General features: G+C 43.0%; 1 long non-coding RNA gene across 1 annotated transcript; it reads right to left on the bottom strand.

Annotated features, from left to right (window-relative positions):
• Window positions 1-19,936: 19,936 nt before the first annotated feature.
• Window positions 19,937-62,045, bottom strand: LOC310706124. The gene is made up of 3 exons (XR_014525703.1): window positions 62,014-62,045; window positions 21,439-21,551; window positions 19,937-20,888 (listed from the first exon to the last, which is right to left on the bottom strand). It is a non-coding gene; the product is annotated as an uncharacterized lncRNA (long non-coding RNA).
• Between the last annotated feature and the right edge of the window lie 10,044 nt (window positions 62,046-72,089).

Raw genomic sequence — 72,089 nt, 5'->3', positions numbered from 1 at the left:
GAATCTTGTGGTGAGACATCCTCTATCCGGCGGTATTCCACCTGCTCTTGCAAGTTTTGGCAAGTTGAAAGGGGATTAAGGGCCATGAGGAGATGTGATTTGGCAAAGCCAATAGAGGGAAAGCAGTAAATCTTTTGAAAAATGAAAGTAATTGTGATATATTCCTCATCATGATGCACAGTGGAGAGTTTTCATAATTACTAGTTCTCGTCTGGTGCTTCCCAGACAAAACAGGTTTGCTCATTAAAATAAATTAAGTTCATGAAATCAACTTCCCAGTGGATCATAACCACGACCCTGCCCAGAGATCTTTCCATTTGAGTTATAGCACTATATGTGCAAAACATATGTTTTAGAACATGTCGAGGCATTGGGGGCCTGTTCCGTTTTTGTTATGTTCTCGCAACAGCATTAATTAGTTCATTTTTAAAAAGAAAAAGAAGCCCCCCCCCAAATTACAGAAGTTTAAGTGGTGCTATAGTGAAATCTGGCATGAGACAATTGAGACTGTTGTATATGAACAAATGAAAGAGGACTCTGTTGTACAGTGGTACCTCTGGTTAAGAACTTAATTCGTTCCGGAGGTCCGTTCTTAACCTGAAACCGTTCTTAACCTGAGGTACAACTTTAGCTCATGGGGCCTCCTGTTGCCGCCACACAATTTCTGTTCTCATCGTGAGGTAAAGTTCTTAACCTGAGGTACTACTTCCAGGTTAGAGGAGTCTGTAACCTGAAGCGTTTGTAACCCGAGGTACCACTGTAATGGAGGGGTCAGAAGGTTCTTGGCATACAGTCTACTCCCCTCATCCTGCCTGGCAAAAAATCCTCCTCACAACAATATGCTAGAGCAGTGGCTCCCAAAATCCCCTATCCTCCGCCATGGACCACTTGAAAATTCCTGGGAGTCTTGGTGAACCACTTAATGGTTTTTATTCGTGTTGTAGCAACTGTAATGCACCGTGCTGGGTAATTTGTGCTTTCATTGCTTATTTCATTGATTTTTATTGATTTACCAGCTCTTGGGTTTTTTCTGTTCTTAATCCTTTCTACTCCTTTCAAGCCACTTTCTCCTGCTCTGTCTTTCATGCACCTAATCTTCTCCACTCCACTCAAGTGCTTCTCTCCCCCCCCCCTTCACTTCTGGTCCATCCTGTTTATCTTGTGGGTAGACCACTGCCTTCTGAGAGTGATGCAGCAGCTGCAGCTTCCACCATTCCCAGCCCCTATCTCTGCCATTCTTCACAGATATGCTGTGGACCACTTGGGTGAAGGAGTTCACAGGCCACAGTTTGGAAACCCCTGTGCTAGAGGAAAAGAACAGGACTTGGCTATCTCCCTGCTGTGAGCTTCCCATGGTATCCAGCTGGTTAGTGGTAGAAACTGAGGGGCTGAACCAGAAGCCAAAAAATACATTTCCATGGCCTGTAAGGTTAAGCTGAACTCTAGAACATGCATTTAAACAAGTTGTATGAGGCAGCCGAACAGTGCTTTGCTGTCTCCGTATGTTGAAAAATGAGAAATAATTGGCCCACAATGCAGCAGCAGACAAGGAAAACTGGCCAAGAAAGGATGTCAGTGGGGTTTTTTTGGTTTTGGGGTTTTTGTCTGGAGACAATCATAGAAGTGATTACAAATTGCAACAGGCAAGGTTTTGTAAGTACATTTCTGATAGGGTGGCTAATTAAATTGGCTCCCTCAGTCATCAGCATTAAACAGTTCATTAAGTGTGTTTCATCAAGGAAAAATGAAAAGCAAATAGATTAAAAAAATGTTCACGTGTCTTCTTCGCTTGATAGAGGGGTGTGTTTTCTTGACCCATATGGAGTGGCTTCTAGAAGTGTCTTCCTTTGTTAATTTTGGTGCCCTTTTTGTATGGCTATTTATTGTTAGGATATTTCCGTTCCACCTTAAAGGGAGCAGGCTTTGGGAGTCACAGAGTCTGCGCATGTCCTATTCACAGGATGTTTATGCTTGCTGTTTTTTCCTTTCGTTTTCTCAGTTGGCCAGAGATGCTGACACAGAACGGTCACGTTTTCTTTTGTTCTGTTAAACGCTAATAAAGTCTGTAAAATTATGCTCTTCTGCGGTGCGACTTTTGGCTGTGCTTTTATCTGCTGATAAACAGTGTACACAAGCCTGGAATGCAGCCAGGAATTTCCAAAGGCTTCGTGTCGCTAACTGTTGGATCTGCGTGAGTACGGGAGGCCGATGGACGTCCAGAACTCCAGCTTGGGGGCTCATGATGGACACTATCTCCCTGGCAGTTTCCCAACAACAAGGTTATGGGCCCAGATTCACGGCACCTACAGGAGAGTAAAGCTGCAACAGACTGCGTTAAAGAGGTATGGTGGGAAAAGCGAAAGAAAAAAAGGGAGGTTTTTGGCTTTTCTGTTTTACCTCGTCTTTGATCTACGGCAAGGCTTAATTGGCCTGGGAGCCGAGCCAAAGAGTTCGTGATTAATGGGCTGCCAAGATAAGGAGTCTTTGAAGGCATAGGGCTCACGGCTCATGTAAAAAGCTGGAATGGAATTTTTCCAAGCTGATGGAGATGCTCAGTGCCCTAAGTTGGATGGGCAGAATTATGAACCCTGGGCAAAATGGTGTGAGAGTTTACTGCGTCAGTTTGGGGTGTGGCATGTTGTTTCTGAAACCCCCCCAGTTCCTCTGACAGAGAAATGGAGATCAGCTGATTCGAGAGCGATTGACATAATAGTCCTATCCGTATCTCTTGAGGAAATTAAGACGCTGGCTGGCAACACCACTGCACGTGCAATGTGGACTGCTTTGAAAAAAGCTCACAAACCAATAATCCCAGCCCAGAGTTTGACTGCATCGGAGGTCCTAGCTGTTTCCCAGAATGCGAATGAATGTAGGGATGCTGAGGGCACCGGTTGCAAGCTGCAGGGGGAGCTGACCGTCACGTCATCCCAGACAGCATTCCAGCCTCCAGGGGGAGCCAAGGAGTCGGCAGCTGAGAGCTCTGTTTCTCGTGAGAACCAAGGCCATCGCCTTTGCAGAGGCCGGAAAGGCAAAGGTAAACAGATGCCTACAGATGGCCAGGAGCAGAGGGAGGGTGAAGAGCCCGCGGCGCCAGGGAAAAACAAAGCGTTGTTTACTGGCACAGCTTCACCAAAGGCTAAAGGCACGTCTGCTGACCAGAAGCAGGGGGGCAAGCTGCAAAAGCCCACGCCAGTGGAAAGCAAGGTTTTGCTTGCTGGCACAGCTTCACCAAAGGCTAAAGGCAAGTCTGCTGGCCAGGAGCAGCAGGGGGGCAAGCTGCAAAAGCCCACACCAGTGCAAAACAAGGGTTTGCTTGCTGTAAGGACTGCTCCAACAGCCAAAGGCAGGTTTATTGTGGATTCAGGTGCGTCCCGCCACGTTTCCAAGGACAGGCATCTCTTTATCTCCTTCAAGCCACAGGAAGGTGAGATCCACCTGGCTGATGGAAGGACGTTGCAAATTGCAGGAGAAGGGACTGTGAAACTTGCAAGTTTGCACACAACCATCAGCGGTGTACTGTATGTTCCAGGAGCTGCGAGCAACTTGTTGAGCGTCCCACAGCTTACTGGGCGTGGTTTTCAGATTTCCTTCAAGAGGAGCGTCTGTGTCATCAGTAAAGGCAAAGAGGACTATTTGCATGCAAAGTTTATGGATGGTTTGTTCCATATAACTTATGAGGACACTGCTGTTGTATCAAATGCTGATTCTTGTTGTGTTGCACAAACTAACAAATTTCTTCATGCAGGTTGCATTCATGATGCGCATCGAAGGTTTTGTCACCTCTCTTGGAAGGCACTGGCCAAGATGCCAGAGGTGGTTGAAGGTTTGAACATCAAACCTTGTAAATTTCACATGAAATGTGTATCTTGTGCAGAGAACAAGGTGAAGGTTGCTCCAAAAGGCAAGGAGTCTAGCAGGCAGGCTTCCAAACCCTACCAGCTAGTGCATGCGGACCTGGTTGGTCCACTTGCGCCCTCTATAGGAGGAGCAAGGTACTTCATGATTCTGATTGATTCTTTTTCCAGGTACATTCATGTGTATTTGCTCGAACAGAAATCGCAAGCGTTTCCAAAGTTTAAGGCATTCTGTGCTTGGTTGGAGAATGTGCACGGTAAACGTATTTCTTGTTTTTTTACTGATCGTGGCGGGGAGTTTACTTCTCAGCAGTTTGAAGCTTTCCTGACTGAGAAGGGAATCCAGCATGACATGTCAACGCCCAGATCGCCATGGATGAATGGTCTTGCGGAGAGAGCAAATCAAACATTGCTGCAAGGAATCAAAACCTTGTTGCATGATGCCAATCTCCCTGATAAGTTTTGGGGGGAGGCTCTGGGGAATTTGGTTTATACCGTTAATCGCAGATTGTCATCACCCATTGGTTGTACCCCCTATGAGAAGATGTTTGGCAAGAAACCCAACACCAAACACATGAGAATTTTTGGTTCGGACATGTGGGTACGCACACAACAAACCAACAAGCTTGGGAAGCGTGGGGCACATGGTTTGTTCATGGGGTACGAAAAAGGTGCATACAGGGTATGGATGACTGACTCTAAGTCCATTAAGTTCACAAGGAGTGTTGAGTACAATCCTAAGTGGGGGGAAAATGTGGGAATTTTCCAGAGTTACCCAGAGGAGGTTGAAGGTGATGTCAAGCAAGCAGCTAAAGCTGAGGAAGCTGCTGAGGATGATGATGAGGATGAGGATGATGATGATGATGATCAGAGTTCGGATTCCAGTTCAGTGGGCGGCGCTGCTGCTGATGTCAGTGAAAGTGATGACACAGCAGACTACCAGAGCGCAAAGGCCTCAGTCAGACCATCTGATGCGTCTGACAATGAACTGGAAGAACCACTGTTCACCATTGGTCATTTTTCTCCTAAGAAAGAGGAGATGAGTCCAGAAGACTTGCGTCTAGTACGCAGATCTGAAAGGGCGACCAAGGGCAGACCTCCAAAGAGGTATGCTGATGAGTTTGCTAAGACAGCAACTGCTGTTCTTAGTAGCTCAGAGAAGGTATGGGAACCTTCAAGCTTCAAAGAGGTTCAGGAGTTGACCTCTAAAGATGCTGAGCCTTGGCTTAATGCCATGAAGGCTGAAGTTGATTCCTTGAACAGGAACCAAACTTGGGAATTGGTACCGGTAGTCCCAGGAATGAGACTGGTTGGCAGCAAATGGGTCTTCAAGGCCAAGACAGACCAGAATGGCAAGGTAGTCAGACACAAAGCCAGATTGGTTGCCAGAGGTTTTTCACAGGTACCAGGACAGGATTACCACGAGACCTACTCTCCTACAGTCAAATATGAGAGCATTCGGCTGATGCTCAAGATCGCTGCGGAGGAGAAACTGCATGTCACCCATCATGACATTAATACAGCTTTTTTGTATGGGGTTTTGGGGGAGGAGCTGTTCATGCTTCCACCTGATGGGATGCAGATACAGAAGGGAATGGTCTGTAAACTGCGGAAATCCTTATATGGTCTCAAGCAGAGTGCCAGGTGTTGGAACACAAAACTCACTGAGACATTGCTTTCTCTAGGTTTTCACCAGGGCAAAGCTGATCCATGTGTGTTTGTCAAGGAGGAGGGGCAAAACAAACTGTATTGTTTATGTTTTGTTGATGATCTTCTGATGTTTTGGAAGAATCAGGCTTTCTACCAAAGCACCCTAGCTCAGCTGAAGGAGCACTTTGACATGAAGGATCTTGGTGAGGTATCCAACTATCTTTCTCTGCAGGTGGAGAAGGACCAAGCAGGTAATTTTCTGGTACACCAAACACAGAAAATTGCTGATGTATTAACCAGGTTGAATTTGGTTGATGCAAACCCAGCAGACACACCGATGGTGACAGGTTACCAGGTAGATAGTACTGCTGAAGCGTTTTCTGACACAACGCTGTACAGATGCATTCTAGGCAAGCTGAATTTCATTGCCAGATGTTCAAGACCTGACATAGCTGTAAGCTGTAATTTGCTTAGCAGACATGCCAACAATCCTACGGTTCAGGATTGGAAAGCTCTGAAGCGCATAGCCCGCTATTTGAAAGGGACTATGCACTACAGGCTGAGGTTCACCAGTCAGAAGACTGGAGGTCTTGAAATCTTCGCTGATGCAAGTTTTGGAAGTGACACCACGGATGGTACAAGCACTTCTGGAGTATGCTACATGTACAACCACTGCCTGTTTGACTGGTTGTGCAAAAAGCAAACAACAGTGAGCCTAAGTTCCTGTGAAGCAGAACTCAATGCTCTGTCATTTTCACTCATGGATTATGAATGGTTGATGCAACTGTTTAAGGACATCGGGGTTTCTGTGAAATGTCCTATACAAGTGTATCAAGACAATAGATCGTGTTTGGCTTTGCTGAACTCCGAGAGTTGCAAGCAGAGAACCAAGTACTTGCAGATTAAGCTACATCGTGCAAGAGAGTGTATTCAGAAAGGACTGATTCAGGTGTCCTACATGGCAGGAAATGAAATTCCTGCTGATCTGTTGTCTAAGGTTGTTAACAGAGAACAACTTAAGGTTTACACACAAAGGTTGCAATTGGGTGAACCACAGGTACAACAGGTTACACGGAAAGGGGGAGGATGTTAGGATATTTCCGTTCCACCTTAAAGGGAGCAGGCTTTGGGAGTCACAGAGTCTGCGCATGTCCTATTCACAGGATGTTTATGCTTGCTGTTTTTTCCTTTCGTTTTCTCAGTTGGCCAGAGATGCTGACACAGAACGGTCACGTTTTCTTTTGTTCTGTTAAACGCTAATAAAGTCTGTAAAATTATGCTCTTCTGCGGTGCGACTTTTGGCTGTGCTTTTATCTGCTGATAAACAGTGTACACAAGCCTGGAATGCAGCCAGGAATTTCCAAAGGCTTCGTGTCGCTAACTGTTGGATCTGCGTGAGTACGGGAGGCCGATGGACGTCCAGAACTCCAGCTTGGGGGCTCATGATGGACACTATCTCCCTGGCAGTTTCCCAACATTTATTAGATACCATTCAAAACCCACACAAACTGCTATGCAAAACAGAGGAAAGTGGGGCAGGGGAAATAAAGCAGGTGCAGATGGCTGATTTAACTCTCTAATGAACCAGTAAGCCCCATCGCGTTAGGCTGAGCTTTCTCCACAGGACTGGCAGAAGCCTCGCTCGTTTCAATGTTTTCTGTTTGGATTTTTTTATTTTTTATTTTTTTGCATCAGCAGAGTGCTTTGATTTTCTGGCAAATAAATAAATAAATAAGCAAACAAACAGGAATCTCAAAAGCTCCTGTTTATGAGGTGCCTGCCCTCACAAGCTTTCCTGCTTCACATAGAGCGTCCTCTCAGGCTTTTACTCTTCAGAGTTGAGTTTTCAAAGCGAAACTTCAGCTAAAATAATGAAAGAGAGACAGACAGAGAAAAGGGAAATTGAGCACACCCTGAGCTGCCTACCTCATCTCCTTCTGGAGTTTTCCTATCTAATGATCTCAGCCAACATTCAGGCTCAGCTGGTAAATTAGAGCCAGCTGTTCCCTGTAAGCCCTTTCACCAGCAGTGCTTTCCCGAAAGGCCCTTGAAACCATTGCAATATACTTTATCCTATCCAGAGACATTGACCAGACATTGTGGTACAGGAGGGAGAGTTGGGAGGTGGCAGGGAGGTGTGAATGCTCTGGTGAGAGCACTGGGTTGGCTCTGCTGGGATATCTGTGCCACAGCAGCCTTCTCATCACCTCATCCCACCTTGCCGGTAACTTGTAGTGATACCTGTGCTGGGAGGCCAGGTAAGCACCACCACCCTTCCCCGCCATTCACTCATCCACTCATTACACTAAACTCAGGTACAAGCTGTCTCAACACATGGACTAGGACTAGGGGGACCGGGGTTCAAATCCCCTCTCGGTTATGAAGCTCACTGGGTGACCTTGGGCCAGTCACCCTCCCGGTCCCCACTTGTGACTCTCCCCCTTAGCAAGTCCCATGGAACTCAATGGGAATTCATCTGAGTAGAAATGTGCTTGTGCAGGATATGTGGACAGCACCAATTCTCATTAACAAAGTCCCCTTACAAAGCTGGCAGGGTGAAAAACAGCCAAACTGCTTTTAGTAGTGCAGCAGAGGGAATTGTGGCAGGAGTCGTTTGTCCTCTTCCTCCCCCTGCCCTTGAATAATCCCGAAGGCTCTTTTCTTTCATTGGGGTGCTGTATCCATTGCTTGTCAATAACCTGTTCTGCACCAGGTTTCTGAAGGTGACTATGTTAGTAAGCTGCCCCTATCAGTTTTCTTTATATATAAAAAAGTAGGAATATTTCATCTCACAATACATTTGGCTTGACTTACTATAGAGCAGGTGCAACTCAAACTCAACTATTTGTTATAGCAAGTTATGAGGGAAATAGTTAAAGCCATGGTTTTCCCAGTAGTGATGTATGGAAGTGAGAGCTGGACCATAAAGAAGGCTGATCGCCGAAGAATTGATGGTTTTGAATTATGGTGCTGGAGGAGACTCTTGAGAGTCCCATGGACTGCAAGAAGACCAAACCTATCCATTCTTAAGGAAATCAGCCCTGAGTGTTCACTGGAAGGACAGATCCTGAAGCTGAGGCTCCATTACTTTGGCCACCTCGTGAGAAGAGAAGACTCCCTGGAAAAGACCCTGATGTTGGGAAAGATGGAGGGCACAAGGAGAAGGGGACGACAGAGGACGAGATGGTTGGACAGTGTTGTCGAAGCTACCAGCATGAGTCTGACCAAACTGCGGGAAGCAGTGGAAGACAGGAGTGCCTGGCGTGCTCTGGTCCAGGGGGTCAGGAAGAGTCGGACATGACTAAACGACTAAACAACAACGAGGGAAATGGATTGGAAGCAGTTCCATGGGGTTTTGTATCTACCTACCTACCTACCTATGCATATGCACTGAAGAGAAGATTATTTTGCCCTTGTCAGACTCTACTATTTAAGCTCTAGAGATGCAAGTAAGGTGGAAGAAACCTGAAGAAATCCACTGTGTGCATGCTAACCAGTTTTCTTATATGCCCTCCCCTACCAAAAGGCAAAACAGATATAATGTTCCTTTATTTTTCCAGGTCGGGAAAGGGGACCAGCAAATTGGACTTGCATCAAAGCATACAAACACACACCTCGGGTGGAGAGAAGTGTTATGTGTGGCATTGGGGATCAACCTCAAATGGCTTTCTTCTCCCTTGTAAGACTGACATTATGACTTTGTGATTTCATGTTCCATGTGATTTTGCTGTTGGAGATGATGGGAATACACACAACGCGATGACATTGCAAAATGGGGCAGCTGCACATTACAGTGAAGAGAACTCGAAATAAAATTTTAAAAATGGTTAATTGCTATGTAGTGCATAATCTGTAGTAGATGTTAAAAGCCCCATTGAGAGGATAAATCATGTTGCCCAAACAGGCAAAGCCATGTAACTTAAATCTTTCACAAGGATGCAGTCTGGGTCGCAGAGTGGAAGATTTTCTAATTGTGTTGTTTTTGAAGACAGACCTGCATTTTAAGTGTTTGAACCTAGTGCTATAAGACAGATAACACTGAATTGTTAATGCTAAAGATGTGAATCCAAATTAGGAAGAGGGTTTAAGAGGAGCCTGTTCCTCTGTGCAATCCATAGGCTTTTAAAAATACATCAGTTACCAAATAAAAAATGTTCATTCATGTTGTAAACTAGAGGGAATCAATGTTGGCTCATCAGCTATGTGTGACTCAAATCCAGACATTTTAATGAGGCATCGGGGTAAAGGCAATAATCTGGTCACTGAAGCAAATAAATTCCCCCCCATGAGTTCAAATCAGTAGAAAGGTCTGGACACTTTTTTTAATGCAGCAAAGATTAACCAAAGGGGATTTTCGCATTGTCTTTTAAGTGATAAAATCTTTATAAGTTGTGTGTGAGTGTGACCATCATCCATGGGCAAGCATGCATAAAGAGGTTAATTACTATTATCTCCCCATACCTGTCTACATATAGCATGCAATAAATAGCCATGGCAGACACAGGTATTTCAGAAGTGGCTGCTATTCATTCCATTGCTAGAGCAACTGGTGGGGAACAGTATTCTTCCCTGTGGCATTGGGAGGGGCACTGCTCGAAACAAAAGACTGAATGGGATGGATCTTAAAAAGGTAAAGGGACCCCTGACCATTAGGTCCAGTCGTAACCGACTCTGGGGTTGCAGTGCTCATCTCGCTTTACTGGCCGAGGAGCCGGCGTACAGCTTCTGGGTCATGTGGCCAGCATGACTAAGCCGCTTCTGGCAAACCAGAGCAGTGCACGGAAACGCCGTTTACCTTCCCGCCAGAGTGGTACCTATTTATCTACTTGCACTTTGATGTGCTAGGTTAGCAGGAGCAGGGACTGAACAACGGGAGCTCACCCTGTCACAGGGATTCGAACTGCCGACCTTCTGATAGGCAAGTCATAGGCTCTGTGGTTTAATCCACAGTGCTACCCATGTCCCAGGGGCTCATCTTAGTCGGTGCATATAACTTTTAGGCTGCAATCCTCTACCCATTTACTCGGGGGTAAGGGTGAAAGGAGCTTTCAGTTTCAGTTCCCCCAGTTTCTCATTTTTGCAACCTTAAATTCAGTTCAATACCTTTCTGCAGCAATGTGTGTGTGTGTGTGTGTGTGTGTGTGTGTGTGTGTGTGTTTAATGCTCATGAAAACCATCAGCATTTTGGGGCATGTCCTCAAAATCTGCTCTTGCTGGTTCCCCAAACCCTCCAGAACAGATTCTGAGGAAGCTGCGCCGTGAAGAGGAAGGCAAACTCCCATTGCCCATGTTTTGCCAGCTTCTTTGTAAGACTATCATCGGGGACTTTGTAAAAAAAGACCTTTCTGAAATCAAGAGACACTACATCCACAGCATTTCTCTGACCCCCCCAAGCTTGTAAACCTATAAAAGCATGACAAGCATGCTTGTGTCTTTCTGCATGTGTAGGCAATTACTTCCCACAGTGCATGTGTGCAGTAAATATATATGTGCCAAAATGCTTCACACATGGAAATGTATAGTATGTATGAGATACATGCAATTTCTTATAGGTGTTTCTATGCAGAACTTATCTGAAGCTGTATTTTGGATTGCATCTGTACTGTAATTCTACTGACTTCAGTAGCTTGTGTTCAGATTAGATTTATATTGTATCTGAAATTGAAATAATGTAATCAATACTCTTGAAGATTCTCTTGACAACCACAATTTGTTTGGCCTTTCCCCATTTCATTTATGAGTTACTGATCATGGCAAAGTGGTAGAGAAGACAGAAATCAGATCGTCATCAAAACGAATCAGGTATATCAAAATAAAATTTCCTTCTGCATTGAAATGATATATCATACAGTTTTAAGAATTTTATATATAACTTGGCAGTCTCGTATCATGGCCAGGATTTCAAGCAGTTAATAATCCAGAGTGTTATAAAAGGTCATCTTGGAAACATATTAACTGTACTCCCATTTTAAATTCCAGTAGATGAAATGTATGTTATTACGAAAGAAGAATACGGGTCTGTGAACATTTTGGGGATAATTTCTTTCCTTTCTGTATGATTTATATGCATGCACAGGGATAACTTAATTCGCAAGAGATGTGCAAGTAATTTATTTTCCAGCCACTGAACTAAAACTGGACAATAATTTATCTGACTTTTAGTGTGGGGTTGCAGCCAAAGCAGAAATGACATTGAATGATAACCGAAGAGTTGCCATTTTGCTGTTTATCTTTGGCTCAGGGCACTTGCGCATTTTCTTTGCAAAGCCAAATTACTCTCTCCCCCACTTTTTTTTTTTTAACGTGCATGCAGAGAACAGATTTCCCTGGTCAGATATTCAATGGAAACCAAATGAGCAATAGTCATTGTTGACTATTTTTACTTCAATTGGAGAGCTCGAGAACTGCAGTAAAAAAAAAAGAGGAGGGAAATTACTAAAGCACTATCACGTACCTAGTACGACTAAATGCTCAACCTCTTTTTTGCCACTCCACATAATCAACATATTTCATTCTGTGTAGAATTCAATTTTCAATGCCTTGCAGTTTGGAAACAAAGTGCTTCAAATTGCACTCTCTCTCTCTCTCTCTCTCGTTCTGATTTTTACCAATTAGATTGAAAATATGCCTTTCCACTAGAGCGATATTACTTGATACTGAATGACAAGAGAGGCCTCTACATTGTCTTCATCTTACATGTGTCAGAAAGAGCTTTGGATACTAAAAAAATGATCACATCGGGGGCCACTAGGGGGTGCATCGGAAGATGGCTGACAATAACATCTCTCCGACCCACACGAGGTAATTTGGAGGCTATGATGGGAGTAATTAGCCTCCCTACCCCCCCCCCAGGAAGGTGGGGGGGACTGCCATTGCCTGCTGTGCCCTACACCACCCCCGAATTTGTGGGGGTGGGGGCACTAGGCACAAAGCCCTCCTGTGGGATTCCGGCACTCCTGGACGCCGTCCCTGATCTGCGCCACTAGCTGCAAGAACTTCAAAAGAAACAATTTGGATGAAGCTAATTGCACATATTTCAAGGAAGGAGGGGGAGTAAAGACAGCTAACAGAAGAGATCTCTGATAAAACAAGACAAGAATAAATCATGAGAAGATACGCTAAGATACGGTATGGCAAATGACTGATGGGGGAGGGGGAAAACTTTCCTTTCTTTCCTTATGTGATTAAACAAGAATCCCCTCCCCTCACGAGTCAGAAATGTCGTTTTAAGGACTTAAGCTGTGGATTTAAGACTGTGTGGAGATAAACTTTAGAACCAAAGCATGTTTTAAGAAGAGCGTGGAATGTATAAGAGCTCTGGAATGACGCAGTTAAAAATGCCGTCGCCATATTGGGAAGTTCTGTTGGAGGTCTTGAGTCTGGGAGGAGAAATAGAGAAATAGAGCTGCTTTTATATTGTGGGTGAAACTCCTCAGAGGGACTTAAGAGTGACAGTTCTGTGAGATTAATGATGGAAAGAGCGATGTTATCTATGAAGGTGATGATATATGGAAACCATCTCGATTTGAGGATTGAAAGAACGGAAAAATTCACACAGGATTAATATTGGTGTTTATCAGCTTAAGGAGACTATCAGAAGAGATCATAAAGAAAAAAGAGAAAATATATGAACAAGATGTGATGTGGAAACAGCAAGATAAGACTGGATAGAATTATGAACTCTGTTTGGACTGATTTGGTCTGATTTGGACATTAATGCAGTAGCAAGAAGATGATGAGAATCCCCCTTCAGATCTTGAAATATGGGTCCCCCCAACAAAATTTAAAATTCGGCTTTGTAATTTGGAATTTATGTGATGTGATTTAATTTGATTTAATTGGCCGGTTAATAAAAATTATTTTTTAAAAAATGATCACATCAAAAGGTGTGTGTGTGTGTACCATCCTGGCTTTGATTAACACACTGCGATTGCAGCACCTGAGGTTTTGTGATGGATAAGTCTTTATTGATGGCCAGAATTTCACCTATCCAGTATTCAGCAGGGAGTTGGGGCCTGATTCCCCCTTTCCCACCAGTTGATCGGTAGAATCCCAGCTTCCTTTAAAGAGTTATGTCAGGGAGAGCCAACCTGGTACCTTCCAGATAATGCTGAACTCCAACTCCCATCAGCCCCAGCTGATGGGGCTAATGGTCAAGGATGATGGAAGCTGTAGTTCAACAGCATTTGTGGGGACAACCCTGGCTTTCACATATATGCACACAGAAGCCTAATGGAAAGGGTTTATGTTGTCCATTCTCTCCTTCCACCCCATGTATAAATGGTTCTTATTCTGCCTTATCAGATCCCTTGTCACCCCAGGTTAGGGCTAAGTGTTTGATCTCAAATCAAGTAATATATGCTTAAGATCAAGGCACTGGTTTGCTACAATTTGATGCAAAATTGAATAACCATGCCATTATGTAGAACTTTGAAGCAGGAGTAGTCAAATCTTCTATCATTAAAGATCATGTTCCTCTGAGAGGATCTGCAAGGGAACACATGTTGGAGATAGCAATGGGTGCGGTCAGTGCCACATCACTTACAGAATGTAAGAGAGAGAAAATAAAGTGAGGCAATGAACTTTTAAGATCATCACTATCAGACGTATCTTTTCTTTCCACATATTCTTCAACCATCCGTAGACATACACACACTTCTCCCAACCCAGACAAACACAAAACCACCCCTTCAGCACAGCTCCATGCTTTCAAAACACCCTGTCCTCTCTACTCAGGTGCAGCTCCTCCTCACTTGGAAAGTTTTTTGTTTTAGAAAAAAATTGAATCTGCTTGTATCTGCCAGTGCTCAGCCTCTACCTGGAATATGTTCCTCAAGCTCTGTGCTCTTTCATGGCCTGAAAGCAAAGGAGGAGAGCAGTGGCATACCTTGGGGTCCCAAATTTCATTGTTGCCGAGTGCAATGCCAAAATTCAGCCCATGCCCCCACCTTCTATTTTACCTCATAGTTGCAGACATCCCCTGTGGTGGTGGGCTCCGTGCTCCCAAGGAGAGCAGCCAAGATGCTGCAGACAAGCCCTCTGCTGCCCTAAAAGGTGCATTGTATGTAAGACACTAGAGCTAAATGTTTGAAATGGAATACTTGAAATTTAAATAAAAATGAGCATGGGATCATTTCATCATCATTTAAATTTGATACTATATGAATCAGCTGGAATCGCTAGCAAGATATCTCCAGCTCTTATAAGAAAAGTAATAGGCTCCAATCAGCACTGGTACGGCGGCCTCTCCTTTAATTCAAGGTGACAGCAGTATTGATAATCTGCTAATGGGACGATGATTTCATCCCTATCAGCAATGGCTATGTCCATCCTGCTGCAGATGTAAGTTTTCCACACATAAAGAGTTCAATGAAATTATAGGCGAGTGTGTGATCTTACAGCACTATTAAGGACACAAATGACTTGGAGTTTGTAGTCATGACATTGCAGCACTGTCAGGAGCAAGGTAAAATATGGCCTAGTGGCAGGCAGAAGGTTCCAGACCCTCTGCAGCTTCCCTTGGGGGTCCTTCGTCTGGAGCCTCCCACCACTCGTCTTTGTCCCTGACCATTTTTGAGGCAGGGAGTGGCAGCGGTGGAGCATAGGCCTGCGCTGCCCAGGGCGGGCCCGCTCCCGAGGGGGGGGGGGAGCGTGGTGTGTGCCCTCCCAGACATGGGATAGCCACTCAGGTGCTCAGAGCGGCAAGCCGCTCACGGGGGTGGAGCAAGCCACCCATGGCGGACATTCGGCACGCCGCCTGCCTGCAACTCCCAAAAGCTGTCAAAATGAAGGGCGAAGAGGGGGATGCCCCCGGGAAAGTGGTGCTGCTCCCCACTTACACTGATGGCTCGGGGTAGTAGGCTTGGGACTCGCAGGTGGGTGGTGCGCTTAATGTCACCCCCCTAGTGAGGGCACCCGGGGTGGTTGTCCCCACCGCCCCCCTTCCTACACCCCTGGGGAGTGGTCCCAGCCATCTTGAAGGAGGTGGCAATTCAACCACTCCTGAAATTAATTAATTATGCACAATTAATTACACGTAAAAACACATGTGCTATGAATGCCTATGGGTTGCATTCAGTTCAAGGAATTCCAGTTCTGAACACTGAACAATCCTGTGAACACAGAGAATCTCCCTATTTGTCTCTTTTTAGAGTCCAATTCTCTGACATCCACAGTGGCAGATCCAAGTTTCAGAGGCTGAGCTTTTTCCCTTTCCTACTTTACTTGGATTCAAATTCACTTTCCTTATCTTTAAATAGAAATCAGTAAGATTTGCCTGCCATCAGTATGTGAATAAGCAGGGAATGCAATAGATCACCAGGACTCAGGTCCAGAAATTCTATGCATTCAGTTGCAGCCATACCAATGCTCTGAGCAGTAATTGTTAATAAATAAAACAGCAAACACCTCATTCTGTTACTGGTTTAAGAAAAAACGTATTTGTGACAGAGGTGAAAGCGCCCAAACCATCATTTGTGTATATTAAAATATCTATCATAAAGACTGCATAATTAAGAGGAAGGACAAAGGAGCATTGGATCTATGGTTTTGAATAGTTCATATCTTTTTTCAGTTATGTTTAATGCTTAATTATTTGGTTATTTAAATAAATGCACAATGATTTTCTCTTGCAGCATATAATTCTCCCAGTACTGCATGTTGAATTTAGTTGTAACCTTTGTTATTGTTAAAGAAAGGGAACAATCCCTCCCCTTTACAAATTTCCTTTGTTCTGAGGAAAACAACAAATTGTGTATTTCTTACCTACTCAAACTAAGAGAACTCTCTATGATTCATTGCAATGTGCTGAACAATTTTTTAATGCAAAAACGTGATTTTCAAAATTACCATACAACTACCTCTTATGCATTCAGAAAAATAAGACAGCTTTTAAATTATGATGGTGAAAATGGTCACCTTTTTCTGTGAAGATACCTGAATGTTTGCGAACTACTTGACTGGCAGCAATTCAACAGCTGAAGCCTTTTCCGTGTTATTTTAACTAAGCTGTGTGTGTTGTTGTTTTTACCAGGAACAGAAGCAGAATATCCAGCACCATAAATCTGTGAGAGAGCACATGTTTTGCACAGAAAACACCACTATCTGAAACCAGAAGGACCAACGACCAGAATCTTTATAAAGGAAGTTTTCCAATCATCACTTCTGGTCTAAAACTTCCCTGAAAGGTGCCCTGTTCACCTACTTAAAACTTATGCAGATATTTAAGGGAAGGAACTCTGTGTGAATCACAGAAAGGAGTTTGATTCCACTGGCAGGTCAAATAAAAAAAACTAGGGATTTTTTTATTTAAAATGCATCATGTAAAGAATTCCATGGTCATTATCATATTTTCTTTTGTTATTTCCTCAGCCTACTCCATATTTTTGCATCCTCTTAAAATGAAATGTCTGGAACAGAGTATAAGAAATATTTTTTACTTGATTAAATGTCATTACTTTTTAAACAGAATATTCATTATGTCTGATTTTTTTTTTTTAAAAAAAACCCCTCTGAATTATGTAAGTGATGAGCTTCTTGCAGCAGGGAGAAAAGCTCTCCATTTTCCAGACAACCAGGAATGTAAGAAAAGACCTTGCACTTTATTTGTCAAAAGTACAGCATTTGCTCTTTGTGCATAATATATTTGTATTATATCAGTACCTTATGTTGTTTGCTTGACCTCCACATGGCCAATGATAGCACATCATTGAAGAGTAGCATAACTTCTGGGGGCTTTTGCATGCAGAAACATGACACTCGCCTGGAGATACATGATACCAACACCTAACATTTCTGTCCTTAATAAATACTGTACTCTAAATGCGAGATCCACAGCACGATGTTCACGAAACGTTTGTTCTTGCTTTTGAGGGAAACTTTTTTTCCATGTCACTTGATGTGAGTGTGGAGGTATGAATTCCTGATGTATAGCACCGCACATAGATGGGTTTATTCTGTACCTCCTGGTGCAACTGACTGCCCAGAAAACTGAGTAAATGTTGAAAATGTAACCTGTTTCATGTATTCACTAGGTTCAAGAAAATCTGTGCATGGCTGAGCAGCAAGCATGCCTCCAATAGCAGACAGAGCTAGGTGAGAGATGGGTGCTTCACGTGAATGCCAAATGACACCAGATCTCTTTTGGAGGAAGAATAGTGTGACTTGGGCATCCAACTGAAAAGCTATCCACGTGGAGCGATGCAACAGACACAATGCTATCTGCACGGTGGAGACAAAGGCAAAGGCATATCCACCCCATTGCCATTTGAACATGCTCACTTTCAAAGGTGGCAGCCCGCAGGTCAGGAGCCAGGCAACACTTTTAACGCTTTATTTTTCTACAAAAAAGAATTAAAATGTTGTAGCGTTCCAATCGACATTATGTCAGTCTTTTGTCAAACATAAAGCCATCAATCCATTCAGTGGGCTTTTCTCTCCACAACAGCTTTGGAGTTTAGTCTAGCTTTGCAAAGCCTCACAAAACGGGGCGGGGGGGGAGCTGTCTATTGAAACTGAAAATGAATGAAATGAAATGTGTGAATTACAGCAGACTGCATGTTCTGTTTTGACAGGATAAATAATTATTTTAAAAATCTACCATACATTATGCTTTTCAGTGGTAACTACTTAACGGCTCTGTTACCAAGGACATTTTTATTTGTGTTTCTCAGCTTTGAAACTGAAAAGAAAGATGTACTGGCAAGGCCCTATATGCGTACTGTGAAGATGTCGCTTCATTAAGGCTTACTGGTTCATTACTTTAGAAACTAGTGCACAATTCACTCTTTTCAGCACTCTCTCTATATTTTATTTATTCTTCAGTGCTGGAAAAAATGAAAGACTGCTGAATCTGGACACAACTCATTTTGGGAACAGAACTCCAGACCCTCCAAGCGTTCCTATTTTCCATGGACAGTCCCAGATTTACAGAGGCTGTATGATCCCGGAATGTCCTGCTTTTCCTTAGGAGATCCCTATTTTCATGAGAAAAATGCTGGAGTGTATGGAGTTATGTGACCCTCTAAGCCAAGGAGATAATAACCAGGGGAGCCAGCTCTAGGTGGCCATAGGTACCCACAAAAATTTCCTGTGGGTACTTGGACATTGCCCACCGCCACCGGCCACCAGCTTTCCTCTGGCACTGTGGCACCTCAGAGGCGAATGGGCCAGGGCCTGCACCTCCGCTGAAGGGCCTCTGTTGGCGCCCGCTGCGGCCGCAGACACACCCCAGAAGCATGTCCGCAGCTGCAGCAGGTCCCAACGAGGCCCTGTGGCAGAAGCACAGGCCCCTGTTCAGTTGTCGCCACAGCGCCGGTGGACTCGTTAGCCGTGTGCCACGCCGCCATGATGTAGTGATGTCAGGACATCACATGGTGTTGTGATGTCATGACAGTGTGGCACATGCATTCTGGCCACCCAGTGTGGGGTCCAGGTTGGCGCCGCTGTAAATAACTATACAACCTTTAGAAGACATCTGAATGCACTCCTGTATAGCGAGGTTTTTAAAGGTTAAATTATGTTTTTATACATGTTGGAAGCCACCCAGAGTGGCAGGGGAACCCAGTCAGATGGGAGGGGAAATAAGATTATTACTACAGTGGTACCTTGGGTTACAGACGCTTCAGGCTACAGACTCCGCTAACCCAGAAATAGCACCTCGGGTTAAGAACTTTGCTTCAGGATAAGAACAGAAATTGTGTGTGGCGGTGTGGCGGCAGCGGGAGGCCCTATTAGCTAAAGTGGTACCTCAGGTTAAGAACATTTTCAGGTTAAGAAGGGTCCTCAGGAATGAATTAAGTCCTTAACGCGAGGTACCACTGTATTATTAAATAGAATGTCTCTATTTTCATTGGAAAAACGTTGGAGGTTATGGAACTCTCTTTTTATTCTATTTTCAGCCTAACTATCAACAAGAGCTTTTTTTTAAAAAAAAATCTTAGAATAGGCCTTTTAACCCACTGAGCCAAACACAGTTCACCAGTCATGTATTGTAGTCAGAAAAAGTGTGTGGTTTGTTTCTGCAGCTCCAGGAAGCCAGGTTTATCTAGCCCCTGGAGGGCTGCATTTGGCTTGGGCAAATTTTGAACACAGGGTAGAAGTGAACAGGCAACATCCTTAAAACAGTACTAAACACAATAACCTCGAGGCATTATCAAACAGTTCTGTTTAGCTATAGTGTTTGTGACTTTGCAGTCATCCCAGTGGGAGCTCAATAGCATTGTGGCTTTTAGCCTGTGTTGCAGCGCGACAGGCAAGTGGTGATCAATGGCACCTACATAATTACTTCCTATTAAGTACCAGAGTCTAACCCTGTGGCTTTGGTTGTTACACAAATAATAGCAAGTACCAATTTTGTTTGGATTATCATAATTTCAGCTACAAGAGGCATTGCATCTTGGCTTTCCATAGAAAACCTAATGTTTACTCCAAATAACTCCATCATCCCATTATGCCAAACATTTTATGACATTCCACACTTTTCACCTGGGTTCTGTCATTTGAAATCAATACAATATTCACATAAAAACTGGCACAAGCCACAAAAATCATTCGAAAAGCAACATTTAAAATCCAGCTATAATAATTAAATGCAAGTGTAGTTAAGTACAGTGGTACCTCGGGTTAAGTACTTAATTCGTTCAGGAGGTCCGTTCTTAACCTGAAACTGTTCTTAACCTGAAGCACCACTTTAGCTAATGGGGCCTCCTGCTGCTGCTGCGCTGCCGGAGCATGATTTCTGTTCTCATTCTGAAGCAAAGTTCTTAACCCGAGGTACTATTTCTGGGTTAGCGGGGTCTGTAACCTGAAGTGTATGTAACCCGAGGTACCACTGTATTTTGCAAAGTATTAGGTGTATGGAAAGCCTGTAAGACCACAGACTACCAGAACTTTCTAGCAGCATCAGGGCAATGCTAAACAGATTTATTCAGAAGTAAATCCCAAATTAAATTAGACTGCTTAGAATTGCAACCAAAATACACTTGTAAGGAAAAAGACCATGAATAATAGAGGAGTGGTTGCTGCTGTTGTTGTTGTTTTAATCTACATTTAGGGAACACTTTCTCATTTGCTGAGTAACCTTTGAGCACCTGCTTTAGAATCCTTCCATGCTGCTTACAGTTCTGAGGCAAGTTCTTGGTGCTCAGTCATTTCATCCAAAGCTTTCTCTCTTAATCCATGTGAACTGAGGGCATGCAATGTTTTAATTTGCTCCGGATCACTGCTGTATTTTTTCCTGCTTTGTGGATTGCTACTATTTTAAATTGCTTGGGGAAGAATCTTATGCACAAGAAGGTGGTAGAAAGCAAGCTGGTGCGAATTAAGCTGGCATAAAGTTATGCCAGATCCAAACACCATTCTCCAGTGGGGCTGCTTCTGCTCTGCCTGGGGAAGGGAAATATTAACTTTATTAAGATAATGTTTTATGCCAGGTTGCCAGGTCACTTGACAGAGCTGAACAAGCAAAGGATTCAAACAAAGTCCTTCCTGTCTGATCCCACCTCTGCCACAGCGGTGGACTCTTGGGGGACTTGCATGAGCAAATTATGCAAGCATATTTTTGGCTGAGCCAGGGCTGGGCACTTAACATCAGCTGAGCCTAGCTAAGCCAGGCATCCTCTGCATCCTAAGTTGCTCATCTTGGCATCCATCCATCCATCCATCCATCCATCCATCCATCCATTATCCCATCCATCTTGGCAGGTCTTGCCATAGGATCATCTCCTATGTTGTTATATTTTTGTAGGCTGCCTTGGGATTCCACATGAAATACCGAAATAAAATGAAATGAAACCAAATGCTAGAGCACTTCCAATATTTCCCTCCTTTATGTGTGAATCAGAGTATGTCTTCACAGCTATCTATAGAGAGAGTGCAGCAACTGAAGGTTTTGAACAGCTGAGCATTTCACCCCCACCCTTCATATAGTACTTACCTGATAGAATGGAGCCTCCTTTTCTCCCATCCTGCCAATTTACTTAAGATCATTTTGAAACTTTGACCTTACAGAACTTGTAATCTTTACAGTGATGACATAATGCTTTCTTTCTGCAGAGAGAATTTTAATGAGATAAACAAATGATGGGTATTGCCTGCCACAACTGAGGCATAAAAAATCAGTAATAAATGGAAATAATCTCATGTACTATATATTTTGAAAAATGAGCTCCAACAAGCCTTTTAATAAAGTCATTATTCCCCCTTTCCATAAATCACAAAAGCTTATTTTTGTCCAGTGGATTTGAAGCAGTCAAGGACAACTCTTTTAAATTTGCCCTTGCATTTAATTTATGGCACCAGAAGCGTCTTCCAATTTTTCATTAAAGAAGATATGAATATTATGTGTGCTCTATGTTGTTATTATCATGTGTAAAGGAGCTTTTTATAGGATGGAAAGTTGTAGCTCCCTGTGTGCAAAAAAAGTCCATATCTTATTGCCAGCTAGTAGTGGTGCTGCTATATAAGAAGTCTTTTTGCTAGTGCTGAGTGCAGCTATGGGGGGGGGGGGTGAATCACCAAGCAGGTATCCTGCAGCTCACATATTATAAAACTTGTTCGTGTGCTGCTGGGGTAGTTGGAGGGGGAAGTAACAGGGATCACAGATCTTCAGCAAAATACGGCAGAATCCAAATTGGTTCTAGAGCAGATGAACCCCTAATGAGGACATAACTTATTTAGTACATCACCACCAAAAATACACTCTCCCTAGTGTCAACTCACCTCACCTGCCCCAATAACATTCCTGTACGTAGGGAGAGACAAGGGCGAGAGGAAAAATTCTGCCGCAGGGATTTTTAACCTTTAACCCAGCACCGTTCCCAAAAACCTATGGCGGGAACTTCCATCCAAGATGGAAGATGTCTACACCTAGGGAAGGGGAATCGACATTTAGCCATTCCCATAAGAACCCAGCATAAAAAAAGTACCCTCAAGACCAAATGTTGGTGATATAGCCAGCTGTACTGGAACTGGTGCTACAGAGAGACCACCTGAAAGCTCTCATTTCTGACTTAGTAGACCTCAGAAAGATCTTAATATCCTCACCTGGAATTTGGCAGGGTGGGACAACAAGAAAGGAGATGAAGATGTAACTACGTTCCTACAGAATTTAGATATCATCTGCCTGCAAGAAACTTGGCTGCAACATGCTAACCTCCCACATTTGCATGGATACTCTCAGCATAGCCTCCCTGCAGTCAAGAGGCATCAAAAAGGACAAGGAAGTGGGGGACTGACCACCTTTACCTCACTGGATCTGGCTGGGGAAATTAGTGTTGTGGAGTCGGATCTCCTTTATGAATATTTCCTGCCACTACAGTTTAGTGCAGGGGCAGGAGGCCCATTTTTCTTTATTAACACTTACCTCCCACCAGCACACACCCTAGACGTGGTGGTTAGGATTAGGACCGACCTAACTCACCTCACCCCTTAAGGCTGGGAAACCTGGAGAAGGGTCTCTAATAGAGATCTTGAAGCATACACAGGAAAAGGTGATCCTTCAGGTAACACTGAGCTCCAAGTCAGTTAGGGCTTTTTAAAGGCTCTGGTTACCTCTGTTCAGATAGGATTGAAAGCTGGTGTATCAACCAAAGCTTACAAAAGGTCTTTTATGTCAATAAGGCTACCTTTGCCTCCACTGACAATGCTGGTTCTAGTAGCTCCTTAAGACTATGAACTTGATCATTTTAGGGAAAGTGCAACCCCCAAGAAAAGCAGGATGAATGCCACTTAAATGCTCAAACAAATCACTCACAAGCAGCACCCTTGTCTTGATTGGATTGAGCACACTTTACTGGTCCTCATCTAGGGTACTATTGAGCTTAAGTAGAGGTGCTGGAGGAGACTCTTGAGAGTCCCATGGACTGCAAGAAGATCAAACCTATCCATTCTGAAGGAAATCAGCCCTGAGTGCTCACTGGAAGGACAGATCCTGAAGCTGAGGCTCCAATACTTTGGCCACCTCATGAGAAGAGAAGACTGCCTGGAAAAGACCCTGATGTTGGGAAAGATGGAGGGCACAAGGAGAACGGGACGACAGAGGGCGAGATGGTTGGATAGTGTTCTCTAAACCAGTGTTTCCCAACCACTGTTCCGCGGCACACTAGTGTGCCGCGAGATGTTGCCTGGTGTGCCGTGGGAAAAATTTAAAAATTCAAAAGATAGCTTCATATCCGGAGAGGCGGCCTTCAGGCGAGTTTTAATTTTAATTTTAATTTTCCTTCTCCCACTTAATGCCCCACGCTCGCCCGAGCAGCTTGCAGACAGGGAAGTCGAGGGTGGCGGCGAGCCGCGATGACGTCAGTGGGCCGCGCCGCCTCGCCCTGGCACAGTGTGAGAGCCCCGGCTAGTGGCGCGAGCTTCGGAATAAGTGGGATCCGCGTGCGCGAGACTGAGATCGCGGGTAAGGAGCTCAGCCCTGGGCAGGAGGAAGCGGGGCCGCGCGTGCGGGCCACATCCCCACAGAGAGCGAGCCTCCCCCGGCCCACCACTCCGGGCAGGTCCACTCGCATGAGGGGGCGGCGATGGCGACGGCCGGCAGCTTGCCTGCAATGCCATCCCTCGAGCAGGCGAGGAGCCCGGAGGCTACCAGATGCGAGTCCTCTTTCCCACCCTGCTCGGGAGTCCAGAGCACTTGGTCGCATTCAGGATGTAGAGTGGGGAAGCGGGGCTTGTGTCTGGGCTGGACACATTGGGCTGCCTGTGCCGCTCGACCTGCGGGGAGAAATCAGGGTGGGAGTCACGACCGTGAGGCAGGGCTGCCAAGTGTGGCAGAAGAGGACACGGCCGTCGCACCTGTCCTTAGGTAGGAGCTTCTTCCGTGTCGACCTGCTGCCCTAAAGTCTTGGCTTTTTTCTTGGCTTTTTGGCGGTTGGCACAGAAGGAAGGCAAGGGGGAGGGGAAAAAATTGAAACTTACACTTTCGTGCGTCCCTCCCGGCGTGACACTGCGCACTGACGTCACGGGGCTGTAATGGTGGTGTGCCTCGAGATTTTTTTCATGAAACAAGTGTGCCTTTGCCCAAAAAAGGTTGGGAAACACTGCTCTAAACTACCAGTATGAGTTTGACCAAACTGCGGGAGGCAGTGGAAGACAGGAGGTGCCTGGCGTGCTCTGGTCCAGGGGTTCACAAAGATTCGGACATGACTAAACAACAACAACAACAACAACATGACATGGGCATTATTCAGCTGACATTCAAAAATAATCCACTGAAAAACCCACTTTCTTCTACTGCAAAAATGTCCTATACTCCCACAAGATTTGAATTTGGGACTTCTAGACATTAATAACAAAATAGCAGGAGGGAGCCAAGAAAGGGCTATCTGCAGCTGTACGTTCCTAACTCTGACACACAGGAAGCAATCATATACCTGAGAAACTGGCATAAAACAAGGTGGTGTATATTAAGCCAGCATAAAGTTACACCAGATGAAAACTCTGTTCAGCAGTGGGGCCTAACCTTGACAGAGGGAAAACAAGCCTTTAAAATAGTGCCAGAGGATCACCACCCTTTTTGCCGGCTTAACTTCTGCCATGCTTGTTTAGGATTGCAGTATAAACTGGCAAAGAACTGCTCTAACTCAATTTGTATTTTCCATGCCACTATTAAGAACAGGGTAGAAAGACTTGCTCATATCATCAGGTTCTGTTGACAAAATTGCGTATCAAAATTAGGAGTCACATTTCAGGTGCCAGGAGGCAAGGCACTATATCTCTTTACAGTATTTTCATTTTCACCTTTTTTAGTATTATTAATACTACTACTATATTAGCATCATCATCATTATTTACAGGTGTTGTACAAAATTACCCCCAAGGAGTGGCTGGGACAGAGCAGGGGGGAGAATCTGACTCAAAGCTTAAAACTAAATAAATAGCACAGCAGAAAAGGGGATAGAAAAGGGGAGTGGGGAAAGAAAAATGGAAATAGAAGAAAGATCTCCTCTCAAATATACAGTAACTGAAACAAATGAATGTTAAAACATTTCTTAAAGGCGGCTAGAGATTGAATGTGTCAGGTCATATTGGCAGAGTATTCAAAACAAACAAAGAGATCATGGAGACGAATAACATGAAGCAGAGAAGATATGAGGGAGCCATGAAATGGATACCCTTCAACTTTAATAATAATGTATTGAACTGAATACGGAAGGGATACGGTAAAGCCAATGAAAAGAAAGCAGAAAAGACATGAGAGGCACAACACATACAAATGCACAAGTAGAAAAATGAAAGACAGAAATAAGAAACCTAAAATGAGATAAGGGCAAGCCAACATGGAAGGAATTGAAATAATCCTACTGCAATAAATGATACTAATCAAACAACAAGCTTAAGAACGAGTAGTGTCAACAGAAAGAAAAGAACAAATCTTTAAAGATTAGGAACCTAAGAGTAACAGAACTCAGCAATGGAAGTTTCATGGATGAAAAATGAAAAGGACAAATAGAAACAGTGCCCAAAAATTCTGGCAGAGGAAGGAAAATGCCAGGAACAGCCAATGAAAGAGGAATGTACAGACATAATGGGAAGAGAAACAACAACTGCTTTAGCTAAATTAGGTTTCAGAAAATGAAAAGACAACCAAGAGAGGACAGACAAGCCAAAAGATTAGGAAATGATGCTAGAGCGATAACAGGGACAGAAAAGTCTAATTAAATATCATTAGCCTAGAGGCATTAATCAAAACCAAAAGGACCAAGAGGATGAAGACACAAAGGAAACATATGAGAACCAAGAACTCAGTCTTAAGGAACATAGAAAGCTGAGAATAGTTTAAAGAAGGAACATTATCTGTAGACAAATGAAATGTGAAACGAGAGAGGTAAGAAGAACACAGACTCTGGATGTTCATTTGGGAAATCAGAAGGAAATTAAATATCAATCGGGGTGGGTGGGTTGTATTTATTTCAGATTTAATACATATGGATTAAGCATAACACATACTCATCCCAAAAGAATTGTTTGCTTTGGGTTTCTCTTTCCTTTGGATTTATTTAGTTACACACACACTGGAGACTTTTGCAGACCTGGGCTCCTTTGAGAAGAAGGGCAGGATAACAAATTGTGTCCTCCATCACGGAGAGCACGTGTTGCGGTGAGGTCACCCAAACTGCCCGACTGGATGGCCTCAACTCCCGATTGGTCGCCCCTCGGTTGCTGGGGAAGGAATTTGGCTCAGGGAGCTCGCAATTGGCATCCGAGGGGCTATTTATATCCCTGCACGTGTCGTTGAGCTTCCTCTTTTCGCTGTGCGTACAGGATCACCCTCATTCCCTCCCTCCCTATATTTGGGGGCTTAGTGACCTTGCTATGCCTGTCTAGGGGTCGTCTGCTTTTGGGACAGGGACCCGGTAGGAATTTTGCCATTTGGCTGATTGGCTGGTGCCATTTGGTTTTTGCCTACTGCATAGCAAATCGTCACAACTTTGTAAGGTTGGCGGTTAGGCATTGGTTCAATTGGTTGGTGGAGGGGGTGTGGTTGGCTGTCTTCCCCTCCAAGTTGCTGCTGCAAGGGTATTCTGTTAAAGGAATCCAGGGGCTCGCTTTGCTCTTGTCCAAATGTCTGTTAAGGGGCTTGGGCCACGCCAGAGCCGCTGGGAGCATTTGGGGTGAGGTTAGAGACTGGTGTTCAGCTCAGACTTTCCCCAGATTATTTTCCCTTACTGACGTCTGCTGGAGTCCAGGCGTCAGTGCTGCCCTGCCAAGGTCAGGTTCAGGTTGTCTGGAACCAATGCCTAAGCAACCACTCACATGCTGTAATCAATAAAGTTGCGGCCAAATTTATGCCAAAAACCTTAAACTATAATTCTGTGTCTATTGTGAATTATTTCAAGGGCGGTTTGGGAACTTAACACGCAACAACATATTACTGAAAACAGGCCTGCATTTATTTGCACTGGGGTAACTGTCCATTGTCCACTAAGTACATTTGGGACAAAGTCCCCTACTACTATCACCATTTTGGAGTACAGCCTTTTGTTCTGATTTATGAAATGTGAACTGGAACCCAAGTACAAATGAACTGAATATGAATTTTTAAAAAAGAGATGAAAGCTCAGCTCAGCCAGAAGGAAAACAACATTAAATCCAAAACAGAGAAAAATACATTTCCACCCCCCTGCACATCCCTCAATAGAATAAACCCCGATATCAGATAGATAAAGAAAAACCGAGTGAACAACTGTACGAAACGCAGAAAAAAGATGGACAGCAAGAAAAGAATGGAAAATGAGATTGCAATCCTAACAATCTCTATTGAGAAGCAAGTCCCATTGAATTCAATGGGGCTTACTCCCACTTAAGTGAGGTGTCGTTTGCAGCCTTAGGCAGCAATCCTACACACAAGAAGATGGCACAAAGCAACCCCAGTATACGTTAAACCAGCGTTTACACCAGATCCAAAGAAGTGGGGTTACTACTGGTTGTGTCAGCCTAAGCCTGCCAGGGGGGAAACAAGCCTTTAAAACAGTGTTTAATATGCACTGCCCTTTCTGCCAGCTCAACTTATTTGGGATTGCTCAGCCGGCTGGGTCCCAATTGAGTTGCAGTGGAGCCAGCCTGAGGATGAGAGAGTTAAGCCTGTATCTGCTGGATCCTAGCCTGTCCATGCTTGCAAATCTTGCTCTAGGATTGCTCCCAAAGTCATTGGGAAAGGATAAGCCATTCTATAAGCAAGGAAAGAAAGGGAAGTAGAGAAATTGGATACCAGAAAAATGAATGCGGATGATAAAAAAAAGGTATGGAAAATTATAGGACAAAGTAGAATGAAGTAGCAAATGTGATCCCCCATCATTGGATACAGTGAACACAACGAGGCAATCAGGACAGAAACAATATTACGCTGGAGGATGTTGTAGATGTAATCTAATTTCCTACTTTTGAATCCCTCTCAGACTTGCTTTACACATGAAGCAGAATGAAATAGATAGAATGCTGAGGTAGCAGAGAGGTTTATACCGCTTCATGCTATACGTGGGGTTGGGCCATTTTCTGAACGCTCCCGTAGGTAAAAAGAAATTTCCTGAAGAAGAAACCCAAGTAAGCAATGAAAAACTAAGATTCTAGTATTAAGTTTGCAGGGATGTTTGTTGTTGGCATCAGTCTGTCTTGAGAAACAATGGAGTACACCTCTGGAGGTGAAGTCAGATCTCTGGAGAATCACAGCCCTGCTGTAGATGCAGGGGCTGGTAACTCATGACCGCTGCCTCTGTTAGCAGCACCAAAGTGACCTCTCCGAGGCGCCAGCCTGGGCAGTGTGCATGGAGCTCCTGGGCTGCACAGACGAGAAGACTCCCTTCTCAGCCTCCCTTATGTAGGAGAACTTTAGATCATGAGATTCCTTCAGTCTGTGTTACTTCAGTATTTTAACATCTCATTTTACTGTATGTGTAGATAAAGCCCTACCATTTCAAACTTCAAGTGGGGGGTATGGCCTTGGAGTCTCCTATACAGTGGTACCTCCGGTTATGAACTTAATTCGTTCCGGAGGTCCGTTCTTAAGCCGAAATCGTTCTTAGCATGAGGCGCGCTTTCTCTAATGGGGCCTCCCGCTATTGCATGTTAAGATTCCGAGACTTCCCCCAATAAATAAAGGCACAATTGACACGGAATTTAGTTTAAGGTTATTGGCATAATTTTGGCGACAACTTTATTGATTACAGATGATGAGTGGTTTGCTTAGGCATTGGTTCCTGACTAGCTGCACCTGACCTCAGCAGGGCAGCACTGATGCCTGGACTCCGGCAGATGTCAGTACGGGAAAACATTGGACCAGGTTCAGACTCGAGCTCACCCCAGATGCTCCCAGGGGCTCTGGAAGGGGATCGGACAAAAGCAAGGCGAGCCCCTGGATTCCTTTAACGAAATACCCTAGCATTGGAGGGGCAGGCACAGCCTATCCACATCCCCTCCACCACCATTGAACCAATGCCTAACCGCCAAACCTTACAAAGTTGTGACGATTTGCTACGCGGCAGGCGAAACCCAAATGGCACAAGCCATAAGGGGTGATATGATAGCCATGTTCAAATATATAAAAGGATGTCATATAGAGGAGGGAGAAAGGTTGTTTTCTGCTGCTCCAGAGAAGCAGACACGGAGCAATGGATCCAAACTACAAGAAAGAAGATTCCACCTAAACATTAGGAAGAACTTCCTGACAGTAAGAGCTGTTCGACAGTGGAATTTGCTGCCAAGGAGTGTGGTGGAGTCTCCTTCTTTGGAGGTCTTTAAGGAGAGGCTTGACAACCATATGTCAGGAGTGCTCTGATGGTGTTTCCTGCTTGGCAGGGGGTTGGACTCGATGGCCCTTGTGGTCTCTTCCAACTCTATGATTCTATTCTATGATTCAATCAGCCAAATGGGAAAATTCCTACCGGGCCCCTGCCCCAACAGCGGACGACCCACGACAGCATAGGAAGGTCATAATGATCCCTAAATATAAGGAGGGTGGGCAGGTGATCCGATGCACGAGGCGAAAAAGGAAGCTCAACGCAACGTGCAGCGGTATATATGTGCCCCTCGGTTAATGTATGAAATGATCCCATTGGCCGGATTTACCCCAGCAACCAGGGGACCACCAATTGGGTTGTTGTGGTTATCCAATCACTCCCACCCACAACAGTAGTGAGGTCAGTCTTGATGATCTCACAGCAACGTGTGTTCTCTGGGAGGAGGACATGATCTGCCGTGCCACCGGCGCATGACTTCCGCTCGCATCCCGGGGCAAAGTTCGCAACTAGGGGCATCTACTTCCGGATTAGCGGAGCTCGTTACCCGAAGCATTCGTAAGGAGGATGGTACGTAACCCAAGGTTCCACTGTAATGTGAAAGGAAAATACCTCCCTGCAGATGTATGGTAGATATAAAGGTTTGGGCCCAGTTGCTCTGCCACATCAGGTTGTTTTTAACACAGGGGAGCATTAAAAAAAGTTAGACCCACCTGCCATCTATCACCTCCAGATTCTATCATTTTGTCATCAGCATGTGTAAACCAGCTCATATCTGCACTTTTTGGTTTAGTTGGGTATGCATTTTTGGGATGTTTCTGGGTACTCAGCTGCTTCAGAATTCCACAATGGGCAAAAAGCAAATGGCCTTTCATTGCCCAATGCAATACGCAAACATCCAAGAAAACGTCAATGTAACAGCAGAGATCTGTTCTTATTGTTATGCATCCCAAGAATGTGAGAATGGTCTTCACAAGTAAAAACCATTACATGTTTGTATGCAATTTTGACAATTTTGTCAATTTCAAATGCTTCAAAATAACTGAAGCTTTTTAGGCTTCATAAGCAGCACTTGATGATTTAAAACGTTTTTATCCATTAAGATGAATATATATTCAGTGATGCTATAATTTGTGTTTCACAAAGTGCACAATTTCAGCCTAATTCAACTTTTAAGTGTACCAAGTACCACAGTTACAGTCATGTAGATCTTCTGATATACAAACTGAAAGCAATTAAGCCATTTATCTATCGTTTTGTGAATGGAGAAATACACTTTGAATCACCTGAGAGCTCAGTACCAGACAATAGCGCCAATGCAAAAATTTAATGGTACCTGGGTGGTCTACTTGCTACCATTTCCACAGTTCCTCTTACGCTATTCAAGTCATATGTAAAAACATCCACCCATATGGGCATGACCTGAGTCACATGAGATCTATCCATCACACCACCAACCAAGCAATGTTCTTATGGGAAAAGAAGAAAAAAAGGCAGGCAGAAATGAGAAAGGTAAAGAAAGTTATAGGCATAGTCGATGCAAAAATGAGGAGAAAATAAGAATGTGTGAATCCCTTAAGAGGGCTAATGTAAGTATATAACATCACCCAGAGAATAAAAGCTGTACGTTAGGGAATAAAATAGTAGTTCCACTATTTTTGGGAGGGACAAAGGAGAATCACATAAACATGGACTGTTTTTTCCAAAACGTCCCTACACCACCAGCCTCTGCCTTCACCTGGTCAAATTTGTGCTGGTGATTAATCTCCATCATTTGACTCCTTTGGAGCAGTAGCCTAAAGGAAAGCCAAGGTCTATGCTGCAGGGTGTTAATGCAGCTGAATGCCCATACTGCCACTATTCCCGCTGACAGATTACTGCTGCACCTGTGACTCTTTAAATTAGCCACAGCTGGGATGGATGGGGCCTAATAGGAGCCAATTGTCCAAAAGTAGCTGACATCCTGTCTCTTTTTCTCTCTCTCTAGATTGAACTGGAAAGGGACCAGATACAATCCTTTTACCTGTTCCCTCAGGCAAAATCTCCCAGTCATGTTGTTTAGAACTAAAAATAAAAACAAAGCAATTATGGGGGTTTTGGTTTACGTTTTTAGATGATGCTCAGTCTTCCAATTATAGCTAAATGGTGCCAACTTACTGTATATCACTCAATTAACACCTTAAATATGGTTCTCAAACTATTGTGTTTATTTTGGTCTACATTAGCATAACCTGGGAAAAATGAGACAAAGTCTGAAATATCACAGACAATATAAAGAATATATATATTGTGTGTGTGATGGTTCCTATATCCACTGAACACATTATGCATGCATAATAGCCATAGCTCTATGGTAGAACACATCTGCCTATGCAAAAGTTCTATGGTCCAGTTATTATTTATTAAGATATTTCAGATCCCACCTTTTCACCAGAACATATGTAAATTTGTGTCCTCTTTTGGGTGATGCATTTCCTCTTTATTAGCTATAAAAGCTATTTGCTTTTTATACTCAAAATATAAGATTAATAAATGATGACTGTAACAAACTACAGTGGTACCTCAGGTTAAGAACTTAATTCGTTCTGGAGGTCCGTTCTTAACCTGAAACTGTTCTTAACCTGAGGTACCACTTTAGCTAATGGGGCCTCCTGCTGCTGCCACCCCACGATTTCTGTTCTCATCCTGAAGCAAAGTTCTTAACCCGAGGTACTATTTCTGGGTTAGCGGAGTCTGTAACCTGAAGCGTCTGTAACCTGAGGTACCACTGTACCTGTTTTCAACCAAAGAAACCTTTCAAATGCAGCAATTAGAAGGCTGCCATTTGATGATTGTGCACCATGGTTAAAGTTCAAAGGTTAAAGTTCTGAAGCTGACAAAAAAGAAGTAAGAGTTTAACTTTCCAAATATGTAGCGTACAAATTCTGCATCTATTGAAAGGTGTGAGCTTACAAAAAGAAGTTGCTATTTCTCTGTTATACTAAATATACTACTTAAGTCTCAAAAATAGATGTACAATCAAGGTCAATGCCAGATTCCACCCTTGTTTTCCCATCCCAATGATTGTAGTATGCATTTAAGTGTTTTAATAGTGGACACAGAGCTCATTCGACATAGGAAATGCCCTGTTTCTATGAACTAGGGCACGTTCTACACATCTAATGGGAATGAGTACCCAATATCTCAGACATTGAAGAAAATTGGGTAATGTCTTCTCCAAATTTCTGCAATTCACAGAAGGCAGTAGCGCAGCTCCTAGGTCTAAAGAGCTCTGTGTTAAGTATTACAGCACTTGGGTTCACACTGGAGTCATTGCAGTTCATACTCGCCTGGATCTCAGTGGTTTACAACAAACCTGAAGTGCATTTCATTGTTATGCTTCAGTTAGAGGGCTGTGCCGAAAGACTAGCTTAGAGGAGCCCTGCAATATTGTCCATTGATAACATTGCAGGTCAGAGCTGATGCTGATTTGGATTCCCAGTCAAAAATCCCCATACCTCTTAAAAGGTAAAGGTACCCCTGACCATTAGGTCCAGTCATGACCGACTCTGGGGCTGTGGCGCTCATTTCGCTTTATTGGCTGAGGGAGCTGGCGTACAGCTTCTGGGTCATGTGGCCAGCATGACTAAGCCGCTTCTGGTGAACCAGAGCAGCACACGGAAACGCCATTTACCTTCCCGCCAGAGCGGTACCTATTTATCTACTTGCACTTTGACGTGCTTTTGAACTGCTAGGTTGGCAGGAGCAGGGACCGAGCAACGGGAGCTCACCCCATCGCGGGGATTCAAACCGCCGACCTTCTGATTGGCAAGTCCTAGGCTCTGTGGTTTAACCCACAGTGCCACCCGCATGCCTCTTAGGTGGCAGCAAATGTCAATCTACTTATATATATCCTTATGTTATCAACCTCAGACCTTATCGCTGGCTAAATTAGACACTTGGCTGCATGCAGACGTCTCGTGCGCCAGTAACTTGCATGCTGACTGGTTGCTCTTATAAAAGTTCAGTAGGTATACTCCTGGTATTGATGCTGACTTTAGTTTTCCCACAGTCGCAGACCAAGGTAACACACAAGGGGTATACTACCACATTTTTGCTGCAGTCTCCCGCTTGTTCATTTCTATATCTGAGGAAGGCTCTTAATTTATGAACCTCTGCCTTTGACTGGATTCAACAATATAAATAGTAAGGGGAGCCAAGGTCTCAGTTACTAACAAAATTTGGTTGAAGTTCTGCATACATTTGTTCATATTAGTTATGCTTAAAAATGAACTAGGAAAGGTTTATATTCCACTAGGTATTTTTCCTCCAGACTCTAAAGAACACTCCCGTCCTGTGTTACAACAATATGGGTCAAATGCTAACAGAAAATAACATAATTACACTAGGTATAGAAAAGCATGATAGCTGCCCCTTCTGTTTTCTAAATGACATTGCACAGAGAAGTCAGTAAACCTAAGGGAACAATAAACATTACCTACACGCAGTGCTCCATATAATTTGGAGCATCTCTTTAAGTATGAATTGAATTGGTATGCCGATCTGCTGTTTTTCAAGGCCTGGAGCCGGCGGGAGAAGGGGAACTGTATCTGACAAAGAATATTTTAATACAGATTCACTCAAATGAACAGATAAAATTTATGTTTGTTTTCGTCTTTTATTGTCACATTTTATGAGTTTGTTTAACAGCAGATTCTGCAAAATATCACTACTATCATGTTATTGTCAAATCTCACAGTTGTTGTGCAAAGACAGGTCAGGTCAGTTATGAGGCTATTGAAATGTTGCTGTTTTGCACTCTTGTTATAGTCCTGTACTTAGCCCCTTCAGGAACCTGGAGGCAGGGAGACAGATAACTTACATTTCTCAGAAACCCATTGTAGTCATATACAATGCGGGGGTTTTCTTCAATTTAAAAAATACACATTCCACACCTGCATATTCAGCTTTTGCGCAGAAGAACCAGTTAATGCATGGAGCTCAGGCTGTGGAAAAGGTGTGGTGACCTCAGTTTTGCCTCCACACATTCTCTCTCAAATTGTCTTCTGTACAAGGTAACCATGACAGGTGGAAAGCCAAATTCTCAGTTTGCCGTTTGGAAAAGGAGTCTTAACACTGGAGGAATGCCTTTTCCAGCATAAAAACACCTTTAAAAGCCATAATTTTTTCAGGAGAGCCTTTTTCCTCAGCAAGTCCCTTTTGATGCAGCAGAATTGCCCGAGTCATATTTTGAAGGGACATTTTCATGCTGCTCCTCCTTGGTGTTGCAGGCTACCCAATTCCAAAAGCTCATGTCCCACCTCCCGGTTCTCTTCACTGTATGTTTCCATGCCCACATTTAGTTCCATTGGCTGATAGCAACAGTCCTTTTATCACGTTTCTAGCATAAGCATGCAGAGCAAGGAGCAAGACCATGCTTTTCGTCCTACCCCAACATCACATCTGTGTGTGCAGAAACCCAGTACATGAACTTCTGCTCACCAGGAGTGGCTCTCCACAACCCAAACGTGCATTGCCTCTGTTTGTGAACAGGAACATTGTGGTTTCTGCTCACACAACTAACTGAACAACATGTGGTTATGGAGTGATTTTTTTTAAAAAAATTGCTAAATAGAATATGTTAACTTTGCAAAAATAAATAAATAATAAGGAAAGTAGCGAGTGGCTAAAAGAATGAGCCCATTCCTTGCTTTGTACACTTATCCCTTGCAAATGAATAATGGATGAACAGGGCTTATGTTTCCCATGGGGACCACATCATGTTTCCTATGGGGAGGGGAAAGAAATAATCACCAGGGTGGTGTTCTCTCCTAGGGTGTCATCCATATGGCAGGCTTAGCATATATCTGGAAAGGGTTGATTCACTCACACATGCCTGTCACTTCTTAACACTTGAGGACTCGTCATTCAGTGCACTTGCAGCTGAATGTGTGATAGCTCTTCTCTTGTTTCTGATGTGAAATGAGATGGAAATGCCAATGACATGTTGGTGAGCTGTGTCCGGCTTCGTGAGTCACTCAGAAATTGAATTTCTAGAGACTCCCAGGAAGGAGGCTGAAACCTGACGAAAGACAGCTCTAGCAAAAGCTCTAATGGACATTATTTTAATGGTATCTTCAACATCTCATCAACGGGTGAAATAGAGTGAAACATTGACAGTCATTTGTCAAGCATCAGTACCAGAAAAGAGGGTCTCCACCCAAGAGACATATTTGGATTACATGCAGCAGCCATGTTCAGCAACTCGGAAGGGATGAGCAAACATCTAGAGGTGTTTTCTTTTTTTGAGACGGCAAAATTTCACAAAGGGCCAAATGTTCCCCTCAAATGGCTTCGTAGGAGAGTATAGGCTATGTATGTGAACGGTCTGAATTTCAATCCTCAACATTTCCAGATAAGGCTGAGAGATATTCCTGTCAGAGAACCTGAAGAGCCACCACCAGGGGTGGGGCCTTCCAGATATTGTTGGACTCCAAATCCCATCGGAAGCTGAAAACCAACCAACACCACCACTGGTACAGACAGGAATGAATTAGATCAGTGTTTCTCAGACAGGGGAACACAATACCCCAGTGGGCCTTGGACCACTTACAGGTGTGTCTCAGTGGCACAGCCTGCCCAATGCCTTCTCGCTTGCCTGCCCTGCCCACTAGCTGTGCCATTGGCTTCCATGCTGATTAATGGTGGTAGAGAGACAAGCACCTTGGGGGCAGAGAGAAAAATTCTCCCTCATTTGAGGGGAAACGGCCAGAGGAAGTGCTGAAGGAAATTAGAAAGATACATAAAAGGTTAATATTTATTATTGGTAATAAAATAAACAAGGAATAAGAAGGAAGGGGGTAAGAGGGGGGAACTATTATAGGAGGAAGAAGTGAATGCAAAAGGACCAGAGAGGTGGATGGGGAACTGAGAGAGGGGAATGAGGTTCAAGTGGAGTGTGAAAAGAGAATGGGAGAAGGAATACCTCCTTTTGAGAGGGAATTTTTTTAAAGAAAAGGCCTTTTCTACATACAGCCTCCGGGTCAATAAATTCTGCCTAAAATGGAAAGGCTGTCATAGTAACTCCAGAACAAATGTCTGTACTTAGCTTGAGGAAAGCAGAGCTGTGCTACACCTTGCCACAAGGAAAATGCTGTACCAAAGAATTTAGCCATTTCCAAATATAGATTAAATACCAGAAAATGAAATTAGTGATTTCCATTTGATTATGCCAAACTGCCTCCACATGACGCCATTTTGTAAATACCCATGTACCAATATTTTGTTACTGGTGTCCCTCGGCAGTTTTCAGAACCACTGAGCTAGGTGGATCAATGGATTTACTTCCAAACAAAGACATTTAACATCAGAAGAAAAGATTGTTTGTACTTCCTTGCTTTATATTCTGGAATTGGAGAATATAAAGTGATTAACAACAATACTTCGGAAGAGTGATGTATTATTAGCTTAGGTTTGCTGTTCCCTAATCAAATGCAGCTATAGGATTTTAATGAGGGCATGTTTATTGTTCTTAAAGTTTCATTCTTTTGTTATATGCAGAATTTTTGCTCAACTGTACTTTTGTATGAACTATTGTTAAGCACAATGAATAAAACTTGCTCCTTCATTTCACAAACATATGGATGTACACAAAGCTTGACTGTTTTCTTTATAGTGTTAATTACTCTCTATATATTTTTAGAGAACTAGAGTGTTTTTATAAGCAACCTGAACACTCACTTTAATTATCACCTATGCCCTTATATTGAACTGCACTCTGAAATAACCATTTTCTATGCAACACACACACACACACACCCCTTTTATGCACACATTTGGAGACTGAAACAGCATAGCAAAAATGTCTGTAAACTGACTGATGATTCTGCTCCAATTTGCAAGCAGGTTTGAGAACGCAAAATCAGGTTGACCCACTGCAAGATGTTAACCAAACAGACTCCTCCTTCATTCCCCTCAAAACAGTTAAAAAAACCAAACCTACTAAGTTAATTGTATTAACTGGTGGAGTGACCACTTCTTCCCCTGCTGTGGCCTAGAAAATTATCTGATGAAGGTAGAATTTGCTTTGGGAGAAAATCCCCAATGACGACAGGAAGGGATCTCTTCCCCAATCTAAAATATCACCTTCAGAGGAGGGAATTTCCTCAAGACATCAGCAGGGCTAAATTCCCCTTACATGCCTGCTCTGATCCTCAAACTTTTAGCCTTGTACAGTGGTACCTCAGGTTAAGTACTTAATTCATTCCGGAGGTCCATTCTTAACCTGAAACTGTTCTTAATCTGAAGCACCACTTTAGCTAATGGGGCCTCCTGCTGCTGCTGTGCCACTGGAGCACGATTTCTGTTCTCATCCTGAAGCAAAGTTCATAACCCGAGGTACTATTTCTGGGTTAGCGGAGTCTGTAACCTGAAGCGTCTGTAACCTGAAGCGTATGTAACCCGAGGTACCACTGTAAGAGGGATTGCTGAAATCACACTAATCACAGAAAACTCTGGTTCAATGAAACAATGGAGAAAGGATGAGGAAAGAGAGATGGGATGAAGGAGCTTTGAGCCCATCATTTGCTACCGATCCAAATACCTAGAAACCATGGGTCCAATGAGTTTTCCGTTTGTCCTGCATTATCCAACATGGGTCTGAGTGGTTTTGCCTTTGCCCTGCTGCTTTCCCCTGGTAAATCCACTCCTTAACACTAAACCAGAATAAAATCACAACCCACATAAAACCTAATTGCCGTTTGTCCTGATTCAGCCCTAAAGTGGCAGGGCAAACAAAGGTGTGGAGAAGCTCGGAGAGGTTTGAGGAGGTTGGTGGTTTCAGCCCAGCAGGGAAGCCAATCTGCTGGTCCCACTTCTAGGAATGCAACAACTTGCCCCCTGCGGCATCATTCCCCATCTTGATAACGGCAGACCTTGGAGCCAGGAAGCCAGGTAAGCATCCCCACCCTTCCCAGCACTATTGTAAGAGAACCATGCTTTTGTGCACACCTGCAGTAGAAGAAAATTGTTATTTTCAGTGGTGGCAGCTGTGTTGTGCAACTCCCACCTCAGAGAGGCTGGCCAAAATAGCTGGAAAACTTTTCTGCCTTTGGAAGTGCTCCTGGTCCTTTCAGATTCTGTTGCTCTTTTTCTTAATTTTAATTATAACTATTATGGAGAGTTTTTTATCTGACTCATCCCCCACCCCCCACCCCAAGCTATCCTATGGGAATATTTGGCCATAACTGAGCGTAATTTTTATTTTATTGTTATTATTTTTATGACAGGAACAATTTCACACTACTTGAACCACAACCACCTGAAACCCAGAGGACTGTTTCATTATAATTTTCAAAATCAATTTTAAGCAGAAGAATGTTTACTTTAGTTTAAAATATCCAAGGTCAAAAGAGTTAAAGATGTCTATCTTCCCTTCAAGAATCACCATCATATTCTGCATTTTCTTCCTCCTATACGAAAAAGAAGCCATGATGTCTGTAGGCTGACATTAATGTTTTAGTTGAATGTTCAAGCAAAGTCCATTATTACTTTAGCTTAGCTGTTGTACTCTTAAGATGTCGGCTAATGTACTTGATTGAAATGAAGTCAGCACATAAGCCTACTTTTTGCTTTGTAGTCTTTGAGTATTCAGAAATAGACATAAAAATGCATTGGATTTTGACCATTTCCCTAAATGTCCATTATCATCATACAGCTGTGCAGAAAACCTGCCATTGATACAAGATAGTCCCACAGCACAAAGCATGCTTACAAATAAGTGTTTTGTCATATAAATATTTGGTGCTTTCCTTTCATATATATGAAAATGCAGCAAATCAGACCAATTCCCATTGGAATAATATTTAGAGCCAGTTCACACATTGCCTGTACATGCTACTAGCCGTGGCAGCTAATTCTGTGTTCCACTTCTACTATTGGAGTCAGTATGCTGCTGAATACCATTTGCTGGGAATCGCCTGTGGAGAGAATGCTCTTTTGCTCATGCCTAGCCTCTGAGCTTTTTCATAAGCAAGCCAGTTTGCCATTGTCAGAACAGGATACTGCACGGGAAAGGCTTTTGGTCTGATCCAGCAGGCCTCTTATGATGTTCTCATGCCAAGAGTCCTAAGTAAACATCACGCGCCCACACAATGCACCACTCTCACACAGAATCTGCCATATGATTGGACAAGCGCATGCACACATCCCCACGGGAAGCTTGCACTCAGGGCCAAACACCACTCCAACACCAGCAAAGGAGATCAGGGGTTTCATTGAAGGTGTGTGAGTGTATGTCTGTGAAGTAATGAAAGAATCAGTTTGGGGGACAGAGGATGGATAGCTGAAGGCTCAGAGTGCTTCAGGGTACAGAATGCCTCTTCTTGGAAATGTTTGGGGTTGCAGATTTACTGGATAGTGAAAGTGCACATGCAGTTTCTCTCCGCTTATGCTATTTATTTCTAAGTGAAGCAAATATGACTAAAACACTGTAATCATCCAGTGATGATTCATCCAAAGAAAACCAAATTTAGATAGCATTCTTCCTGCAGCTTATTGCCTCTTGGGAAAGTAAGGAGTTTGCAACATTACATGTAGATACACATATGCACACACATTTTTAATATATCTCAATTGTTTTTGTTGCTGTCACATTTTTCTCTTTCTCTGACATATTTGATATTAGCACTTTAAAATATCCCTACAGTCATGAATACATTTATTCTTGGCTGACATCTTTACAAAATGGAATAAAAACATCTTTTCCAGAATCTGAAAGGGCATGGTAGATGTTTTCTGACAACTGTTGGTAAGTTGCAACGTATTTATGTGTGTGTGAATTTCTAATTATTGTGCTTATTGCTTTTTCAGAGTACCTTGATCACTCGAATTCTCTAACTTTCTTCTCTTTCAGCTCATCTTTCTCATCTTTGCAATCTTTTTTCTGATAATACCTTTTGTTCCTCGCAGCTTCTGTCCCTTCAAGTATGCCCACGGTGGCTCCTAAACTACGCTTTGATACTACCTTTGTGTTTTGAGCTCTTGCTTGATTGTAAGAAAGATTCTCTCTTCTCTCTTTCTGCCCCCACTATATTATTCAGGATAGCATGAAAAGTGACAACTAAAACAAAAGGCAACTTTCTAAAGTGTTTCCTTCTGACTGAAAATATTTTCTCCTCCACTGGAGAGACACAAAACACTATTACATGCTTTAGGAAATGAAATCATCTTACTCCAGATGAAAATGTTTCCCAACAGAATTTGATGCTGCTTTGCAAAAAGCACATTAACTTAGGGCTCGTCCACATGAAGACAGGCGAACTAATACCAGTGTACTAGAAGAAGCAAAGATCACTAGTTTTGAAGCAATGATTCTTCAACATCAACTTCGTTGGACTGGTCATGTTGTGCGAATGCCTGATGATCGCCTTCCAAAGCAACTACTCTATTCCAAACTTAAAAAATGGAAAGTGTAATGCTGGTGGTCAACAAAAGAGGTTTAAAGACTGTCTCAACACATTTTTTTTAAAAAAATGTAGTATAAAATGTGTTCTCCCTAGCAGAGAGCGTGTGTTGTGGTGGGGGATACAAGCCACCCCAATTGGTTAATTGGGTCGCTGGGGAGAACTGCTTGTTGCCAATTTTGAAGGAGGAGTCAGAGGTTTTAAATACTGGTCGCCCAACTTTGGGCATCCTCTTGGCTGCTTGCACCGGATCACCCGCCCACCCTCCCTGTATTGGGGGGGTTGTTCGCTTGACCTTGCTATGCCTGTCATGAGGTTGTCTGCTTTGAGGCAGGGGCCTGGTAGGAATTTGTCCATCTGGCTGATTGGCTGGTGCCATTTGGTTTTTGCCTACTGCGTAGCAAATCGTCACAACTTGTAAGGTTGGTGGTTAGGCATTGGTTCAAATTGGTTGGTGGAGGGGTAAGTGCCTACCCCTCCAATGGTGCTGCGGAAAGGGAATTTTGTTAAAGGAATCCAGGGGCTTGCCATTCTTTTCGTCCTTGTCCCTGGCATTGGACTTGGGCCGTGCAAGCCACCAGGAGCATGAGGGTGAGAAGTGAGGGACTGAGGCCCAGCTTCATTTTCTCCCCAAAATTTGTTTCCCGCACTGGCTTTCGCTGGAATCCGGAAGTCAGTTCTGTCCCCTGGGCAAGGACAGATAGTCAGAACCAATGCCTAAGCAACCACTCACTTGGATGTATTTAAATAAAGTTGTGGCCAAAATCGCGCTAAAAACCCAAACCAAAATTGAGGTGTGATGTGTGAGTTATTGGGGGGTGGCTTGGGGACCTCAACATGCAAATACCAACAATTGGGAAACACTTGCATGCAATTGCTCCAATTGGAGAACAGCCTTTACGTGGGCTTTGAAGACACTCAGACTCAGAACGAATGGGAGAAACGTGCTAAGAGGAAGGTACGCTTGGCAAACTCTCACCATGATCAACTCCCACCCAGAAACCAATGTCCCCACTGTGATAGGATGTGTGGATCCAGAATTGGTCTCTATAGTCACTTACAGACTCATTGTTAAAACCATGTTTATGGAAGACAATCTTACTTGGCCACGAGTGATCGCAAAAGAAGAAGAAGAAATCATGGAACAAACAGAAGTGTGGATAAGCCATTAATCAGGGGTAGGGATGTAAGAAGGCATCATTTCTGTTCAACCCTGTATTTGCCACTTGCAGAGCCATTTTCCATCTCACTGCAGATCATCTTCCATCAAACACTTAAGTTTTTGGTCTCACAGTCTACTGTGGTGAAATAACATAATTTATTAAAGTTATGTTGAGATTACATAATCCCACCCCTTCACTACAACGCAAACACAATGCAAATGCAGAGGGAACGTAATCAATTAAATATTGATTGCAGACTGAATGCAACAGAAAATAATGATCATATTTGCTGGATTGATTTCCATGCTAGACATGGGATGGATAAGCAAATATCTGCAATTTCTCCTCCCATTTCCATTGGATTCTCCAGTGTCCCTGCTCAGGGTGAGATTGTGGCCTTTGAACAGCTGGAAGGGTAGCCTCAGATATAGTTAGGAAAAGGTTAGCAAGAATTTTGCCGGCCGCAGCTAATAAAGAGATGCCTCGATAGTTTTCACAATCTGTTCTATCACCTTTTTTAAAGAGATGGATAATTTTGGCATCCCTAAAGTGTGCTGGGTTTCGCATTGTTTTCATGATGGTTTCAATACACTTGCTATGTACATTTGTATATTATGTTCACCACTTAGATATTTTTATGAACAAGTGGCATATACCTCCTCATGTAAACAAACAAATCGTTATTTCAGCTAATTATATATTTCCTGCTCTTCTACTCCAAGAGCATTTTTTAAAAAATCACACAAATAACACTGGCAACAATTTTTTACTTTTTGAATGTTGTCTAGATTTCTACAACTGATTTAGGGTATTTTTGCACTGCTGAATCAGGAAATGGCATCCGTTTCTCTCCATCAGGTCAGGTTTACTGTAAACTGAATGGTGGGCATTGATAAAGGTAAGTACACGTAAATTGCATGTTGCTTCACCATTTTTCAAACTTCAGGGCTTGAACTTCCTTTTCTTGGAACTCCTGGAATGCTCAGCGGCAGGGAGGTCTCTCTTCAGAGTCCAACAGTAGTCAGCCATCATGACTGCGTCCCAGCGACCCTGATACCTGGTCTCCATCCTCTTTCATGTCCTGATGGAATCTCTCCCCCTGCTCGACACTCATTGAACCCAGGTTCTCAGGAAACCGGTCCATATGTGAAAATAGGTAGTGCATCTTGACGCTCATGTTGCAGCCCAGGTTTCTGAAAGCAGTCAGCATGTTGTTGACAAGTTCTGCATAGTTTCTGGCCTTATTGTTGCCAAGAAAGTTCTTCACTACCAGAACAAATGCCTTCCACACTTCCAGTTCCACTTCGTTCATTGAGTTTCCGAACTCTGGATCTCTGATGAGCTGATGGCTCTGCGGACCGTCAAAGATGCCAGCTTTCAACTTCTCGATGGTCAATCCTGGAAAAGCCTGGCACAAGTAAGTGAAGCAGTCACCATCCTTGTCCAGAGCCTTGGTGAACTGCTTGATTAAGCCGAGCTTGATGTGCAGCGGTGGGAAGAGTATTCTGTCTCTGTCCACCAGAGGGTCGTTGATAACGTTCCCTTTTTTTGCAAGGCACCAGTTCCTCCCGCACAGGCCAGTCCTTCTTCGTGTAATGCTGAGCACGGTCCCTACTAACCCACATGCACAGAAAACATGGGTACTTGGTGAAGACAAACTGTTGTCCCAACAAAAAGTTCACCATCTTCAGGTCAACACAAATAAACCACTTATGCTGACCATAACCAATTTTCTCCAGCACATACTTCACCGCTTCATAGTTCTGCTTCAGTGTACTCGAGTGAGCCAGGGGTATAGAGGCAAACTGGTTGCCGTTGTGTAGCAGAACAGTGATCGCTTGCTGCTGTCAACGAACAGTCTCCAATCTTTGGGTTTGGCACTCCAAGCTTGAGAAGAAGCTGCGCAATATCTGCACAGTACACCAAGGCCTTCTACTGGCATTTTACCCCCACCAACTTCTTCTAAAATGCTCCACACAAGCGTACAGGTGAACAAAAACGTAAAAAAACGACATGTGGCCATAGCTCAAAAACTTGACCTGATTGAGGAAAACCAATGTGATTTTTGGATTCAGCACATCAGATTCATCCTAAATCAACTGAAAAAACACAGACAACAAATTTGTTCTTGACCAGTGTAATATATTGAAATCAATGCTGATTAAGGGAAAAAATCAGTACAGAACAATTTAACAGAAATTACACATTAAAAGTCTGACTGGAGTGCCTACCATTAGCACTGGAGCCACAATAAATCATTGCAGTCCTGAGATAACTTTTTCCTTCACATATATTTCTTTTCTGAGGTTTCTGCTTTGGGACTGTAGACCACAGCATGCACAAGAGGCCCACTTTGCCTTTGGTCTGCTCGATATTCTCCGATGAGAGTGAACAATGACAGCCGAATTGTTTTTATTATAGGAAGGCTTGGGGGAAGCCCAAACCAATTTTTGCTGGACTTGGAAGGACTCCCTGTTTCAAAGTGTACAATTTGACAAAGACGTAAAGTGATGCTGCTCTATTCCCTGAATGCCCTCCAAAGGGCAGAAACGATTTGACCTTTAAATGAGCAACAGAACTGGCTTTGAGGGGGAATTAAAAGTTGGAATGACACACCAATATCAACTGTCTGAGATCTCTCTCCCAGGATCACCTGATTGGGCAAAGGAGAAGTGAAAATATTCCCCCTTTGAGAGCCATTTGGAAGAAACCTTAAACCCTTGTCCCTTTGTTAACCACAGTTCTCTGGCTAATTCACATTAGAAACTGCAACTTGAGCCCCAAGGAAGTGGAAGAAAAACAATGAAAAACATTCTAGAACACCACTGTTACCCAATGACTTTAGCAAGGAGACTCTGCTGATGCATAAGGTGAGTGAAAACATCCTATGATAACAAAATCTCAGAATACTATAAATAAGGAATTGGATAGTTTTTAGACAGATCAAGAGATGAATATCACTAAGCAGTTTGCCACCAAACATTTCTATTATTGGCTGCAGGGTAACATAACTAAGACATAGGAGAAATGAGTGACCTTGATCAGTTAAACCTTAAAATAGAACACAAAAGTTGTTTTACTGATGAAGTAGCCGAGTCTTTTGGATAGGGTTGTATTATATTTAAAGAACTGCAGATTAGAAATATGTTCTGAAGTTTTGGGGTGTATGTTTTTCAGTGATGGTGATGTGGGGAGCACTCAAACTATTTTCAGAGGGAGGCAGATGTTTTCTAAATATTGGAGGCTTGCCAGTAATGGTGCAGATGGCAATGCCTTTAAAAACAACAACATCTTATTTGCAAAAATATTCTTAGCCACTTCAAGGAGCCAGGAGCAGCTGAATTCGGTGGTCATTGTGGACTGCCATCTCCCCCACCAACAATGCCTCTGGAACAACACTGTGTCATGACTGACACATTGTGGGCAAACGCAGTGGCCTTTTTGCCCACCAACTTCAAATACTCCTGGCAAGAAGAAAGAAAAGTTTTGTCTGCCCTCCTGAGAAGTTTTTTTAAAACTTTAACTTTTGCTTGCCCCCTGAGGTTGCTGAAGGATGCCTTCTTACTTCTGTTGCTTGTGAGTGGGGTCAATGCTATGGTTTTATCGCAGTGTACTTTCAGTCTCCAAGTCTTGGTGCAGTTGGTCACTGTGCTTAGTTCAAAAGTGAAAGCCCAATCAATCAATCTGCTCCTCTTCCACACAAACTAACCTAGAGTAAAGGTAAAGGTAAAGGTACCCCTGACCATTAGGTCCAGTCGTGGCTGACTCTGGGGTTGCGGCGCTCATCTTGCTCTATAGGCAGAGGGAGCCGGCATACAGCTTCCGGGTCATGTGGCTAGCATGACTAAGCCGCTTCTGGCGAACCAGAGCAGCGCATGGAAATGGCGTTTACCTTCCCGCCGGAGCGGTACCTATCTATCTACTTGCACTTTGTGCTTTCAAACTGCTAGGTTGGCAGGAGCTGGGACCGACCAATGGGAGCTCACCCCGTTTCGGGGATTCAAACCGCGACCTTCTGATCAGCAAGTCCTAGGCTCTGTGGTTTAACCCACAGCACCACCTGCGTCCCTAACCTAGAGTAAGCTGCCTTATACTGAATCAGGCCAATGGTCCATCCAGTTCAATATTGTCTACAGTGACAGGCAGTAGCTTTCCAAGAGTCTTTTCCGGCTCTACCTGGAGATGCTGTAGACTGGATCTGGGCATTTTGCATGCAATAGCTTATGCTTTAACACTGAACTACAGCTCTTTCCCTAAGGGAGGGAAGAGCACCGCAGCAGTTTGTTGTTACACCTGAACTGGGGCAAAAGTGAATAAATTTTCTTTAATCAATATTTCCATTCCCACTTTTACATTTTTATAATGCCTTCTCTCCCTATGAAGGTTCATAAAATCAATCATTAACCGCATAAATAAAGCAAACAGAGAGAAATGATGAGCCATTGGTCTGAACTGATACGACTTAGCCCAAGGCTACTGTTAAAACTAATACCAAACTCACATGATTATTAGACTCTTGCAAGGAAAGATTCCATAATTCATGGAAAGTAGCAGCCTCAGAGCTCTATTTGTATCCTGGCATATCTTATGTCCAGTGGAGCTTCTGCATAATTATGTGTGCATCCAGTTTTTAAATGGAGCATTTTACTTCTTGTTTACCAAACCTGGATGTTTTTGATGGGAATGGGGGAAAAAACATTTTTCTAAAAATGTGAGCAACGTAAGGCTGGTAAGCTTTGTGGACTTACTTAGGGAGCAAATTCCTTGAGCTCAATGCTTCCGATGGAGCAGATGTATGTGGGATCGCCATGCAGATATACCTGGGTGTATAAGCAACTCCATTCCACTTTGCCTTTGCTGTAAGTTAATACACTGGGTCAACTTGGCCTGGGGCCAGTCAGTGGTGTCAGTTATCCCTGCTGTTAATGTTAGTGTTACAGTGGAAATTACCATGGAACATTTATCAAAATTATAGTGTGAAAGCAATTTCATACTGAGCTGATTACCACCTGGACTCTACTGACTGTAATTGCTTAAGTAGTAAGTGAGGAAGGTTTAAAGGAATAAGAAAAAAAATACTTCCACCCCATTAGAGGCCCTTCTGAGAATTCTGGGACATTGGAACAAGAAAAGAACAAAGCATTTGGGCAATCTCGATCCACATTGTGTGACAGTCTCTCTGTGTGTGGGGGGGCTACGTATAATAAGAACACTAACATAATTATTCTCAGCTGCTTGAAAGCAAGCAAATGTATATGCACACTTCTGAGCAAAATCCAGTTCAGGTTCAGTACGCCGCTCGACACATAGATGTGTCCCAGTGGCCTATTTCCCTGCCTCTGCCAACACAATTGTAAAGGCACATAAGCAGACAGCATACGGAGACACAACAGGAAATAAAAAGTCCATACATGCCTCCCACATCCCTGCCCAGCACCTCTCAAAGCACTGCTGAAAAGACTTTTGCCACAGCTAATATCGGCACATGAAGCTTGCACAAAGATTGAAGTCCTTTTCGTCTGCAATGTATACAATTAGTCATTTTCTTCTATGAACTATAGTATACAATTCTACAATTACAGCAGTTTTACTCAGTGCTGTATTCCTATTTACCCACGTCTTTTAATTAAGAGGGAAACAAAGTTGGTTTCAGCTTAGGGCTAACACTTCTTGTCCAAAAAAACACAGAGATTGTAAGTTATGGCAAACTCCTAAACTTTCCTGCCAAGAAAGCAGTAAAGGGTTGGTGCGCTCCTGTGCACTATGCTCTGTGATTCCATACTTAGTCCTGAGCTTCCAACCATGCCCTGGGGGCGGAATGCTTCTAGGCAAAAATTCAATAGGTGCAGAAGATTCCCCATCATTTGCTACATGCAAACCTCATGAATTTCTGGCTGATGCATTCATGCTCCAGTTTGGTGTAGTGGTTAAGAGCGGTAGTCTTGTAATCTGGGGAACCGGGTTCGCGTCTCTGCTCCTCCACATGCAGCTGCTGGGTGACCTTGGGCCAGTCACACTTCTTTGAAGTCTCTCAGCCCCACTCGCCTCACAGAGTGTTTGTTGTGGGGGAGGAAGGGAAAGGAGAATGTTAGCCGCTTTGAGACTCCTTAAAGGGAGTGAAAGGCAGGATATCAAATCCAAACTCTTCTTCTTCTTCTTCTTCCATCACCAGAACAACACGTGTAATGAACCTCCAGGCAAAAATTCTACAGATGCAAGGCGAATTCTGCAGGTCTGTCTTGATTGGACTTAGTTGGAACTTAAATAGTTGTCACAATATTTTTTCAGAGAAAAAGCAAAGCTTAAAAACAACAAAGTGCTTGCCCCATGTACACTCATTTTCAGAAACATTGTGATCTCAAGTCAAACAGGCATCACAGCATTTAAAAAGCCAGCAAAATACGTTGAACCAGAAACTGTAGTTGGAGCAAAAAGAATGAGCATGTATACCCATAGCTATGGTAGCTGTATCATTCTATCTTTATGCAACTAGAAATCTGCACATAACCTAAGAGTCATATGATTGCTTTCAATGGGATATAGGCCCAGGCTATGTTTTACTACATTGATTACAAAAGTTTGTTTTCCACCATGCCTACCACCCCAAGCTGACAACGCTCATGACCCAGGGCCTTCATATCTTAAGTTTTCCTGTTGTGGGCAGGGGCAAAAGAAATACTATGCAATAGCCAAAATACATGCGGTAAATGTTGCCAAACAACATGGCTGGACGGAGTGTGTGGGGAAAAGTTATCACAATAATTTTAATTCCTATAGTGGATGTAATGCATTTGTAGCATGAGCCCATGCCATAACTCCTCCTCCTAAACTGTGCCTAATAAATATGTATTTTGGAATTCAGAATCTGCAATTTGAGCCACAAATGAGATTAATTTAACCTCTAACTAGTTCATAAACCATCCTCAGAGCTAATTAGTGTGAAGCTCTTTACCTGAGCTAACTTGGATCTGACTCACACCTGCCTGTTCATCATTCAGTCGTTGTAACATGACTGGCATGCGTGAATTGAGACCCCACAAGGAAAAAATAGTTCCCCTCATGGTGTAATGGCTTCACGGTTGAGTCATTTCACATACTTAAGCATGGTTCACACAGGTAGATCTTTTCTTGATTTTTTTTCTGGGCTCGATTACTGTATATTTGACGTCTGTCTATATATATGGCTAGCAGTGGCCCTCATTTTTCCATTCTGCCCTGCCTTCCATAACCAAAAGGATGGAACAATATTCTGGGCACTCCATATCAATGCCCCATCACACAAAAGCTGTGCTTTTGTAATTTCTCTCCATCCATCAGTGTGGAATGGTAGCATATGCATTGTATCTTGCATCTGTAGTGGAAGGAAGGGTGTTCCAGCATATGATGATCAGTGCCATCAGCCATGATAACACAGGAGTGAGGGTTGCTGAATGACACTTGAATGTGTGAATTGAGTTGAGTGAGAAGCAATACAACTGAAGTGAAGGGAAACACAAGGAAAGAGTCATCCATGATAGCCAATTCATGCATTAAATTCATGATTTGTTGCACTATTTGATTGATACTGAATATTCATGTGAGAACCAGACTAAGAGAAAATAATTCAGATTCAGAACGGCATCCCATGGGCTCTCTTCTCCTTTCCCCTTTCTGGTGTTTTCATCTACCTGCTATCTCACATAGCATGAAAGAACTTTTTATTATTTTTTAAAAAATCTAATTTTGGTTATCAGATCACATTAAGGAGAATATTGCTTGAAAAGGTGTTAATTATGACATTCATAGAAAGCAACTATAACGAGCAAAGGTTTTAGACAGATTACCGATTAAAAGTAATGCTGAATTCCTCTTTTTTTAAAAAAACAGCATCACCAAAAAACTTTATATCCTTTTGTCATGTTTGTTTCATTTTATATAATGTAGGAACTGACTTCTCAAGGGAAATATGGGAACTGAGAGTTTCATTTTTATTTATTTTTTGGTAGTGATCCATCTCCTTAATCTCCCATTCTCAGTCCGGTGTAGTTTTTACTCAACATTAAAAACTGATATTACCAAAAAATTGATCCCCACCTCCATTTTTTATGCAAAACAGTATTAACCATTCTTCCATGTATCAGTTCAGATTGTTTTATGTGTGGGGCACAATTGTAAACTGTTAGATGGCTCATTCCTCCAACCCAACTAGGCTCTTCTATTAATCTTGATCATTATTTGCACAGGGATGACTGGATCCGGCTCTGTACATGTAGACTGGATGAGGATGCACATCTTTAAATGCGTTCATATCATTCTGTACATCAAGCACTGGCACAGAAGAGGAGGCCCCAATCCACATAACAAGGTGGGTGAGCCTGCACATTTTCCTTCATGTTGGCTTATACACCTGACTTTCTAATCACATCTGTTCTCTCTCTCTCCCTCTCTCTCTCTCTCTCTCTCTCGGGCTTTCTGTAAGTGAAATTTGACAACCATTCCAAAATATAATCATCAATGCCACAGACTTGCAGTGGGAACAATTCTCACACAAGGGGCTTTATAATCATCAGCATAGCATAGCCAATAAGAGAAATTAATCAGAAACCAGGTCCTAAGGGAAGACGTCTAGGCTTCACCAACTAAATCTAGCTATTAATGACTCTGGGGGATCAAAGCCTTTGACAGCAACACACAACAGATATGTCAGTCAAACTAGAAATGATTTTATTATTATTTAAGTATTTTTAAACAGAGGCATAACTTGTGTTGAGCGGGACAATCCATAGGACCATTTTTTACCCCAGGATGAGTTGTTTCCCTAATTTTCATTGAAAACAACATAGTTATGGGCACACAAACAATTATATCCTGAAAGTTGCTGTGTGATAGGGTGGGTTTCTATCATGGGAAGAACAAAACACAGAGCACAACACTGTCCTCGCCCCGGTCACTTTGGTGGGTGTGAAGAAATCCTGTGTTTTAATGGCTAATGTGTAATGTAGTCTTTTATTTGTATTTTAATGTGTTTGATGGGGCAAGCTTTCTGTCTGAGCAGGGGAAAATTGGTTTAACTGTGCCTGGGGACCTTAACCAACAGCTGGAGAGGGATTGGAGATAGAACTCTTAGTAGGCAAAAGAAGGATGAACAGTATTATATAGGGTGGCTAGATCACTTGGCTTAGGCAGACAAGATGAGGGGAGATCCTGTCTCCAATGGTGAGGGACAAGGCATGAGAGGCTGTGTATACAGCCAAAGCAGGTAGAAGGCCCTACTAGCTACAAAGGTCTCCTGCGCCAAAAAGGTCACCTGTGACCATGATGGATCCAGGAGGACCTCCTGACTATGAACCCACTCATATGACCCAGATCAAAGAAGGGAATTGACTAATTGACTAATCACCCACCCACAACACCTCCTTGCCTAGATTGAGAGTCAGTTTATTGGCCCTCATCCAGCCTGCCACCGAGTCTAAACAACTGTCCATGGCTTCCATGCCCTCTTCTGATTCAGATGTTACAGAGAGGCTGTAACTGTGAATCACCAGCCTACTGATGACCCCTCACTCCAGATCTCTTAATGAAAGGAACCAATGACTCCATATAGATCTTGAACAGCATTGAGGACAAGATGTGGCACGCCAAAGCACAACTGCCATTGGGGACAAAAGACAATCATCTAATGCTATTGTCTTAAACTGATCCTAGAGATGGGGTTAGAACCACTGTAAAACAATGCCTGCAATATGCATCCCACTAAGATGGCTGAGAAAGATACCGTGATCAATGGTATCAAGAGCCACTGAGAGATGAAGAATAGCAGGGTCACACGGCCCCTGTACTTCTCAGATGAAGGTCATCCATCAGGTGACCAAGGCTGACTCAGTCCCTAAACTCAGATTAAAATGGGTCAAATCAATCTGCTTCTTTCAAGGGTACAGTGGTACCACGGGGTACAAACACCTCAGGTTACAAACTCCACTAACCCAGAAGTAGTACCTCAGGTTAAGAACTTTGTCCCAGGATAAGAACAGAAATTGCACGCCAGCAGCAGCGGGAGGCCCCATTACCTAAAGTGGTACCTCCGGTTAAGAACGGTTTCAGGTTAAGAATGGACCTCTGGAACGAATTAAGTATGTAACCCAGGTACCACTGTACTTACAATTGTTGTACCACAAGTCTGTCCATCACCTTCCCTAAAGAGGGGGTATTTGTGACTGGGCAGCAGTAGTCACAAATCAATAGGTTGAAGGTTGGATGTATTTATTAATTAAATTCGTATACCGCCCTTCATCTGAAGACCACAGGGCAGTTTTGTAGACATGTGAAATGAGAGCACAAATATATAGTAGATCAAAAATAAAACAAAATGACCCCTCTCCCACAAACATCTTTAAAAGGCCATATAATGTTAATCAGCCAAAGGCCTGGTTATAGAGAAAGGGTTTTGGCTGGCACCTAAAGATATATAATGAAGGCACCAGCGGAACCTCCCTGGGAACAGCATTCCACAAATGGGGAGCCACTGCAGAAAAGGCCCCGTTCTCGTGTTGCCACCCTCAGGACCTCTCTTGGAGGAAGCACACAAAGAAGGGCCCAGGTGATGATCACAGAGTCTGGGTTGGTTCATATGGGAAGAGGCAGTCCTTTAGGTATTGTGGTCCTGAGATGTTTAAGGCTTTACAGGTCAAAAACAGCACTTTGAATTGGTCCCAAAAGCTGATTGGCAGCCAGTGCAATCGGGCCAGGATCGGTGTAATATGCTCAAACCGCCTTCCCCCATTGGGGAATCTGGCTTTTTCTAGGACATTTTCAGGGTGGACTATTTAGAAAACAAACAAACAAACAAACAAACACAGAACCTCCACTTTTAGTTTTGGTTTCAGTTCCATGCTGCTTTTATTATTGAGATTTATTTTTTTTAAGCTTGTTATTTGTAAGTCAGCCTGGGAACATAATTAAAGGGTAGTGTTAAAATATATAATAAATAAATAAATAAAAACACAAATTCTCAATGGAAAGGCAGCACTGGCTAGCAGTTCAGTAGCTTGACAATTACACACATGTAAGTTAAAAGTGAGATAAAATTATTGATTGTTCTCATGAAAGAGCTAGCCAGCCATTGGAAATCTGCAAGTTCACAGTTTTTGGATCACTGCCTGTAGGGAGATAGGCAAACACAACACAGATGGTAGCTTTTGAACCTAGCTAAGATGACTTCAACACTAGTCCACGCCTATCAAGTAATTCTTTTTAATTTTCCACTGTCATTCATTGGTAGCACAGATTTCTGGCCTTAGAGGTATAATGAATTTGCTGACTGCACACGATGACGTATTAAATAATCTCATTTTAATAAAGTTTTAATGTCAGATAGAGTGTACGTAAAGTACATCTGCAAATACCACAAAGTCCTCAGATATATTTGTGTAGAGTAGTGCATTACTGAGGAAAGGCATGAATAATTGCCCCATTTTCAGAGATATGCTCCCCTTTGTTTCTATGCCAACCAGGATATAACTGCTCTGCCTAAGAACAACATCAGTGTACACAGGTTTAGAGGATTGTGTCATTTAAGGGCAATCCATCAAATGTTTCGTCATATAATTCAGTTGCAATAAATGAGGGTTATGTAGAAGCAATGTTCCTACATCAGTTCAGAAATATTTTATTATGTTTGAAAGCATGATTCTTGACATGTCATACTTATATTCAGCAGCACAGTCTAAGAGGGAAAAGTAAAAAAGAGCAGCAACCTGATCCCTCTGAAACAATTGTTCCTTCACACCATAAATGCACAGTGGTACCTTGGGTTACATATGCTTCAGGTTACAGATGCTTCAGGTTACAGACTCCGCTAACCCAGAAATAGTACCTCGGGTTAAGAACATCAGGATGACAACAGAAACCGTGTGGCGGTACAGCAGCAGCGGGAGGCCCCATTAGCTAAAGTGGTGCTTCAGGTTAAGAACAGTTTCAGGTTAAGAATGGACCTCCAGAACGAATTAAGTTCTTAACCCGAGGTACCACTGTATTTCCCATTGTAGAACTTGAGAAGAACCTTAGGAGCATTTAATATACTACATAGGTATTGTAGTAGTCACCCCAAATGTTGTCCACTTAGTAAGCCTTTCACATCACAGTGGTGATGTATATACAAGGACCATGCATGGGTTGCATATAGATCATGTAGCTTTACCACATGCATTGTAACTTCACTAGGAAACTGACACTGGTAGTATGGGAAGCCAATTTTACTGTCTCTGCTTATGATATTGCCACAATATAAAGCTGAACCATAGGGAAGAGGTTTCTCAGCTGCTGGTATATGCCACCTGCCTAGGTAATGTATTCACGATGCAAGCACACTTCCCAGGAAATACATTCAGTGGCACTTATGAGTGAACAAGTGGGCTTCCAATCTCTTATGCCTTATGAGGAACGGCTAAGGGAGCTGGGCATGTTTAGCCTGGAGAAGAGGAGGTTAAGGGGTGATATGATAGCCATGTTCAAATATATAAAAGGATGTCACATAGAGGAGGGAGAAAGGTTGTTTTCTGCTGCTCCAGAGAAGCGGAGACGGAGCAATGGATCCAAACTACAAGAAAGAAGATTCCACCTAAACATTAGGAAGAACTTCCTGACAGTAAGAGCTGTTTGACAGTGGAATTTGCTGCCAAGGAGTGTGGTGGAGTCTCCTTCTTTGGAGGTCTTTAAGCAGAGGCTTGACAACCATATGTCAGGAGTGCTCTGATGGTGTTTCCTGCTTGGCAGGGGGTTGGACTCGATGGCCCTTGTGGTCTCTTCCAACTCTATGATTCTATGATTCTTTATACAGGTGCTCTTTTGGAGTACTAATAAGAAGCCTACATCTAATGTATGTTTTTGCACTATGTAGCATATTTTATTTTCAAGTAAAGAATAGTTGTTGTTGTTGTTAAAGAAAGTTAACAGGATGCCTAACAAGTTTGGGGGTGCTTGAAATTTGCATGAGAGTCAAAGCTCTTTAGTTTTCCAAATTTTCAGTTATCGAAATGGGGAGAAAGCAGAAGGTGAGAAATAGCTGACTGGCAACATATGTCAAAGCAGTCTTTAATATTGCACTGAGATCTTTATTGTACAGCTAGCTTTGGGAGCAGCAGAAGTTTGGGGTGGCGTGTTTTTCACATCCTACAGTTCTCCTATTTCAATCTGCTGTTTCAACTTTATGTTTTGATGGCTTAAACCTACTTAGTCCTCCTAAAATATGCATTGAGTAGTTATTGGTTGTTGTATCGAATCTGAGTTTATCATCTGAAGTATAACTGATATACAGTATATTACAACATGCAGAATACCTGGTAAGGTAAAAGCTGTTGAAGAGTGTGGTCACAAAATGGGCTACTGTAAAGGTGGCACGGCTTGGGGGGGGGGAGTGAAAAAGACTGCCAATAAGACAGCAGATCCAGCCTCCTATCACAATTTTCATCCCTCCCATTGCAAGGATCACCTGATCACTTTGTTTTACTTTCATGCTGTGAGAAAGGAGAGGGCGGAAGCTACTCTTCAAGACTTCCATCTCTAGTACTGTTGTACTTTTTCTTTGATCTGCCTAGAGACAGGATGGCTGTATGAGAGCTGCTCCTCTCGTACATATTTGTTACGTTCTTTTATTTGATTAATTGGCAGAAATAAATTAGGTATGCTACAAAACCCCCACAGCTTTGCTTCCGTTTACTCTGCTGCGTTTGGGTGCTCACGTGAGCAGATGTGAGTCCACAGCACCAGGACCTGCTCCTCGGAAATGGTGCGTTGGTGTTCCTGCGTTCCTGTGATCGGAAGTTCGGAGAAGGTGCTCTTGTCACCCAGCCCATGCAGGCGCTGAAGACGTGGGCTGAACATGGGCGTGCGGAAACCTCCAAGGAGTGCACCACAGCTGTTGTTGTCACAGTGGCAGCAGCAGTGAATGAGGCATTCCTTGGAGGCGGGCTATGCCGCCCCTGTGGATCCTGCTGCCCGAAGCAGTCGCCTCACCTTGCCTCATGGGTGGGCTGGCCCTGGGAGGCTTGGGAAAAGGCCTTTGGGTGGTAGTACTGTGACTTGTGGAGATGATTAGGGAGGCAGGAGAGGATATGCTATTTAATGATATCCTTCGTAACTTGCGCTAGCAAGTTCCATATCCTAGCAGAGTTCCAAACATCCCCCTTTTTATTACATAGCGGTTAGCTTGTTGCTGGCTTGTTGCTGGATCATCTGAGCCTCACTACTCAAGATTCCTGGTAAGATCCCTTCTAATCCCGCTTAAAAAGAATAGACATGAGAATCTGATTAAAGTTAATATAAAAGTAGTTTACTCACAGATTCATTCAGGTTCCCAGATAGATCCCTGAAGGCAGGTTTAGGTTACATAACTATATACAATGGTACCTCGAGTTACAAACGCCTCAGGTTACAAACGCTTCAGGTTACAAACTCCGCTAACCTGGAAGAGTTACCTCAAGTTGAGAACTTTGCCCCAGGATGAGAATGGAAATTGTGTGCTGGCGGCGCAGCCCCATTAGCGAAAGCACATCTCTAGTTAAGAATAGTTTCAGGTTAAAAACGGACCTCCGGAATGAATTAAGTTCGTAACTAGAGGTACCACTGTATTTATATGAAAAGTCCCATAAGGGAATTAGCAGTCACTTCTCCTAACACACAGGAACATACAAAATGGAAAACACACACTGATCAGAACATGGAGGCCGTGTGCTCCTCCATGCTAGTACAACAGACCACACACCCTCTTCAAGTCACATGTAGTGGAAGTCTGTCCCAGCTCAGGAGGAAACAGGAAGTCTTCTCCTGAGTGGTATAAAACATCCCCTAACATGTCCACTGTAGGCATGTTGTGCTTGACTGCAGTTTTACATCTCACATGACTGACCCAGCAGGCTGGACATTATCCCAACAAGTAGGCTGGGTTCACAGTTGTCCATCATTCAGACCAAACTCTGCAATATTGGGATCACATTTTTATAATGCAAAACTTTTAGAAATGTTTTTTCCAATAAAGTTTTTGCCCGTTTTTTTTTCTTCTTCTCCTGAGCTTAATGCGTTGGGTTTCTTGTGGACAGAAGGATTCTTTTGAAGCCCATTTAACAACCTTTCTGAAGGATTAAATACACTCACCACAAGATGGCTCCCCAGCAGCTTTCGGTTGCATTGTTTCCCCATCCTATCTAGTCTTGCAGTGAAGGCATTGATTATCTTTTGGAAGTCTGGAGTACTACTGAGCAGCTTGTGGATTAGAGCCTTGTCTAATAAAATAATAGCTATTTTTACATTAAAGCCCTGGGGATCTCTTTGAAAGGTAATTCTGTTACTTTAATTTCTGTACCCCATAAAAGGCTGTTATCTAGTTTGTGCCTCTGTTCATATTTTTTTCTAAGAGACAAAGACTGGCTCAGAGAATTCAAACTGATTTCAAGTTTTAAGCCTCCTGCTTTTAAAGGCTAAAGCTGCTTATGCTGTTAAGATTTCCCCATTTTTTTAAGTATGAGAAATTTGAATGTCATTTGGGGTTGTTTAAATCTTTTTGCTGGCCTCAGATTTGTGGAAAGCACATCACATGCAAAAGGGCATGAGTGGTTAGTAAGATGTGTTTTCTGGATGACATGTAATCAAATTAGATATAGATTTTTTTGATTTTAAAAATAAACTTCTATTGCATTTGTGCTTTTGTCATTTACCTTAACAAGTGAGGAGTCCAGAGTGAACACAGGATACAAATGTTGATCTGATTATTACCATTTAAAAATAGCAGTGCTAGCTTGGGCAAGTTGAAGAGAGAGACTCTTGAGATGATATATGTTCCTATAAATTAAATCTATATTGGATTGCACTTGCATCAGGGATGCTTCTAACACCTATTGGCAGAGCTGCTGAGCATGAACTCTTCTGAAATAAAAAAAAAAAAAGACTGGAATGTTTGCAGCTCAGATCTGTGGTTGAAAAGACAATTATCAATTTGAGTGGGATCAGTTTAAAATGACACTGATTGTAGGGGGATGTGGCAAAACCATATTGCGTTGAAGTAAAGTTTTTTTTTTTTTTTACAATGTTTCGATAATTTAAAAAAAACTATTTTAAGTGATTAACTGTAAGTACTATAAAACCCTTGTATTTTACTCCTAACTAGAGCCTTTGCCCAAATTCAGTCTCTTTTCTGCCATGCACTTACAGGAAGGAAAAAAACTCTTACTAAACCCAAACCTACAGGTTGATTGGTCATTAAAGAAAAATCATCCAGCCACTAACACCTATTTAGGAAATGTTAACCAGTCAAACATCAATGGCCATTGTATTAAACCATCAGGAATCACAAGATAGCCACTTGACAATACAGTGGTACCTCATGTTGCGTAACCTCCAGGTTACGGAATCTTCGGGTTATGGCCACGGCAAACACAGAAGCGTATACTTCCGGGTTTCGCTGCTCGTGCATGCAAAGAAACGCTGTGTGTGCCATGTGCAGAAGCGCTCTGTGCATAGAAGTGCTCTATCGTGCCCTGCGCAGAAGTGGCGCCTTTAGTTGCAGATTTTTTGGGGTGCGTACGGCACCCCGAAATGAATTAAATCCGTAATCAGAGGTACCACTGTATACTCTTGGCAACCTCAGAAAGCAGATCAGTAGAAATGTTTAAGGAGCCGGGCATGTGCTCGGGAAAATCTATTTGGGCTTCAGCACACATTTCAATTATTTTTTTTCTCAAAACTAAAATTCACGAAAGAAAAACTAAGAAAACCATTGACATTTTCAGTGCCACTCTCTCATTAAATGAAGTAGCAAAGCCTGCTGCAGCCTAGTAGGTTGGGGGGCAGAAATTAAACTTTGTGCAGTTTAATTTTAAATGGATTTAGGAAGGAAGCATGACTGTATTATACTCTAAAAAGGATTATATGCCAGGGTTGGAGTCAGGTGTAGATCAGCAACAAAACACCCGAGGCCACTGAAGTTAACTCTTTATTCAAGGAAACAAACCACAGCTCCGGGCTAGTGGTCTCAGCAACTCTTTCTTAGGTCTTGCGAGGACTAAAGGTCCCGCTTTCCTGGTGCCCACTAGGAGATCCTCCTCTCCATGGTGTTTCTCACGCTGTGTCTGTGCACAGCCACCCTTTGCTCTGCCCATTTCATTTCTCTGCATGTTCAAGGAGACCAGGGCGAGGGGAGCTGGTTGCAGCAGGAGTAGGGAGATTCCCTGGCTTCTTCAGCAACCTGCTTCTCTGTCTCCTGGCCTTTCAGCCCCTGCTTCTGCCTCGGAATCTGAACTGTGCTCTGCCGCAGCTTCTCCCTGTTCACGAAGCCTCATCCCCTCTTCTACTTCTGATGCCTCCTCCCAGTCTGCTCCTTCTTGTCCCTCTGACCACTCATCATCACCCCACCACCAATCCCCTGGCCCTGAGCTTCCTTCCCCTGGGGGTTCTCCAGGGGGTTCCCTGGCTGGTGTCCCCCACTAGTCCTCTGCATCCAGTCAGTCAAGATATTATACTTCAAAGTATAGCATACTTCACAACTTGTTAGCTTCTGAAAAAAGCTTAAGCCATAATAGGTTTGTGGTCCTGTAATTCTAGACTATTCTGAACCTGCTGATCGTTATACGCACACATAAAGGCAAGCCATTTTTTTCATTTAAAAGCAACTTATCGCTTCTACTACATGCTTGGCAGCATTCGAGAAACCTTTCAAAATGCCTCTCTTTCAGATTCTGGGAGACTCTTGATTTTGTTCAGCAGAGACCCTTCATACCAACCCACAGACATTTGCGAGCCACTTCTCTGTGATGCTACCCTATGTGGTTGCCAAAACTAGAACTGTGTGGCTTCATTCCACCAAATGGATTTTCAACATCATCCCCAACTGGGGGGGGGGGGGGAATTACGTGGGGTGAGCCATTCATTCATCCCCACTCACATTCTTGCTGTAGGCAAATATATACTGCGTTCATGTAAAATCACATAATTCAAATGGAAGGTGTGTGCATTATGTTTCTGTCAGTTTCTGTAGGGGGGTGGCATAGCTACCCATCTGGAATAGGTTGAGGCTATTAGCTTCTTGGATTGTTTGTGTGCATTCTCTCTCTCACCAACCTACTCATAAGCCCTTTCATGGATTGGTTCAGCATAACACACACTCCTGAAAATATTTAGACTGAGTTATACAGTTCAACAAAGATTTATTTCTGAACACACTCAAAAAGCTATTTGCGAATTCCCTTTCAAATGGAAAAAGAAAGAACTGTAGGTTGTAATATTTAGTCTGAGACACAGAATTGATGTATTGAATTAGCTCTGCTTCTTGAATGAAATGAATCTACAGAGCCCTAATTATGCAGAAGTTTCTAGCAATTGAGTCATTTTGACCATTGTATGTAGTCTTATTGCCCCCACATCCAGAAAGGAGACTCAGAACACCTTATTAAGTACAGTGGTACCTTTGGTTGTGAATGGGATCCGTTCCAGAGGTCCGGCCATATCTTGAAGTTTTCGCAACCGGAGAGACCGCTTCTGTGCACGCACACATGGCGGTAGGCCGCTTCTGCACATGCGGCGAAACACTTCGTGGTTTGCCGCTTTCGCAACCCGAAATTTATGTTACCCGAGGGTAACATAACCCAAGGTTCCACTGGAGTTAAAAAGTTATATTTATTTAATGTCCACTCAGTGTGACCAGTGGGGAGTGGAGTTTGTGGCCTGGCGTGGGGCCCCGCTGCCCTTGTGGAGCCTTGCTGTGCCATACCCTTGAGCTGGGCACCGCCCACCCACAGTCACTGTGGAGCACCCTGGGTTCCCGCCAAACCCAAATTTGAATGGGCCAATCTGCGGCAGCCGGGGGGGGGGCAGGTTGAGGAGAGTGGATCGGAGGGGAATAGGCTCCACTCCTCTCCTAATCTTTAAAGGGGGCCTGAGCCAGTGCCAGGAGCGCACTTGGCCCCAGAGCATTTTCCGTAGTGTAGTGGTTATCACGTTCGACTAACACACAAATGAAAACAGGTGAAAACAGAGTAAGATCTTTTCATTGTAAAAATAAGAGAGCTATCTGCAACGTGATTCTGTGTCTTGGCGGCTGAGTGATTAGGCATCCGGACATTAAATCTGTCAGACAATACCTCAGGGAGGCAGTGAATTAAGGCCTTACCTTTCCTTACCTGCCCACAGTGAGTGTGAAACAGCCAAATAATACTAAGTCAACATTGAATTTTCTACAGTGTGGAGGAATTCTCTACATGTCCATCTTGGGTTCCCCCAAAATTACTACTCAGTCTCATAAAAAGCAAATGGCCCAGTGGCGTAGCGTGGGTTGTCAGCACCCGGGGCAAGGCAAGTAATTCGCGCCCCCTAACCCGTGGATTTGCGCCCCCTAACCCGTGGATTTGCACCCCCTAACCCGTGGATTTGCGCCCCCTAACCCGTGGATTTGCATCCCCTAACCCTAACCCCCAGATGTTGCGCCCGGTGCGCCCGGCCCCCCCTGCACCCCCCACGCTACGCCACTGAAATGGCCAAAGCCCAGACTATAGAGGGAGGGTGCTGAAAATGGGCACAGAGGGAGAAAGGAGGATGGAGCAGCTAGTCTGACCTCTCTGATTAGACAGATGCCCCCCTATGGCTCCCAGCCACCTCCCAGAGAAAGATACGACATTGAGACCCTTTCCCCTAGGAGGGGAGGGAGCAGACTCACCTCTGCCAAGGACAGGAGCAGAACAATCAAGAGAGTAATCTCTAGAAATCATTAAAGGTAAATTAATTATGATGAGCACTTTATAACAAAACCATTACTCTTATTTATTCCTCAAATGGTGAACATTTCAGTATAGTGAATCCCCACCACAAAATACAGTGGTGCCTCGCAAGACGAAATTAATCCGTTCCTTGAGTCTCTTCGTTTAGCGGTTTTTTCGTCTTGCGAAGCAACCCTATTAGCGGCTTAGCAGATTAGCGCTATTAGCGGTTTAGTGGCTATTAAAGGCTTAGCGGATTAGCGGCTAAAAGGCTATTAGCGGCTTAGCGGCTTAGAAAAAGGGGGGAAAGCGGAAAAAAATTGGAACACTCGCAAGACGTTTTTGTCTTGCAAAGCAGCTCAAAAACGGAAAACCCTTTCGTCTAGCGGGTTTTCCGTCTTGCGAGGCATTCGTCTTGCGGGGCACCACTGTATCCAGATGTTTTGGGTAAAGAAATATGGCAGATTCCAGTTCCCGGAGTCTGCCACTGGTATTGAAAATAACTATTAAAAGGGAAGGTATATGTGCAATGTTTTCTCTATCAGATTCTGGCTCATCAACTTATTGCAGAAAGTGGCGGCTTTATATCGAAAGTGGCATACATGAATAGCAGTTAACCAGGGAAGGTTCTCCCTCATTTAAAAAGTGTTTAACCTATGTGGCAATCCTCTTATGTTCAGCCTACGCACAGAAGCATGGCTTCTTTCCAGCCCATAGTTCATGGGAGTGGAAATGCCACATATATAGGGGATGGCTCAGGGGGTTAATAAAACTAATGTATTTTTTCCTTTTCATATAAATTAGCCCAAGGTGTTAACTAATAGAATCCAGGCAGTGATCACAAAGAGATTATGCTAATAAATGCCAAACCAAGAGTGTGTGGCTCTATGTAATTGGAGAGAACAAATATTTCAGCACAGCTAGCCCTGAAATTGCCTAGGTGTACAAAGTAACTTGTTGAATTTCCACAAACCTATATAAATACTGTTGAGAAAGATATGCCAATTCAGGCGCTTTGGTTATATGAGCTCTGAAACAGAGCACTGCTTATCAGTAAGGCTCCTGAACTATCAGCACCCTTGCTGGGAAAGATTTATGGCTAACCTTTGCTAGGTTGGTGGCAAATAACAGTGGGGAAATGTTTCTTACAGAACAGGCAGTCAGGTGGCTCAACATGAAATTAGATATGTTTCCAGACTTAGCAGGTAGCTGTAGGTCTGATTGAAATCCGGGATCTCAAATAACAAAAGAAAGAAAGACTCAGTACCTGGTGTATGGTCTTGCCACTGAAAAACCGCTGTGATGTTTTCAGCACTACATGCACTTCAGAGGAACAGCATGGCTTTGATTCGGTGTGGTATGTTGGTACAGCACGAGGCCTTCCACTCCTAGGAAGCAGAGCAAATGATATAATTCTCACAAGTGCATTACTGAACATCAGTCTCCCCCTTTCGAGTGTCCTTCAACTGCTTTGGTGGATCCAGACTTATAAATAAACATCCCTTGAATAACCACGACATTTGTATTTCTGTCTTCAGTATCCCAGGGCGTCTCTCTGCTGTGCCAAACAGCTTTAGAATGGAGACAAAACCAAGAGAACTCCAGTTCTTATAGGAAAACGTGAATTTCATACTGCAGCTATGGGAAAGTTCAAGCCGTATGACACCTTTTTGCATAAAGTGCCTCGCTAAAGATTCAGTGATAATTGGAAATGATACATTACTATCTCAGTCTGATGTTTTACAGATGAGATATGTTGACCTCTGTCCATCTTTGGAAACAACAGTGGGAGACTGTGTGATCTTGTATGATTGCATGATGCACGGGGATGCTCAGCTAGCCTGCTAAGCCAGCTCTGCTCCCACTTCCTTCTCTTCAACTAGCATGGAACAAGGAAGGTACAATCCACCATAACCTTTGCCAAATAGGAAAAAGTCAACTTTTGGAGGAGGTAGTCAAGCAGCAGGGAGGTCTCAATGGTGCATATGGATGGGGAACAGTTCGGTTTGCATTTAAAAGCAAACCTATCTAAATATGTGAAGCGAAACACAGCCATCCTTCAGAATTCACACTTCTCTGAATTTAAGCAAGTAGTTTTCAAGCCGAGTAACGTGTAGAAAAGTACATATACTGGGACGGATGTGCATGAAAATGAATATATTAGTGGAAATAACATACAAAAAGTCATTATATTCGGGGAAATAGAGTTGCAGAAAACACATATACTATTCTTCAGAGAAAAATGTGTAATATTAGGAGAAATTTACACTAAGATACTGCTCAATATTCATGATAATATTTTTTATTGCAAAGTGAGGTGGAAATGTGCAGCACACTGAACGTAAAATTGGAAAAATGAGAAACTGAGAAATTGACCAATTTGTCCACATCCCTACTAGTCAATGAAACCTTATTTCCTTTCCCTATGTGTCATTTCCATGGTCCTCAGCAGGAAATGATGCTCCTGAGCATTTCCTGCCTTTTGCAGCTCCTCCCAGCTGCTAGTTCTCTCTCACATAAAATCAGCAGAAAGCATGAAACCAATATAAGCAGCACGAAAGCAACATTTATTCTAATACGCCACCACAGGATCTGTTTGATGAAGGCTGCCCTCAGAAATAAATAGTAATGGAATATGATAGCATAATGTAAAACTAGCCTAAAAACTCCCGAGAGGAAAAAATGCTAAGTGGCAGACATGCGAAATGCGCCATAAAAACCCAAACAAAATTATGAATGAACAGATTGGAAAGCATCTCAGACCGATGATGGACTGTACTGTCCATCCATACTAGACAGGAAGAGCTCTTCTGTTTGCCACATGAGAAATGGAATATGTAACTAGGCTCTAAATCAACAGGGCATAATTCTGATCAAACATGGTTAGGTTCAGGGGCTGCAAGTCACAGTTGAGGACATTGTCTGCCGTGTTTTAGCATCATGGACATGGGTTAGTTTAAACTCCGAATTGCAGTTTTCTTTTGAAACACTGAGATGCACTTCTTTATACATTTATATGAAGTGGCACAATATACTGCCTGATTTTAGATCTCCTTCTGCAGTAGTAAATGGTACCCAGGTGCTCGTGTGTCATATGGAAACTGTGATAAACTACTAGTGGTAATTGGGTTCACTCTAAGTATGGCACTTGCATTATCCTGGAAAGGAACTGTGAATAACATTGGTTGTTTCTGCATACTGATTTACACATATGAAATTGCTGGAGCTCGAGAAGAGACTTCAAAATATGTAGGCGTACTAAATCAGTATGCAAAAATTGCCTATTAAGAATAAAAAAATATGTCTCAAACCAAATATAGTCCTTGAATATATAGAAGCATATAACCATATATCTTTAAGTGTACAGAACCTTGCAGAAAGTATCTAGGTTACAAAAATATCAGCCTCTCTGTATAATGTATTTCCATCAATTCACAAGTGTGTGCATATTCCCCCTGCATGCTAGTCTCCTGAATTTTGAAACTTCCCATATAGCTTCAGCCACCACTGAAAATAAGTTCAACTGTGGGTGCTCAAACTTTGAACATTTCAATAGCTTAGCATGTCATAGCAGGACATAGTCCAAATCATATACCAACACTTTCTGTGGCAGGCAAGAGGTGATGGTAGGAGTACCCAGTGCATTTTTTGTGTGGGATGTTGGGGAGGGGTGAGTGGATCTACAGTGACATACATACATGGAAGGATACAGAAGAAAGACAGAAGTCCTACTGGGTCCAGAAGCTGTCACTTGTGCAAAATGAAGCATCTAGGCTAGGCAACCTGAGATATTATATACCTAATATTGGCCTGGTCAATAAGATCTGCTAGTGAGGCCCTAATGATTGTCCTGCAGCCTTCAGAGATTTGTCTTGCTAAAGGGGGTGGAGAAAACAAGAAAAGCATCTCCCTCATAATGTCCTGGCATTCTGTGTGACCCTCAAACTGCGCAAGAAGAGGGCTGAGGCTTAGCCAAATGATAATGTAGGTGCACAAAGGCTAGGCTTAAAGACTGTCGAAAAGGGATAGGGAAACTTTGGACATCCAGATATTTCTGGGCTCCGACTCTCACCATAGTCACTGGGACTTATAGGAGATGCAGGGGCGTCTTACCCATAGAGGCTAGTGGCGCGGGGCACCAGGGCGCCAAGTTCAGGAGGGTGCCAGAGAAGAGGCGGAGGCTGGATGTGGCACCTCCTGGCATCAGCTCGCCGCCCTCGCCACGTTGCGTTGAAGCAGTGCCATTCCGGGAGCCTCCGTCTGCTGTGGCCACCGCGGCACAAAGCGTCCAGCTGAGCCGGGAGTCCAGCCTCCGTCCAGCTGCTGCCCGCCTCCTCCAGCCCCACCATGGCAGTGCTGTCCTCCCTAAAAAAAGGTAGACAACTCTGGTAAATGGGGGGGGGGCGCAGAGGGAGCTTTGCACCACAGCGCTGGATATGCTTAAGACGGCCCTGAAGAGATGGAGTCACTTGCATGAGTGAATTTGCACAAAGCTTAACTGTTCTCATACATTAAGGTTTTTTAAATTTAATTTTAGAAAAATCCATCTTATAACAATATATTACGTTACAGTGCTTTATACAACACCCTTCCTTTCATTTGGAAAAGAGATGGAACCTGCTGACCCAGATTTCTCACTCAAAAACAATAAATTTAACTGTGAATTGATCCTGCAACAAATGCATCTTTTTATTTTTAAAACTTTTAAGGTACTGTTTGAATGTTTCCCACGCATTTCCCACATTATAAGAGTAATTATAATCACTGACCCTGTTTTCTTTCCCATTATTTCCTTCTCATTGCATTCCTTTCCTTTGCTAGTTCAATTTTTCATGATATTCTCTCATGTAACGGGAGGGCGGTTCATACCAAATATGAACACTTCTTTCCCCACAGAGACTTGCAGAGTGTGAAGAAGAGAAGAAAACCTATTTCCTTTGGAGTGTTTGTTAGCTCCTTTTATGTCCTCTGCCTAATAGATGTGCTACTAACAATGAATTAATCTTACCACTATTTAATGTGAAAATTACTATATCTTGTTTTCTATCACCTGTATGCTGGAGTTGACCCAGCATTTTCATCTCACAATGGATTTAACTTTTTAAAGGAAAGAAATCAAATGTTCTATTTAGGCACTATAAATTAATTAAATTTGTGACTCAGATTGGTGTTCTCAGTTTCCCAGTAGGACACTGGTGCTTTGTGATGATTTTTATCCTAAACTAAAGCATCTCTCACGACATTTTTAATTTAAAAATGTTTTAATACAACCAGAAAAAACATAAAATGGAGAACAAGAATAGTACATATTATTTAAATTCATATGCCACCCTCCATCCAAAGATCACAGAGCAGTTTGCAAAATAAAAATACAAAACGATACAGAAATAAAGATACAATGACACAATAAACATCCTTAAAACAAATACAGTGGTACCTCGGTTCTCAAATTTAACCTTTTCCAGAAGTCCGTTCTAAAACCAAAGTGTTCCAAAACCAAGGCGTGCTTTCCCATAGAAAGTAATGCAAAACGGATTAATCCGTTTCAGACTTTTAAAACCAACCCCTAAAACAGCAATTTAACATCTATTTTACTATCTAACAAGACAATTGATCCATAAAATAAAAGCAATAATCAAAGTAATGTACTATAAATATTGTAGATGATAAAAAAAAATTATTACCTGCACTGATGATAGTCATTGTTTGGATGGGGGGCTTTTATCCATTTCTGCAGTCACACAATCAATCTATCAGTAGCTGAACTGGGTTAAACAGAGTCACAAAAACAAATGAATCTAAAAAGCCTCAAAAACAAAAATGCAAAATAAATAGCAAAAACGTGCCAAGCTTAATCCATTCCAGAAGTCTGTTTGTCTTCCGAAATGTTTGAAAACCAAGGCACAGCTTCTGATTGGTGCAGGCGCCCCAGAAACAATAGCCGACGACCGCATTGGATGTTCAGCTTCTGAAAAACGTTTGAAAAACGGAACACACACTTCCGGGTTTTTGGTGCTTGGGAACCAAGGCATTTGAGTAGCAAGGTACCACCGTACATCTTCACCAAGCAGTATGGATGAGGCCATCATAGCTGTCAGCAATGGGTGAGAGATCCAGCTTTGAGAAGCTTTCAGAAAGCATGCAAGCAAGGAGTCCCCTTTAGAAATGGGAAACATGGTTTTGTAAGCCACAGAAAGAAGCAGAATAGCCATGATCCAGCCAAAGTTGTGTCAGTTACTCCATAAGGGGAGAATTCAAGGCGGAGAATTCAAGGTTTGCCATATTTCAAAAAGCAGCTGGAGGGAAATAATGTTACATGCCAGCTTCAGGACTGCAATACCTTTTCCCATGTTCCAAAGCTTCCCCCAACTGGCCCCCTTTTGCCACAGTCCCCAGCAGAACAGCAAAGGGGGGGGGGCAGAGGCTTCTCTGTCCAGAACAGGAAGGCTTGAGAGTGTCGATCTTGCTCTGTCTTCCAGAGCTGAATGTTTCATTCCCTAGGGAACCAGGGCTCCCTGGCCAGATCAGGCCTGCAGCTCCTTCCGATCCAGGCTACGACATCTCTTGCAGTAGTCCTCTCTTTGTTTTCTTTCTTTCTTCTTTGTTTTAAAATAATGTTTATTAAAGTTTCACAACCAATAAAAAATTCCAAGATTTATGCATAAAAGAAAACTACTAAAATATAAAAATACAAAAACAAAACACATAAAGAGTACACGATAAGAAACAGCAATGGAAAGAAGACAAAGAAAGGGAAAAAACAGAGAAAAAAGCCAAAAGACAAAACAGAAAATAGATTATTATTATTCAAATCTTATACTTCACTCACTAGTTTCTTGACCTCCTCACACCTCCCATTTTGTATTCCAGTTCAAATATTAAGTTCAGCAAATCCTTACCCTCTAACATTTATCCTCACTCAAGATATTAACCTATTATAAATTTCAATTTTCCAGTTATCAATCCTTATTTACATTTTCTTAAAGGTCTTTTTACCAATACCAATTATTTTCCATCAGACATCATTTTAACATTCCTTAATTTTACAGTACTTCTGCAGGTAGTCTTTAAATTTCTTCCAGTCTTCCTCCACCGACTCTTCTCCCTGGTCACGAATTCTGCCAGTCATCTCTGCCAATTCCATATAATCCATCACTTTCATCTGCCATTCTTCCAATGTGGGTAGCTCCTGTGTCTTCCAATACTTCGCGATGAGTAGTCTTGCTGCTGTTGTTGCATACATAAAGAAAGTTCTATCCTTCTTTGGCACCAATTGGCCGACTATGCCCAGGAGAAAGGCCTCTGGTTTCTTCAAGAAGGTATACTTAAATACCTTTTTCAATTCATTATATATCATTTCCCAGAAAGCAGTAGTCCTCTCTTTGAGCTAGGCTAAAATTCAAAGATCACAATGTCTGTCAAAAAGAACGTGGACAGCCTGATCCTCAGCTTATGGAGTCCAGCTTACAAGCCAACCATCACAGCAAAGTTCACAAACTTTCCAAACATAGCCCATTACATTCACTTCACACTAAGCCAGGCTTCCTCAACCTCGGCCCTCCAGATGTTTTGAGACTACAATTCCCATCATCCCTGACCACTGGTCCTGCTAGCTAGCGATCATGGGAGTTGTAGGCCAAAAAGATCTGGAGGGCTGAGGCTGAGGAAGCCTGCACTTAGCTTTCTGATGGTACATCTCCCTCTCACCCTGTCCGAGTAATATAGGAGTACTAGACAGATGTATAAGCCTACCCTGTAGAAGCACACCAAATTAGGCAAATTACGCGGGTGGCGCTGTGGGGTAAACCACAGAGCCTAGGACTTGCTGATCAGAAGGTCGGCGGTACGAACGGTGAGCTCCCGTTGCTCAGTCCCTGCTCCTGCCAACCTAGCAGTTTGAAAGAACACCAAAGTGCAAGTAGATAAATAGGTACCGCTCCGGTGGGAAGGTAAACAGCATTTCCGTGTGCTGCTCTGGTTCGCCAGAAGTGGCTTAGTCATGCTGGCCACATGACCTGGAAGCTGTACGCCGGCTCCCTCGGCCAGTAAAGTGAGATGAGTGCCGCAACCCCAGCGTTGGTCACGACTGGACCTAATGCTCAGGAGAGATGGAGGAACACTGTGGGGTTGTTGTCTTTTTATTAAAAAACAACAACAACCAAAACCAAGTTTCAACAAAGAAATTGGAGAGATGTGTTCAACTTAAAAGCTAACACCAAAAAGTAAACACAACAGAGCCTTTCCAAACGCCCTTCTTAAGATTATTAGAGTATGGTAGTCAGGGTTAGAACTGATAAACCTTAACATTTTGACTGCCTTTCAAGAACTGCAAGAACAATGTGTGTGTGTTGTGGTGGTTGGTATTAAGAACTTGGCAGGAAACGATAAATGGTCAGATGGCCAAAATTTACCTTTACCTTTTAACAAAAATAATAATGAATGCCTTGATTCTGTCCTCACAGATATGAGTTGTACGATTCTCTTTGCCTTCATCACTGTTTCTGCTTTTCCTGTTTCTAGATCATTAAACTTACTAAGCTCTGAATGAAGGTTTTGTTTAGCTTCTAAAACATTTCATGATGTTCCTGTTAGCAAGCTGGTAGGGAAGATCAAACCAAATATTTTGAATTCGCTTGTGAAGAAGTATTATTATAGGTGACAAAAAAAAATACAGGGGCTGGAGATAATGTGAATTGCACTGATTATACCTTCAATGCCACCATTCAAAGTGTTTTGAAATGCTGGCTAGGAGGAGGTTTGCACCTCTGCTGTTGAAAGGATTACAAAATATCTGCTTGTAGCCAGTGATGACTTACATGATGCTGAACATATTGTCTATAGATAACTACAAGGAGGATCTGAACATGTCAATGTAGAAAGGAAGCATGATTCAGAGCAATTCCATGGAGATAAAACTTTGGTACAGACTGATCTAGGAACAAATATACATTTTACTAATCTTTTCTTTACTTGCATTCTTAAAAGATGCATACGGAAGTTCCAGGAAACAACAGAAGACGCACACAGAAATAGTATTTTGACAGAGGGCCGTGCTACAAAAAACAAGAAACAATTTGGTGTCTAGGACTGCTGAACAGCCAATAATGATTCCAATTTCCTTAAGATTTTGTGCTCAGAAACTACCGGTAGCAACATGGGGGGAAACCCACCACATGTGGGTAATATGTGCCAACAGCATCACATATTCTCCAACAAGTCTGATGAATGGTATTATGAACATATGCTATTCACACCAGTGTACAGTGGTACCTCGGGTTACATACGCTTCAGGTTACAGACTCCGCTAACCCGGAAATAGTACCTCGGGTTAAGAACTTTGCTTCAGTATGAGAACAGAAATCGCGCGGTGGCAGCAGGAGGCCCCATGAGCTAAAGTGGTACCTCAGGTTAAGAACGGACCTCCAGAACGAATTAAGTTCTTAACCAGAGGTACCACTGTATAGTACCTTCTATGGATGATTTCAGTGGAATTATCTCATATACTGACCAATACAGAGAAAAGCAGCTTAGTGTACCAATTTTAATTCCAAACAATGTCTTCCAAGGTCTCACTCAAATCGACTTCGCATCCTTTAACTGCCTCACGAGGGGCAGCCTAAGTGGCTGTTCCAAACAATGGCAGAAGTTTGAGTAAAGCAGCGGTGGGGAGACAATGAGAGGAAAATGGCAATTTTAAACAACAGCAGAAGTTTGAGTAAGGAGAGATGGAGGAACACTGTGGGGTTGTAGTCTTTTTATTTAAAAACAACCAAAAACAAGTTTCAACGAAGAAATAGGAGAGATGTGTACAGCATAAAAGCTAACACCAAAAAGTAAACACAGCAGAGCCTTTCCAAACGCCCTTTTTAGGATTATTAGAGTGTGGTAATCAGGGTTAGAACTGATAAACCTTAACGTTTTGACTGCCTTTCTAGAACTGCAAGAACAATGTGTGTGTGTTGTGGTGGTTGGTATTAAGAACTTGGCAGGAAACGATAAATGGGCAGATGGCCAAAATTTAGCATGGATCACAAGT

The sequence above is a fragment of the Podarcis liolepis genome (genome assembly GCF_965112155.1).
Source record: "Podarcis liolepis genome assembly, chromosome: 4".
Classification (NCBI taxonomy): domain Eukaryota; kingdom Metazoa; phylum Chordata; class Lepidosauria; order Squamata; family Lacertidae; genus Podarcis; species Podarcis liolepis.
Note: the sequence above shows the minus strand (reverse complement) of the source record. Positions and strands in the feature narration are given on the sequence as shown.